The sequence below is a fragment of the Bacillus rossius genome, chromosome 14 (assembly GCF_032445375.1).
Source record: "Bacillus rossius redtenbacheri isolate Brsri chromosome 14, Brsri_v3, whole genome shotgun sequence".
NCBI lineage: Eukaryota > Metazoa > Arthropoda > Insecta > Phasmatodea > Bacillidae > Bacillus > Bacillus rossius.
In genome coordinates this window covers 14,081,575-14,153,663 of record NC_086341.1, presented here as the reverse complement: position 1 = coordinate 14,153,663, position 72,089 = coordinate 14,081,575, and the positions used below count along the sequence as shown (strand labels likewise).

General features: G+C 35.9%; 2 protein-coding genes and 1 long non-coding RNA gene across 4 annotated transcripts; 2 read left to right on the top strand and 1 right to left on the bottom strand.

The window, feature by feature from the left end:
• The first annotated feature begins 49,142 nt into the window (after positions 1-49,142).
• Positions 49,143-53,986, top strand: LOC134538662 (uncharacterized). Its single transcript, XM_063380083.1, has 2 exons — positions 49,143-50,677; positions 52,348-53,986. Exon 2 carries the CDS (start codon positions 52,646-52,648, stop codon positions 53,984-53,986), a length of 1,341 nt encoding a protein of 446 aa, XP_063236153.1. The 5' UTR covers positions 49,143-50,677; positions 52,348-52,645.
• On the bottom strand, positions 51,993-59,792 carry LOC134538663 (uncharacterized). Its single transcript, XR_010076191.1, has 2 exons — positions 59,525-59,792; positions 51,993-56,550 (listed from the first exon to the last, which is right to left on the bottom strand). It is a non-coding gene; the product is annotated as an uncharacterized LOC134538663 (long non-coding RNA).
• Positions 59,793-65,473: 5,681 nt separating this feature from the next.
• LOC134538929 (uncharacterized) lies at positions 65,474-71,854 on the top strand. 2 transcript variants are annotated; one of them, XM_063380545.1, is made up of 5 exons: positions 65,474-65,606; positions 67,603-68,658; positions 69,783-70,051; positions 70,901-71,095; positions 71,547-71,854. In XM_063380545.1, the coding sequence occupies exons 1-5, from the start codon at positions 65,567-65,569 to the stop codon at positions 71,586-71,588; spliced, it is 1,602 nt and encodes a 533-aa protein (XP_063236615.1). In that variant the 5' UTR covers positions 65,474-65,566; the 3' UTR covers positions 71,589-71,854. The 2 variants fall into 2 exon arrangements, with proteins under 2 accessions (XP_063236615.1, XP_063236616.1); XM_063380546.1 differs by lacking the exon at positions 70,901-71,095 and having other exon boundaries at positions 71,547-71,850.
• Positions 71,855-72,089: the final 235 nt, after the last annotated feature.

Genomic DNA, 72,089 nt, shown 5'->3' with positions numbered 1-72,089 from the left:
GTACTTCTATTTTATTTATTTATTAATTAAATTGTAACATGCCTATCACAGATGAAGAAAACCTTATTTGGGAAGCACAATAAACAAACACCATATACTAACAATAAATAACACAGGACAAAGGAGAAACAAAGACAGCACAACCAAGAGATCAATACTACAATGATAAAATTAAAATTATAAATAAAAACAGTTATAACTATAATATTAATGCCAATCAAAGGAAATAACACTATTGAAAATAATAAGATTACATATATACACATGATTATTAATAAAGCAAAATAAATACCAAGTTAAAAAAATGCTATATACCGTATTTACCCATGTACCACCCGCACATTTTTTCTGAAAAACAACATTCAAAAGTCGGGGTGCGGGTCATACACGAAATTTGAGGTATGGACAACAATGAAGACTGAAAAAATTGGATTTATAGTACATTACCGAATGCTGGACGCATTTATTACAATGAAAATACAGCGAAACCCCTTATTTACGTTACCGTTATTTACTTTTTCCCGATATTTGCACCATTTTATTTCGGTCCCGTTTTAACCTCATATGATGCAATGCAATAAATTGCCGTTGTTTACAACGCGCGTATAAACTGCTTCCCGCAATTTACGCGGTTTATTCTGAGATTAACGTTTCTAATTTAAATAATCGTAATACGACGTATTCTGATGTGTTTTCAAGACGTTTTTAAAAGTATTAAACTTTATCCGTAACGTGTCGGGAGTTGCTGTAATCCACCTATAAAACGTAAACAGCGCCAGTTGGCATCATTCGGTATAGAGCGCGCGCACGTAGTCGAAGATCGATAGCGATAGCTCGCAAACTTCTTGCTACGCGCGCGCTCTGTTTACAACCGAGTTAACTATAACTGGCAACCCGCGCCATTTTATGCGTATCAATACAACTCACGTTTTTGCTACGGGTTTTTTTTACGTTGAATAAAATGGTTTTATGGCATCACTCATTATTTTTAATTATTTGGCACTACGAGCTTTATTTTTATTTGCAGGATGTTGCAACGGACTGAACAGTTGACGATTGTGGTTATTGCATACAAACATTTTAAAATTTATTTCACCAAATTTACGTCTGTTGTTTAGCAAAATTGATCTACTATTTTGACAATGAATATTACTGGGTTTTTTTTCTTAATATTTCATGCATTTGTGTTAGTAAAATTCTGTGCTGCAGTTATAAAGAGTTTTCTTTGTTGTTACAATGACAGACTCTTTTTCCCTATTTATGCAGGCACATGTAAATAGACATTACAGTGAAAAAATTTTTTTTCCAGAGAGTATGTTGAAAATTTGGGGTGCGGGTCATACATGGGGGTGGGTGGTACATGGGTAAATACGGTATCTAGTACTGTAAAGGTTAGATGAATCAGTTCGTAAAAATTCATAAGTTAATCTTAAGAGTTAAGACAAAATCATTATATTTGGGAAGTGTGCACAAGGTAGATTTTAAAGGACTGAAACTATGTTATACTGTGTTATCAATAATTAATATACAGTTATTTTTGGAGCTATATTGGTTATTAAAGTAAATGATTTGGGTAGGACAGATCTTCTAGTTTTTGATTATAAATATTAACGAAATATTTCCTAGTAAATGATTTGATTTTAGTTTTTTTTCTTAACTGAGACATACTAAATTTTGTTACCTTATTGTGACTGAGGGGCAAGTGAATGCGAGCAGAGCAGAATGGGATTGTGTAGCTTCTAGGTGTTGCAGTTGGTCCCAAGCCGCAGCAGCTCGCATGAGTCGCTGGTCCAGCTTGCCCGAGATCCAGCTGCAGCTTGCCCAAGATGCTGCTGCTGCAGCACGCCAGAGTTGCTGGTGCAGCTCGCCCAAGATGCAGGTGCATCTCACCCGAGATGCAGCTGCAGCTTGCCCAAGATGATGCTGCTGCAGCACGCCAGAGTTGCTGGTGCCGATCGCCCAAGATGCAGGTGCATCTCACCCGAGATGCAGCTGCAGCTTGCCCAAGATGCTGTTGCTGCAGCACGCCAGAGTTGCTGGTGCAGCTCGCCCAAGATGCAGGTGCATCTCACCCGAGATGCAGCTGCAGCTTGCCCAGATGCTGTTGCTGCAGCACACCAGATTTGCTGGTGCAGCTCACCCAAGATGCAGGTGCATCTCACCCAAGATGCAGCTGCAGCTTGCCCAAGATGCTGTTGCTGCAGCATGCCAGAGTTGCTGGTGCAGCTTGCCAAAGATGCTGTTGCTGCAGCACGCCAGAGTTGCTGGTGCAGCTCGCCCAAGATGCAGATGCATCTCACCCAAGATGAAGCTGCAGCTTGCCCAAGATGCTGTTGCTGCAGCATGCCAGAGTTGCTGGTGCAGCTCGCCCAAGATGCAGGTGCATCTCACCCAAGATGCAGCTGCAGCTCACCCATGATGCTGCTGCTGCTGCTGCAGCACGCCAGTCACCGGTGCAGCTCACCCAAGATGCTGGTGCATCTCACCTAAGATGCAGCTGCAGCTCACCCAAGATGCTGCAGCTCACCCAAGATGCTGCTGCTGCAGCTCACCCAAGATGCTGCGTCTGCAGCTCACCCAAGATGCTGCTGCTGCTGCAGCTTGCAATAATCACTGGTGCGGCTATGCAGTTTTTTTATATCTGAAACAAAAGAATAGCGTTTTAGTATAGTGTTTTGGTTGTTCCCGTATTGGCGGTTAATATTCCCTGCAACGGATGACCACAAAAAAATATTCAAGATTGCCAACATGTGTTTAGAAAAATTAATGACGTACAGATTATCAGGCTGCCCTTCAATCCCGCACAGTTCTCAGATTTCCAAAGAAAATAAATGTGTTAGTTGAGGTATTGAGTTGCCACTCCTCATCTTCCTTACTTTGAGGACCTCCCCCTGGATACGTCCCTGAGGGGGGCAGCGTACTGTCCACCCAAGCCCCACGTGTCGTCCCAGGGTAGCAGCACTCACCCAGGTCCTGAGATGCATTGCCAATTTGGTCCCACCACACCTAGATGTGTCGAGAACATTGATGTTTCAGTTCAAACTGTCAATAATTTGGTACTGATATTATTACGACGATAACATTTTGATGTGTAACATCTTAACTCCTTACATGAATATGATGGAAATGTGCAACAGGAAGCAGGGAGAAATTCATACCACTCAATTTTATGTCGGATGGCATGAATCAAAGTTCACAATGACAAAAAGAAATGCTATCATATTAAATGTTTGATAGATTTTCACAAAGGCAGTATTTTATTAAAATTCCTTGCCAAAAATCAGGTCCAAAGCCGAGGTTTGGTATTTTTTTGCCTTTGTTTTTTTTTTTTCATTTTATTATACTTAAGAGTTTAAAATTTTGCTCTCAAATTGAATGATTCTATAGTCTACGTAGCTGCTCTGGCAGCTAATTCTAGCAACGAGAGTGCAAACTAAATATGATTTGGATACAGAAATGTAGTTTTAAAAAAATTCTATGTTAATTTTTGTGTCTGAGGTCCGGACTTCCTATCATAAGTATGTATTTGCAACATGAGAACTGGTGACTTAACTTGTTACTGAGGTTAGATGTTACACATCACTTGCAAGTACAGAATCACTTTCTTCTAAATCAGTTTTTGTTGAGATGAATCTCTTCTAAATCAGTTTTTGTTTAGATGAATCTAACTGAAATAAAATATTTTAAGTTTACCTTTCCTACATTTGGAATATATGTATATATATGTGTATATGTATATATATATATATATATATATACATACATACATACACATACACACACATACACAGCTACCAACCTCAAATCCCACCCATCAGTAATGACAATTATATGAAAAAAGTATGATAAATTTTTCCTGGGAAATTATGACACACACAAGATAAAACAAGGACAATAATATGCAAAAAAAATGAAAAATATAGGCATATGTATATGAATACAATGCAAATTAATGAATCGAAAAGAAAAAAAGTTATTTTAACAATACAATAATCTGAATATGTAAGAAATGTCAATCATTTTACTGGAAATTTTGAATTTTCAATTCAAAGTATTCAAAGTTAAACTTTTGAACAATTGTCTTTATTTCCTTCTTTTATCAGGGTGTCTACCAAGTTTCCAGAAATAAAATTAGTGACTTTTTCTTGACCTTAATTTTCTGAATCACTTAGGCTACGTAATTACAAAAAATTTTGATCCGAAAGAAATGTAACAATAACAATAGATACTAATATATCTCATGAGACTACTGAGAAAGCAAACAAACTTACCCAAAATGCTAGCTTGAGAGCTTCCTTCCAAATTTTTGAACAATTTGTTAAAAGAAAACTTATATAGGCCTACATTATGAAATTGTTTTGAAATAATGTAAAATCACTGCTCTCGAGAAGGTAAACATATTATATGTAGGTCTATTACATTTTCTTCAGACTTTTTCGTTCACGATCAATTTCTTGTTGAAGTGCAGCAGCCTCTTCTTCAGCCTGCTTGAGAAGTTTTCGTTTTTTCGCCTGCAATAACTTCACTGTTTCCATTGTCGTCTTGATCTTAACGGATTCTTCATTTTCCGGTAAATATGTAGTTGGGCGGTATTTGCGAAAAAAAATAAATGTTACAAAATCCGAAAATACCTTTATTATATGCTCTTCAACTTCCTCTTTTCATTAAAAGTGGCGGAGGTAAGAAATTCCAAATACTTTAGGAGATACAGAATTTTTAAATTTCATCATATGTAGTTCAGCGGTATTTGCAAAAAAAATGTTAAAAATCCAAAAATACCTTTATTATATGCTCTTCAACTTCCTCTTTTCATTAAAAGTGGCGGAGATTAGAAATTCCAAATACTTTAGGAGATATCGAATTTTTAAATTTCAGCACAATACCAGTGCATTCATGTGGCATGCGTGCACAATTGTTTCTTGTTTACGTACGAGTATCTATTTTTTTATTGGATAATGATGTCACGTGATTGTTCGTGATAGGCCAGAATTCAAATGAACTAATAAGTGATTATAGTTCATTTATTGTTTAAAACGGTGTTTAATTACCGCCTCCAACTTAGGTGAGTTTTTAACGTTTCTAATTTTAAAGTCTTATTTCTTATTTGAATATTGTTGCGCACATAATTAGTAAAAAAAAAATTACGTGAGTTCCTACTGTCCATCCTTTGTTCCGGTTGGTTAGGTCAGGTCGTTACACAGGGTGTCTACCAGATCTAGTAAATGAAATTCCCTGATTTTCCAGGTTTTCCAGGTATAAAACGGAATTTTTCCAGGTTTACTGTAACACAATTACGACATTCCACGAAACTGACAAAAAACTGCATAGCAGTACATTCACGGGTTTCAAAGTATTTCAACTCACCTAAATAAGTAAAAAAAATTACCTTCTTCCAGACGAGGCCAAAGTGACTCATTTGATGACAAATAAAACATGCTGCCACAAATATTTCACACACTTACTTTTGCAAAAAACATTAGTAAAAGGAAGCTCCCATCAATTTTGCAGTGAATCAACTTTTGCGTCTATTGCACTTGCTTCAGACCGAGCCAAATCCAACACTCGAGCCTTCTTCAACTGAAATACCTTGATCTCCTCTTCAACTCTTCTTTTTTCTGCCTTCTTCTTGTCTGTAGCTTCCTTTTCTTTTTGTTTTGTTTGCAGGGCTTCCTTACGCCTACAACTAACATTTCTTACATACTGTAACATGGACTTGGTGATATCAACATGATTTACACCTCCAGAATGTTGAACAAAGTCATACACTTGTCTTTGTGCAATCAGTGTTTCTTCCTGCAAGTTTTCAGTTAGCAGATTAGAATTCACTGAAAATCCTCTATCCAATTATGCATTTCCATGGGAAAGTACCAACATCATCCTCACAAACTTTAGTAGGCCTGTTTTGGCAGCTACTCCATGTGCCTTAAGAATGAGCATCCACAAGTGATCAAGGCGCCAGTCTTCTCGAGAAAAAGACGAGAACAGTGCTTCAGAATCTTGCGAGAAACATACCAACTCATATGATTGCTCAATGTTATCAGCTTCTTGTCCTGATAGCCACCTGTTTTGAAGACAACATTCTAAACTGTACTTCAAACGCTGTTTCCTCACACCCGAATTTAAAGCCACAGACGGACATAAGCAGGAAATTCCCTTGGTAAGTCTGTACTTCAGGGGACTTTTGTCTTGAAGTTTTTTTTACCATAACCTTTGGACAAGTCCTAACATCATTTTTCAGTAACAGGACAGACTTTACTGGTACTTTCTCTTTCTTGATGGCATGGCGTACTGAATAACCCAACTTGATATTGTTAGCAGTCAATAGATTTTCCTGGTTATCTACATCCAATCGAGATACATTGCGTTTCTCCTTAAAGCAATTCTGTACCTCTGCTTTCACAAACTTTCCTGCCAAAGCTAATAAAATGTCTACCAGTGAATCATAGAGAAAAGGTGCAATGAGTGCTTCACTTTGGAACATTGTAAGAAACAATTCCAGCTCATGCCAAAGAGTGGAAGAATGTCAATTTTACTTCTAGAAGATTATCTTCAAGAGCACTTTTCATTACACTGAAAGAGACAGATGAAATAGAAACTTCACTAACAAATTTCTTCAGGTGGGGTAACTTTTTCATGGCATGCTCAGCAACTGCAGTATTCATCTGATTGCACAAAATTTCTTGGGAAAAATCTCTGATCCAGTTATTCTAATGTAATCTGCCCTCCTTGGAGGTACGTGCTTAAACAAATAGTAACTGTGCCTCAAAAAACTAACTACGTCCCATTGTGTAGCAGAAATTCCAGTTTTGAAAGCACCATGGACCGTATGAAGCCCACAGCTACCAATTTCTAGCAATGATGGCGAATCTTCACCAAAAGTGTCTGTAATATGTATTTTTAAAGCTAACAAAAATGCCCCGTTTACGTTCAGGGCATCCATAAATACTTAAAATGAAATGCACCTGTCGGTATAATCTGAACGTGGGAAGCGCCTTTCACCATGATTTTTCGTAATGGTGACTTTGCACTGGTAAGTTTCAAGAACATCAACAAGAAATTTCTGCAGTATCTCCTGAATGTTTGTACATCAATTTCTTTAACATTCTTACAGCTATGTTTTTCTCCAAAACCTATGTCGACTTTTGCCATGTTTGCAACGTTGTTCTTCACATCTATAGCCAACAGCTGTTTTACATTCTTGACATTACTCATTACATCACTCTTCAACCTTCTACTTGCAATACTTCGTGCCAGTGAATAGAGTTCTGCATACATGAATGACAGTAATGGATTATCACTCTGAAAAAGTTTTAAGTACGGTTCAACTTCACCTGCAACTGACTGCAAAAAATACAGTTTGGCTTCAAGAAGTGAATCCTTCAGGAAATCTTGCACAGTGGAAAAATTCTTTGTTTGAGGTGGATTGGGCTCAACAAGTGCTACATACTTCTTCAGATGAACTATCATTTTCAGAGCTCTGTCAATCACGCTAGAGTTTTCCACCCATCTAATCGCACACATTTTAAGTGGAAATTCTCTAGATCCACTAGCACGAATATAATCTGCTCTGCGTGATGGGAAATCTTTAAACAGATAGTACAAAGACTGAAGAAAGACATTTATGTGCAATTCACATTTGTTATGAGCTCTTATAAGCACCATGGACAGTATGTAGTGAGCAAGTGCCCACGTCAATTAATTTCTTGTCATCTTCATTATCTGAAATTTCTTGCATCATATAACTAAAGTCCTTCAGGAATTTCAAATTGACATTTGGTCCATCAACTGCAATTTGTAAAACATTTTTTCAGGGGCAGTCCTAATTGATACATTCCTGATGTAAATGCATCAAGAAGATTAGATGCACTTGCATGACCCAAAAACAATGAATTTGGTAAATATGTATTGTACAGATTAGCGCCAAAAAAAATCGTACAAATATGAAATAACTTTCATTATATGCTATCTTACGTCCTCTTTTCAGAACCGCCTGCGGAGATAAAAAATTCCAATTACTTTAGGAGATATCGAATTTTTTAATCTTCATTTTTTGGCGATTTTTTTAAAAAAAAATTTTTAAAATCCGAAAATACCTTTATTCTGTGCTCTTAAACTTCCTCTTTTCATCAAACCCGGCTGAGATAAGAAATTTCAAATACTTTTGGAGATATCGAATTTTTTAATTTTCATCCTGTGCACTCATGCTGCGATAACAGTTGCTTGTTTACAAGTATGATTTTTTTTTTGCGATGTTCTCGAACGAAGAAACCTAAGATGCACATAAGGTTCTGCCATTCCCGATTACACCAGAACAATTCACCTTCGGCCAACCTCGGGTTTATTTATTAATATTTATATTTCTCTGTTTATTTTAATGTAGCTATACTAACCTAACTAACCATCCAAAGGGTTTTAAAGTGTTTTAATGTAGCTAACCTATCTGACCACTTTTAATATTTCAATTCATTTTTCCTGCGCAAAAATAAATAAATCCCGAGGTTGGCCGAAGGTGAATATTCGGGTGTAATCGGGAATGGCAGAACTTTATGTGGATCTTAGGACTCTCACGTGAACGAATACATCATGCAAAAAGAAACTTACGTGAGTTTATTCTGTTAATCCTTTGTCCCGGTTTGTTAGGTCAGGTCAGCTACATTATAAATACTTTAAAACTAAACAACCAATAAAATTAATTTTATTATTTTTAATGTCCGTTCAGTTTCAAAGTATTTATAATGTAGCTGACCTGACCTAATCTACCTTTGTCCCATTTTGTTAGGTCAGGTCAGTTACATTATAAATACTTAAAACTATACAACATGTAAAATAAATTGATATTATTTTTAATTTCTGTTTATTATGAAGTATTTATAATGTAACTAACCTTACCTAATGGAAAATTTCTGTTATTTAGACATTCACGCGCACAAGGCAAAATATAAAATGGCGACGGTCAAATTATTACACACGCCTGGTATAGCAAAATAAGAACGGCCATATCTCCAAAAGTATTTGGAATTTTTTATCTCCGCAGGCGGTTATGAAAAGAGGACGTTAAAGAGCATATGGGTGATTCTACAAATATGGGAATATTCATGTCTTATAGTAATTTGAGCCTCCATTACACAATGTTATAATATTGGTTTTCCCCCACAGTTAGGTTTTAGTTTATACTGACTTTTTCAAAAATTTAATTCTCCAAAATATATTTATTTATTAAAAAAATTAGTTTTAATTCCTAAAATGTCATTCACATGTCCTGTCCCATTCACGTAATTTTTCACTTTCTCACAGATTTCTACTGGAAATTATCTGTTTTCTGTTAATATTATTATGTATTTTCATTTAAAATGATGCTATAAAGAAAATATTAACTAAACAAACTATGAAAGGGCAAAAAACTATTTTAAAATTAATATAGTGATTGTCCTAGGGATTTTTGGTCATTAACATGTCTGAAAAGAAGATTTTTTTTTACTAAGAAAGGAAATTTGTTATGTCTGGTTACACTGCCTGAAAACCAACATGGATGTCTCTTCTTAACTAGCGCAAGTTGTTGCTGACTGTATTTCAAGAACTGTGTGTTTAACTACCAACTTTAATCCATTTTGAAGGTGAGAGCTTTTATTTACTATCATTAACATGGTTTATTTTAATAGCTAAATATGAAATATAACTGAATTTGGATAATACTTCTGGGTAAACCTTCCAGTTGAAGGCATTTGGCCAAATTTTTACATAGTTGCCTTATAAACTGGCTTGTGTAGAAGCATTAAACAACCATCTTGTCATTCACATGGCTGGTTTGCTGTCATCCACATGCCTCAAATTTGGGCATGTGAATGACTTATAAGCTATGCGAATGACATTTTCACAATTGTAGCCACATAGGCGTACCCAGGGAGGGGGGGGGGGTGTTTTGGGGGTTCAACCCCCCCCCCCCACCCCCCGAAATGAGGCAAGAAAATTATGAACACTCATGTCATTCGAGCTAAATTTCTAAACACAGAGCAACGAGAGAAATAACGTCACCAAGCAGCCCAATTGGTAAGTAAACGTAAACAAATTTGAATTGCAGTGGTTGGTTCATGATAGGTAAGTCTAAATTCTCAAATCGCGGTGATTGGTCTATGGAATAATCAGTTCAACTCTACTTTGATTATGTTTTAGATTTGCTTAGTAGAATTGGGCATTGAGTAACAGTGATTGCAACCTAATTTCATACAAAACTATAAAACGGTTAAAACGTGGGGGGGGGGGGGGGGGGGATGGGACTTTTTTGGTTGTTTTGTCAAGTCAGGTACTTTCATTTAAATACTGTACATCTGTACGTATAACACGAAGAAAAAAGTTTGATGATCGCAAGGTGCGTAATTTTAAACGACTGTTACAAACATTGAAAAGCTGAAATGTAAATTTCTCGCCTCAGATGAAAGGACCTCGTTGAGTGCAACGTGGTGTAAAGTTGTGTTTGAGTCAGTAGCTTAATGGCCTCAACTCAATGTGTAGGTGTTTTAGCGAATACTGTAATAGAACAATATAATTTAATATATATATAATATACTAGCTGCCCGACCCAGCTTCGCACGGCTATACTAATGGGGAAAAATGAGACTAAATATCCTATTTACAGTAATAATAAATGAAATAAAATGCAATTCATTTCGACAAAAATTTATTACATTGCTTCGTAATGTACCGGAGAGAAAACGAGTAGCACCGATGGTTTCCCGATTCTCGAGCACGCAACGTACAACTGATGTACCGGTACTTCGCTACGGCAGTCTACAAGCAGAACACTTGCGCCGCTCATATACATGCCCCTCATTGTGGGTACGTCACTGCCGCACCTAGAATGGAAAAAAAATCAAAGCAATGCTCGTTGCCATGGAGACGCCCAAGGCATAAACAATGCACAAATCCCGCTGTCCCACTGTTGCCCGGGCTTAACCACCCTTGGGAAATGATTTTCGGAAAAGTCATCCTGCATGACATGGGGAACATTACTGTCAAGTTCAAGTCTGTAGGATTAAAAATTGAAAAAAAAAAGGGGGCAATTTTTGATATTTAAAGACCCTGTAAAATTTCAAAGGTGATGAGGACTGCACTAACAGTGAATTAGTTGTTGAAATAGAGATGAATGAAGCATCAACAAAGCAACAGCCATTGCCATGGTGATTTTCTACCAAAAACTGGAATTTTGATATTTTACACCCCCAAAACTCCCTTTGGGAGCTGATTTTCAAAAAATCATATCTTAGTGAACGTCTACATACATCACAAAATGAGTAACTATGCTAAGTTTCAATTGGTTGAAAGATTTCAAGTCAACCGTAATGAGTCAGTCAGTGGTATTTCGCAGAAATATATTTTTTTTATTTAAATAGTTTTACATCAAATAATAATTAAATCTATACAGAAATATCCCTCGAATTGAAAAAAATTCGATCAAAGAGATGCTTGTTGCCATGAAGACGCAGAAAGCATAAACAATGCAAAATCCTGTTGTCATGGAGATGGAGTACCCACTGTTGCCAGTGCTTAACCACCCTTGGGAGCTGATTTTCGGAAAACGCTGTCATTAATCGAAATAAAATGTAGCCTATATATAAAGTTGGACAAAATTACAAATATTTGTGCGAAATTTCATTAAAATCAATGCAGTAGTTTCGGAAATTAGCCCGGACAAACATCGTGACACGAGATTTTTATATATAAACATTTAATTCTGTTTTGCTACACTTGAATTGTAAAGCCTGAATTACAACAGCCCGTCGCATCCATCCGTCATCCATTCTTCCGTCAGCCGCCAAGCGATATACAACTTCACTTCACTGCTTGGATTTTGGCCTTGAGCGGTATCCGTTTAGCCAGAAATATCAATTTCATTATTCTTTTTCATCATATTTTATCGCAAGTATATAGTCTCAGTTTTACTCCCATGCCTTACCCGGGACTCGAACCCAGAAGCTCTCCCACCATAAGCCGGATTACATTCGACTACTCTACCGAGGTCGGCTGGCGATTTACAACACTCCGCTCATCCGTCATAATATTTATCCATGTCAATGCTGACAACTGTTGAGAAAACTTAACAATTTGGGGATAAAAAATTATCATATGTAATTATATTACTTAAACAATCATGTAAAGTAAGTACTTGAAACTCATTTAACTTAAAGTGTTTTTTTTCCGGTATGTATTTTCACATTTCCAGAGTTACCATACGTAATTATAATACTTCCGTGACTTAGACCATTTTTGTTTCAAAAAAGAGCTTTCGAAATGTGTCTAAACGTAAGCTAAGAAATGATTTTGGTATCAGCTAAACAATTAAACAAACTTTAATACATTTTAATATAATATTTTATATGCAAATACCTAGAAGACATTAGGAGATTATAGTTTCATCCGTTCACCCGTCAAAAGTATAAAGTTACCAAGCTTTAGACAGACGAGTGGATGACATTTTTCAGTCCATCTTATTGGGTGCAGGTCACGTAATTGACAGACGGCCTTAGTTGCTAATACCCTTACAATCAAATTATACAGCAATTATTCTATTGTCACGCCGTCAATTTATTAGGAATAAGTTTGTAAAGTGCGTACGTAAATTTGTTAAGTTAACTAATTATTTATATATATATATATATATATATATATATATATATATATATATCAGGATGTCCACTTATAAACTCAAAAAAATTTCCAGTACATGAAAAAAATTTCAAGTACATTTTCCACCAGCCAAAAAAATTTTCCGCCATTTCTCAGCAGATTTCTACAAAAAAAATTTCTTGGAAACTACACAAACATGAATGTCTCAATAAGAGGCAAGTATAACAAATTAAGAATATACAAGAATGTGTTACAATTAGCTAACTTACCAAGTAGGTAGTTGAATAGTATGTGGGCACTGCATCTCATCTCTTCGCATCACAATTAAAAAGTCACAGAATAACAAGTGCCACAACTGTTTTCCAAGTTTAAAATTCTTGAGATTAAAATACCTAGTACCAAGACTTGAAAATATGTTGAAATAAAATTAGTATGTCCCAAATTTTACCTTCTTAAAAAAATCCTAAATACAAGAATATACACCTACACACTGTAGACATTTCTCACGTAAAATTAACAAGTGAACCGCCTGGGGCCTGTTTCATAAAACTACAAGTCTACAAGTTACTAGTGAATTCACTTGTAACTTGTAAAGTAATGTTATTTCCTGTTTCATAAAGCTATAAGTTGGGATGGTTTTCTACAAGTAAATTTCTACAAGTTACAAGTTAACTTTACAAGTCGAAATGAGTTTGTGTTTCTCAAAAACACTTGTATAAATAAACACTTGTAAATAAGGCGATATTTTTAACAAGCCTTGTGGCGTAGGTAAAGATATTTACAAGTTTGAATGGACGAGTGATATAACGTTTTGATTTTCTAGTTATTTTCAGTATCACATATTTATTTATTTTTTGTCAGTGCAGTTGCTTTCAAACAAAATGAATATTGCATTTACTGATTCGGAAGACGAGGATGATTTGAATTTTCAGGTTATGAGAAGACGAAGAGTGTTCAGAGAAAGGATAAATGTTTTGTTCACATCTCATTATGAGTATAATGAACGTTTCCGAATGAGTTCCGTGAAACTTGAAGAATTATTATTGGAAATAGGACATCTCTTAGAACGTCCAACTAACAGAAATCAAGCACTCTCGCCACAGCAACAACTGTGTATTGCATTACATTGGTTGGGAAACGGAGGACAGTATCATGCAATTGCTGATATGCATGGTGTATCGAAAGCATCTGTGTGTCGCTGTGTCAGAACTGTAGTGTCTGTTATAAACAGAGTTAAGTTTCAACAAGTTGTAAATTGGCCAAATGATATTGCTTCTGTGGTTCATAGATTTCACGCTTTTGCAGGAATGCCTCAAGTTTGTGGTTGCATTGATGGAACGCTCATCAAAATTGATGCTACACAAGTACATGAGCAACATTTTGTTGATCGGCATGGCAACCATTCAATAAATTGTATGGTTGTTTGTAGGCCAGAGTACCAGTTTTTTTATACAAGTGCAAATTGGCCTGGTAGTGTCCATGATGCTAGAGTGTTACGCAACAGCACACTATGCGAACGTTTCGACAATAGGCCATTCCCTGAGACTGTTTTGCTTGGAGATAGTGGTTATCCACTGAAAGAATGGTTAATGCCTCCTGTGGTTAACAACGTGGAGAATCCTGCAGTTGTCCGATTCAACAGGGCTCACAAAAGCACTAGGAGAGTGGTTGAGAACTCCCTTGGTATTCTGAAGGAAAAATTCCCATGCCTGAATTACTTGCGGGTAAATCCTCAGTATGCAGCCAACATTTTTAAATGTTGTGTTACACTCTGCAACATATCGCGGAGTCACGAAGAACCTCATCCTGTTCTTGCAGAAGACAACTTCTTAGATGAAGCAGTACCAGACTTGGAAGCAGAAATTCCAGTGGCAGCAGCACAGAGGCGACAGCAGCAGCTCATAAATCATTTCATTTAGGCATGATAGTTAAGTGTACTTTTGTAATTTTTAATATGTATGTATTTTTAGGAAAGTTAAGGTACGAAACCTGTGTCCGATATATCAAAGAGAATTTTTGCAAGCCAACGTATCGGCCAAATATGGCTAATGATGCACATGCAACATGTTTTTAATTTTAGTGAACCCATTATTTCATCATGTCAAGTATTTTTTTACCAGCCCTTTCATAATATGTGAAGTCCTTTTCTCTGATTGGAGTAAATAATTGTAACTATACATTTACATGTAGCTATCAGCAGATTTTTGTATTTTGTTTTGTGTTCATGAGATTTTAATATGTGCAAAGATACTTGCAAGTCATTAATTACAGTTAGATTGTACATATAACGAAAGTGCTGGTTCTATTAATTTTATTAGTATAGCTACTATGTAATAAAAATATTACTCTTTTTATTTACCATTATGTATTTTACGCATAGCAGTTCTGGTAAAAAAAGAACGTACACTGATACTGTGCATAATAACATAGTTATAACTGTGGTAATATTTATTTCTACTTTCGAAAATCTGACAACTCTCATGTACCCTTGCAGGATCAGCATTAGGTGTTGTGATGATCATAAACAACAAAAACAGATGGAATTGATGAAAATTCTTGCAACATATTGGCCAAGTTCATCACACTGAAAGTTTCATAAAAATAAGTCTACTCACATCTGAAAAACATTTTTCTTTGTAATAAAACCTACACTTATTTTTGTCTCTTAGTCACTGTATAAGCAAAATTATTTTTTATCTCTAGACATCCCATATGAACAAAATTTTCTGGGCAATAAAGTGCATGTTGTGCTGTCCAATGGTTTTGTAGATAGTATTTAATTCTAAATTTGTGCAATCTTACTTATGGCACAGTGTATAATATAAGCAAGGCAAAATGCCATAGGTTGGCTTCAAAAGTTGCAAATTTTTAGTGTCTGTGAAAAAGTTATGATAAATGATTTTTTTTTTTCATTTACTTGAGTGAGGCTTTTCAAAGAAGATCCTTATTGCATAACAATCTTTGTAACTACATAACTTAAAAATGAAAGTACATGATGTATATTCAACAATAGTGTTCTGTTCTTTACAGAATTGTTAAACTGTAAGAAATGGTGTATTATTACTATTTACACAGCACAATGTTTTATAAGTACAATAAATACATATAATACTATGTGAAAAGTAAGCTCTTACCAAATTTAGCAAAGCTTACATAGCAAACCAAATACTATATATGAATGCGTACATACGTGCTGTAATTAAAGTTTAACTACATGAATACATAGGTGCTGTAATTGAAATTTAACAAAAAATTAATGATATAAACTTTTATTTTACAATCATGAAATTTTATATCTACCTTGATCATTAAGCAACAGTATATAAAGATAAATACAAATTATATTTATAAAAATATTGCAAGGACAATGTAAAATACTCTCTATCAATATTGAAAAATATACATATTAATATAAAATAGGCTGGATCATTCATTATACAAAACATTTTCCTCAATTTCACCAACACTTTCAATGTTGTTTGTAAATTCAGAACATTGCAAGTTCAACTGTCGTTCGCGGTACATTATATCCAATTTAGTTTTGTATATCTGCACTTTAAGAAATTCCAGTTGAAGTTTTCTCTTCTCTTGCAGAAATGCTTCCTCTTCTTGAAACTTGTTGGTGCGTTTTCTCTTTGCAGCTGAAACAAAAATCATAATATTCAAATGCCACTAAAGACAAAACTTTCATCACTGCTGTTTTCCCTTTTGACTCAAAGTGTCTTTGTTATTGGTAACCACAAATAAAACAATATCAAGTAAACAGTTCTACACTCTCTGTGGTACAAGTTTACAGTGTTGACACAATCGGCAGTCACAAATGTGTTTAGAAGGGAAACACATTTCAGATTTCCTGTCATTTCTCTCATGTAACTATTTATATGTAACTGCATTCACATTCTCATTAGCTTCTTTAGAATAGATAAAAAAAATTTTTTAAGGGGTTGCCAAGTATTTTAGATCTACATTGACTATGAATAATGGGTACACAGAAATGTACCTTTACTTGTTGGAGTTCCTCCATCCTCATCGAGACTTGCAGGAGTCAACAAAGGAACTTCTTCGACCATCATACTACTCGCTTGAAAACTTGAATTTACAGGGACTTCCCTAGATTCTTGTTCAATGGCCCACGTTTCTGGTACATCAAGACTGCACACAACTGGGGAATCTCGTCCCACAATGTCGAGCACGATGTTGTCGACGTACGTCAGCTTGACATCAATTCCACCAGATGCTCCAGTTTTTTTGGAATTATCCACTTTGCCCTGAAACAAAAAAGAAATGGATGCGGTATTACAAACTTCACTTATTAACTTTATTTCACATAGCAATTACTTATGTTGACTTCCTTTCTGTTATCAAGGTCATACAATTTAACATCCTATTAAGTAAATTTTATAAATAAGTTAGCTCCTTTTTTTGTTTTTCCTTTAACTAAGTTAATTGAGGCAAAAAAATATATTAGGTGTTGGTCTATAATTTTAATTAGGCTCTATACAATTATGTTATTTCGGTCTATTTCGCTACCTGATACCGACGTGATACCGCATACCGCATTTATGGTTTTGTTAGGTTAGTATAGCCACATTAAAAACTTTTAAAAACATTATGAATGGTTTGTTAGGTTAGTATAGTTACAGTAAAAATACTTAAAAACATCGTGAGAGGTAAAATAGATTGAAATTTTCTGTACGCGAAAATTTACGGTATCGAGTATGAAAATAGTCCCTGTTATTTTAAGCCAAACATTTTTATACACATTCTAAAATGAGAGGCCTAAATCCTGAAATGTTAGTAAATAACCAAAACAATATGTTTGTAGCATTCTTCTTCAATTATCATATTTTGATAATAAATTAGTTGTAAAGAGTACTGAATTTAAGTAGCCTAATAAGGAATTGATCATAAAAGCTAATACTGCACATATTTCAATACTACCCAGATCCATATCTGAAACACATCAACATTGTGATACAAAAAATTGTTTGTCATCTTGGGTAGCTTAGGGTAGTTAGGACCTCATGGATTAATATGAAGTACAGTTGTGATCCAAGGAGTTACAGGTTAAGGTTATAAAAACCAAAGATCTTAATCGAATTGAAATATTGGCAAGCTCCACACAATTACAAACAATGGCTAAACATGTACGTACTAAACGTAATATAATAAACAATTACTAGGAAAAACCTAACTTTGTTATAAATAGCAAAGTTGAAAAGATTTTAACATTCTTACCATTGTAGATTTCTTCAGATTTTGCCACACCACATCACGAACATAGGTCCAATCTTTGTTTTCAGAAATCACTCCTAGAGAAGCAGCAAAATCGCGAATTTCCTGCCATGCTGACATCTTATTTTGTTTGGTTAATTTGTCTGAAAAGGCACCGAATAAGATATCTCTGGAGTCTTTGATTTTGTTTAGAAGGATTATTTTGTTAGCTGTTTGCCTTTTGAAACTCATTTTCTTCACTTCACACTTCTGAAAACGCTAACCTATAATCCAAGAACCAAACACAACACGAAAGAGATAAAAAGTAAAAAAGTCTTGTGATACTGTGATACGACACAACGACTTGTAAACCTTGACTGCAAGAGATTCGATTTTACAAGTCGCACGTTTTTCATTCAGAAACTCTCATAATCCTGACTTGTAGAAATTGTACTTGTAACTTGTAACTTGTAAATTGTAGACTTGTAGTTTTATGAAACAGGCCCCTGCTCTCACTTCTTTTGCCACCACTGACTCTTTTCTTCTCCCCACTTTTAATATTCAGCCCAAAGACACGTCAGAATATAATCTTTACGGGAGTGATAAAGGAGGGGAAAACAGCAACATAAGCTAGTTCATCAAGACGTGCCCGGGGTCTGGTTGATAAGCTGGAAGAATTTCCGTCCTTGCATTTCTACACGCTTCCCTTATCAGCTCGTCTTTAAAAATGTTTACCAAATGTAAACCAAACTTGAAAATCAAAAACGCTATCGTAAAATATATCTGAACTCAAAAACACCGTACAAAGACTAAGTGACGCTTTTCAGAATAAAATAAGGGGCTTTGGGGTGGTGATGTGACACGTGTTGTAGCTATGCACTCCACACGATTGCAGTTGCTATGCCTTGTTGGACGAAGGGAAGGATGAGTATTTTATTTTTTTATTTATAGTTACGTTCCGTCGACCATGAATGAGCAAATGCTCAATGGTGTAGAACATGTCAGTATATACAATACAATACAAAATAAAAAATAAATCCATAACATAGTAAGATAAAAGTTATAAACAATATCATGATTATATACACATATCACAATTAAAGGGATAGAGCATACATGTATTGTACACATATAATATTAAGGTGTCCGTACACAATGATATTTTATACATAAACACACAAATATACACATAACATAACTATTATATATATATATATATATATATATATATATATATATATATATATATATATATATATATATATATATATATATATATATATATACATACACACAATTCAGATGTTAACACACAAGTTATGATTATCAATACAATTTAAAAATTCATCAACAGAATAAAATGTTTTTGAGATAAGATATTCTTTTCATTTATATTTAAAATTTTTACTTTTACTTTTACATAGTTGTTTTAAAGTTAATGGAAGATTATTAAATAACTTCAAAGCAGTATTATATATGCCTTTCTGCTGTAAAGTAGTTCTTGCCCGAGTTATATGCAAGTCATCACATTTTTTAGTTTCGTATGGATGTATTGCTGAATTTGGCTTAAAAATATTCAGATTTTTATTTAATAACACTAAAACTGAAAAGATATATTGACTTGGCAATGGGAGAATACATAGTTTATTAAAAAGTGGTTTGCATGAATCTCTTTGCTTGCTATTACAAATAATCCTTATGGCTTTTTTTTGTATTATAAAAACTTTAATAGCTTCCGAGCTATTTCCCCATGAAATTATACCATATTGCATTAGTGAGTGAAAATACCCGAAGTACATTAATTTCATAACCTCAACATCAACTTTCCCAACCAGAGACAATATAGTACGGGGAGACTGGTAAGTCAAAGATATAAGACGGTTCCTTGATTTCCTGCCGCATGTGCTGCCATCTATACTTGTACCAAGAACTTAGTCCGGCGCAGTGCTGCTACCTGACGGCCACCTTAGGAACTACTTGAAGGGCGAATATTTATGGCGGGCTTTTCGAATATGGTTACTCATAATTGTAAATCTAATATATACTTTTTTTGTTATTTAAATACTTATCAAAGACTTATAATACGCACAATCAGTTAATGACACTCCAAGTTACTGTTATAGCAAATTTAATGAACCTAATGAAGTCTGTTCTGGCAAATATGAAGATTCTTAACAAAAAATTAATACAACATTGAAACATCCTCATAAGTCACCCACTCCTTTAACTATAAATAAATTTATGCTAATGTTTTTATGTGAAGCTACTGAGGGTGCTGGATTTAAGTGACTTTGATATATGTCAATGTGTACATGGACCACTTAGTTCCCATTACAAATTAATAAATCTAAGCTCGAGTGACATTACTAACTATGTATGGTTCAGTGGTTCATATATTTTTAATATGACAATAAACCATTAAAAGATTACATAAAGAAAATAAATGTTTTGAGTATTTTAGTTGAAAGTATGATACACAAAATTTAAAGTACAACCTCATGAAGTAGGTAAGCCACACTAACATTAGATTTTCGGATAAACTGGAGACATCTATTGGAACAAATGTAGACAGATATAGAACAATACAAAGGCTACTTGGAAAAGAATGATTAAATTTAAAAATAAACATTTTTATGTCATTGAATACATTTTGTGTGTGGAATAACTATAGACAAAGTTACCAATTATTTTTTATTTGTATAATTGCAATTGTTCTGAGTTAGCCAACATTTGCAGGTTAACCTGGATGCTAGTTAGCCTGAGTAAGCACTGGTTCCAACATACTTGTCAGAAACAGGTTCTACAAGTCTATAAAAGAAAAAAAAACTGTATGCTCACCCACCAAAAACTAACTACTTCATACAAATAAAAAAAAAAGATCTTACATCTGCTCAATATTTCTTTAATCTATTCATAAAGTTTACACAAACACAGCAGCAACATCAAATCTAGACGGTGCAAAATACATGAAAAATGTATAAATGTACAAATGAATTACATGTAAGAAATGTGGATACAAACAAAACAAAAAAAGGAATTGTACTAAATTTAAATATCACACTGCTTGCTATTGTTCTTGTCGTCGAGCAATACTTTCATTTAAGTAGGCTATTGGTTTGAGGGTATAATATTTTTCTTTTGTTTTCATGTATTATCATTTATATTGTTTATTGAGGAAAATGGACTGGTACAAGTCCCGAATTAGTGTTTTGTTTCATTTTTATTTGTCTTGTTACTATTGTTCTTGTAGGGTATATGTAAAAGCTTATCATCACCTCACAGAGTATAGGTACATCACAATGTATAGTTACAGAAACCTTAGCTTACAACCAGAAAATCATTCACAACCCCCCCCCCCCCCTTTAAAAAACAAAACTTTTTTTCAAAACAGGAAATTCCACCCTTTCTATGCAAAAAAAACTTTTGAAATAGAATTTTGAATGTTATGACTATCATATACATAGACAAATCATGTTCTTATTCTTTATTAATTACTGAGAAATGTACATGTATATATATATATTATTATACACCAATAAATTTAAGACATTATGCTAACTGCTAAAAAAATGTCAGTATCGGAAACATAATTATAATCACATTCTTGCAAGTCACATAAATAAGAGTTGCTTTGAAAATTTTTCTCTAAAAAATACTGACAGGAATGCAGTCACGTCTATTCCCAGCAAATACATTGCTGCATGGTTTTGAACATAGCATACAAGTTTTAACTTAAGAACTTCACTTTTATGTATCTTATATGATGCAAAAAAACTCACTGCCACTAAATTGATATAATATTGTGGAACTTAACAGCAGGAAGCACAGCGAAGCTCTATGGTGTGTACCAAAATAACCAAGTTTCTTTATCACCAGTGTATGGATGACATGATAAATGAAATTACAAATTCATAGATGAACATAAACAGATAGACATTTATTTAGTAAAACTTTACTTTTCAAATGCAACATGAAATTATGGAGCTTTTTATTTTGCCTAAATAATGGGCTGTTATGTACATTGACCTGTACCTACATGGAGTAAGAGACATAATTATCTTTCAGAAATTCTGTGCGAAGTTGTTTGAATAATTGAGAAATAACAATTAACAGATTTACAAACATACTAACTAACCTACTTTCTCAACTCATTATGACAAATATAAAGATATTTTTACAACCTACATACAATATGTGTAAAATGATACATCAGCGAAACCAAAATGAACATCCATTACAGGCATGTTAACCAACAGTAAAATATTATTTAGTGTTTGGTATGTTTTGGATTTTCAGTTTTAATTACACCCAAGATGCTGAAAACACTACTAGATCAACATTGCTGTTTTGAAGCTTTAAAATACTATTTTCAAACACCCAATTCCCTGAACAAATAGAAAAAATGGAAAAGTAGGCCCTTTTTTTTCAAGATACAGCTACCTAAAATAGAAAAAGGGGATTGTGTAATACAAACTATTTACAGTTAAGCAAAACATTAACACAAATAAATTCAGATAGATTCTTATAGGACCTAATCTAGAAATTACAGAAGAGGTTTATGTACAGCTAGGCATATTACAATCATCCCTTATTACAAAAGAGATTTATTTGTAGCTAGGCAATATACCAAACAAATATCTACAGAAATATTCATAATTATTCACTAATTACAGAAGAGAGCTATTAAACACACTTTCAGCCATTCAAAAAGTAACAGTTATGTGACCATGGATTTTCTAACAGCAATGTTACTGTTACTCGGTACCTTTAGTGTTGATGAAACTATAACCATCAAAATATTCATTTCTATATTCACTTAGGGTAAATGCACCTGGATTCGATGGTGTCCTAATATTTTATGGCTGGGAAAAAAAACTGACTGCTAAATGTATTCCTTTAGTGTATTGATTATGTCCATGGTGTTGTATACACTATCGAATCTGCACATTCGAGCAATATGTTGGTAAACCTTGTGGGCAAGGTGCAGGTGGTTAGTAGAAGTGTATAAACAAGTATTGTACAGTAAATCGTGTTTAAAAAGTGTAATAATATTCATAAATTAACTGCATGATGTATTATCAGAGACAAAGCACTGCTAGAGGTATTGGATACAATAATGCTTCTTAATGTTAAGTTTTCAAAGTTATTTTTAAAGAAATTTAGTAAAACAATGACCTACTCCCATGCACCAACATTCTTTTTTAACAAAATTATTTTTGATAATGCAGGACAAATTAGCCACTAACATATTCGTTCACATTTTCTGTGCAAATAAAATTTTTCCATACCAATTTAATACAAATATTATACAAGGCGATAAGTCAAATATTGGTACTATGCCATTGTCTCTTCGAACATAGCGATAGCTAAAAACAAATCACAACCCACCACTACCAAAATTTGGTACATGCCAATTTTTCGAGTCAAATTCTGGTACAAAAACATTGCCCGTTTAAAAAAAATATGATGCTAGCTAGATTGTTTGTGTTAAGTTTAAAATAAATAAAATTTTGATGTTTCATCTGGTACATTCATTATGCTTAGTTGGCCGATTAGTTGCCTTGCAAAAATTTATATGAGCTGAAATTTTCAGAACACATGGAATACCGGTGCGTTTACCTTATATCAACTTCAATACAAAACTAACATTCTAGATTTCTTAAGAGTTAGATATGGGTTAGTATAGTCATCTTCCTGGTGTGCTTCAGATTTTTCTTAGAAGCAACTAACTGTCTATTTAGTCTTTTGCACCACCACCTAACCAAAATTTCACAAATTCCCTTGACAAGAATAGTTTCAATAGTTTCAAAATGCTCTCGACAGATCCCTTCCTTCAGCCATGTAAAGTCACAGTTTTTTGAAAGTTTACTGGAAATGGTTTTCAGTAGGTCATTTGAATGAGCACAGCTAGCCATTATTACCTCAAAAGTTTGTTCACAGTTTGCAACAAATGCAACCAATTTCTGTGAAGGGTATTTCAATCTGGAATGTGTGGTTGAAAATTCTTTAAATCCTATTGCTGCATTACAAAAATCCTCTTCACTGCCTATTAACAAGTGAATACATTGCTGACAATTGACATAATTTGATACTTTACGGACCATGTATCCAGCAACATAAGCAGCAGGCAGCACAGAAACATCTCCAACTTGGACAGATTTTTCAATTTTTGTCACTACTTTACAATAAGTGTCCCTGCCATCACAAAACTGTGCCACTCCACCTGAAACAACAGTCTCTTCTGGAGAACATTCACCACCAAACAGAAAAGTCCGTAGATCACTTTAGATTGTAGCGTCATCTGCTTGGCAATTACCAGAATACCCTTTGTATGCTAGATTGTTGATAATAGCAGTCTTCAATGCTGCAGTGAACTGATATGTTGTAGGGTTAAAATTTGACCCACAATATGAACGTATCACTCCAAACAAGTTTTCAAGTGCATCCTGATTGAAGTTCCTTAGCTGGAGGTACTGGAACCCAGCTTGGGACAAAACATTCCACACGTGAATAGCTGCATTGATAGACGTAAGCCATCCCCACTGAGATGGAGGACGTGACACTAACTTACGCTGCTTACCAGGTCTAACTGGTGGAGATTTCACTGTCCTTGCTCGGTTCAGTCTCCGGTCTGCTGTAGGGTCGTAGCAAAATTCCCAGTTGTGGATTTTGCTTTTCGCTTCATCCTGCCAAAACTGAATATGTGGGCTATTGTTCGATAGCACACACCGCAATGGCTTGCCAGACTGAGGGTAACGTTCTGAACCATTGAAGCTATCGAAAATTGCATCAACATCTGCCACAAACGATGCTGTGACAGTGGCTTCAACTGGCAAAACATCTGAAAAAATGAATACGTAAGATACATAAATAAATACAAGCAGTGATATAAAACCATGCAACTTTCTTAACAGCACTTCAACAGAGGGAACAAGAGTAATATTCCGTTGTACCAAGTTTCCATGTAAATCAAGCGTTGCCATAATAATCTAATACAAACAGGATACTTTAATTGCTCAATGTATATGATATTGACTCATAATCTCAAGTTTTGAGAGAATCAAATCTATTTTGCTAAAGCCGAATGAGACAACATACTGATGTAACAAAAAATTCCAACTTTTATTACATTTTTTTCAATAGTGTCAGACTAAATAATAATTAAAAATCTTCCTTAAGTTTTCCTTGTATATAAACCATAAGTGTTTCAATATACCTATACTGTATATATCTACAGATTAAGCAAATCGCAATAGGAAATTATTGGTATTAAATTTTTTTTTTTATAGAAATAATATGCACTATTGCATTATGGCATGCACTGATCCACTGTTAGCGATCATTTGTGCCACCCCAATTCTTCCCAGTGATCACAGGTGTAAACATAGTCTCTTTCAAAAATTCAAATAAAAAAAAGTAATTCTGCTATACCATTTGTTTACCAGTTTAAAATAAAAAGGAAAATTTTATGTTTAATCTGGTATATAAATTACTCATATTTCACCAATTTGTTGGTTTTTACAAATAAATATGGGCAAAAATTTGTTTTAACATCACATGGCAATCACCGGTGCGTTTACCTTAAAAAAAAAATATATATATATATAATTATCCTAATTTTGATATTAACTTAAAATTTTGGTTTTTAAACAAGGTGCATTATAAGATTACAGTTTAGCGACAGCTGCTCTAACTATATATATTCCCCTGTTTATCTTAGCATATTAATCTTATTTAACTTACATAAAGACATAAGAGAATTGTCAATATAACACCAATAAATAATTTCTTACCTCTACTGACAAAGCTGTGCAAAGTTGCTGCCACTGTGTGACTCATCACCTGTGCAGCTGTTGACACCTTCATTCTTTGACTGGATGTTGGTGCAAGGTGGGCATCTGTCAGCTTTGGAGCAAGCCTGAAGATAGAGTTGTTCCTATCTTCTTCGTACATCTTGATCAGATGTTCCCAGCGAGCTGCCCCACAGATTGGAAGGTTACCTCTGACCTTTACACCTCTAACAACATGGGATTCAAACATGTTACGTATGCACTTTAAAAGATGTGGTGGATCGAAAAACACAGCAATTTCATGTCCCTTGTATGTAAACAACGGATCAGGAAAGTTAACACCAAGTGCTCGGAGTGCTGAAACATTGTTTGACCCCATGTCGCACACAGTTGCCACTACTCTCAAACCGATTAAAATACAAGCATCAATCACTTGTTCAATGGCTTCTTTTAAAGTTGAACCCTTCATGGTGCTACGAGTGAAATAGCATGCTATGGGCTGCTTCCAGCGCTTCCTTATGCCACGCACCATGAAAACCATTGTCTGAGTGGCCAGTTCGCCAGTTCTGCATGAACCATCATCAACGTAGCCTAGAATTCTGTCTTCATGAGGACTGTACTGAACATTCTCCTTCAACGACATCTCATCAAAAGCAACTGAACAGTAACGGTCACTTTCTATCATGGCAGCTACAGTTTTCTTTAATGTTTCCAAAACTTTGGTATCTAACCCACACTTGAATGGAACACCAGCCAACATAGTGGTTAGAGTTCTTTTGCATGGGAGAACCAGCATTTGCCTGAGGAGATGATATGCTGCAGGGCTTCGTTTTAAAACTGTAAGGGACATGATTTTCTCATCCAGAGTCCATCGTCTTCCTTTCGGCTTTTTCTTAGCACATCGTAACTGAGACAAAAGAAGATGATATGCTGCTGCGGAAATTCCTTCTGTAAGCTGCTTGAAATGTGTGTCACCTTCTAAACGAAGGCTCTCTTCGAACACATTTCTCTTTGCTACATACTTCTTGCGCAGTCTCTTCAGAGCCTTTGTTCTCTTTTGGACTTCTCGGAACAGTTTCACTTTTTTGGGTGTTAAGTCACTAATCCGATCAACTCCAAAACTTTTCAAAAGGTTTGGTTTTCGAGTAACTGCTTTCTTTTTTGATTTTGCTGCTGGGAATGAAATATTTTTATGAGATTCATTGGAATCTAATGGAACGGCCAGAATTTCAGGTGACTCTGTGTTTGAATTCAATGAATGTTCGACAAGGTCTAGCTTGCATCTCACTTTCGAAATTGTAGTTTGTATTGGAGTGGAAGAAGAGCATGGTTGAGAAATATCTGAAATATTAGAATAACTGGGGACCAGCACAGAAGTGGCGTATGAACGTTTTACAGATTCTGGCAGTACATGAGGTGATGATGGAGACAAAGATGAGATATTGGGCTCACTCGGCAATGGAAACTGCTGTGTTACATTTTCAGTAGGAACTGATGTGGTGCTGGAGGAATCAAATCTATTGTTGAACATTGATGGTACAGCATTACGATTAAGTTTCTTGCTTCCTGTATGAATATAATCAGAAGATACAAAATGGTTGCTACATATATATTTCTTATGGTATCTACTTAGGCCTACATCACCAATGCTGGTTCCTTCTTCTTCTTCTTCTACTGGATTTGGTATTACGTTCAGCCATTTAATAATTCTGTAAAAAAGACAAAAGACAGAAGACTTTATTTGTTATGTTTTTGTTTGTAATTTAGATAGTCCCTATTCTTAATCATTTACAACATATAAAATTTCCAGGAAAACTTGGCAAGTTATAGCAATAACTTCTTGAATAAGAAAAATTAAAAAATTGTAACTGGCACAATTAACTTAAGCCCAGGCTGCTACAATAAGGTTGATGACGATGCAGATAATTTCCGATGCAACCAAATGTGCTGCCTGCCACAATGGAATGTCGATGTAATGCAGATACTCGAGTGACTGCCTTAGTTCCGATGACATGCAATAAGTTAAAGTCTGATCACCAATTTTTTTTATTACATGTTTCTTTGCTTCAAACACATTTTAAAAGGTTAAGAGGTTATTTCTGCCAGTTTATGAGAGAAGAAAATAAATAATATATTTTGGATTTTGTTATATGCTACCGATTCCTAGTCAAAATACTAAGTAACTTTTTGAAAATAACTCAGCCAATTGAGAAAGAAAAAGGAGAGTGAACTACGATAGTTTTGGCAGTTTTATCCCCTCTAATATTTTGTAAACATTATTGCCCATTTTGTTTGCAGACTACCTAAGGTAAACACACCAGTTTTCGAATTTGTACCGGTTTTTTAATCCCGGAAATTAAAAAATTGTTTTCATTGTGATTCTTTAGTAGGCTATTTTGATTATATCGATGTTGCATGTACTTTGAGATACCGAAAGAAGTGTGTGTTGAAGTGTAAACCAAGTCCTTATTAAGCAAGTTGGTAAATATGTCCCAGAGTGGCTTTCCCGTAAAAATAATAAAAATAGGACTATACCTTTTTTGGATACTATTGGCACACCTTTATTTACCCTGAAAATGGTGTTGAATATTTCTACATAGTTTCAGAGAAATTACATTTTAAAGTTTACGTTAATAGCCTATATACTAATGGATGCGGCACCATTGTTTGTAGGATGTAGTCAACCAAGGTATTATGTTCATTAACAAAGTAATTAATATGAAGATCGTATAGCAAATATGAAAGTTTTGGCTTCTTTTTTTCTTTAACGTGCTATTACGAACAAGTCATTGCATCAGAAAAGCGTTGTTTACTGGCAACTGCGTTTCAAGAAATGTTTTGGAAGCGACGTTGCCATTTTCTCGCCCGGTTAATACATGTTGACGTATAGTACAACATAATATTTATATTAATCGGGATAGTGCTCATTAACATTAAGTTAGTTACATTAAAAATGCTTTAAAACATTAAGGACGGTTAGTTGGGTTAGTGTAGCTACATTAAAAATACTGTGAAAATGTGTGAACGGTTGGTTGGGTCAGGATAGCTGCATGTTCAATGGAGAATTCCTCAATTAACTGGGTGCGAGACAGATTTTGTATTATGATACTAGTATCATCTGCAAACAGAATAGCAGAAGCTCTTACATCAAGCATATGTGGTAAGTCATTAACAGAAAAAAGAAAGAGCAAGGGACCTAATACCGATCCTTGAGGCACACCATGCTCTATACATCCTGAGCGAGAGACAAACTTTTTATTGGAACAGGTATCCACTAACATTACACTTTGTTGTCTGTAGTATAAATATGAGATTAGAAGTTTTTGAAGCTGACCAACAATACCATAAAAATCCAATTTTTTAATCAGTATACTATGATTGACACAGTCAAAGGCTTTTGCTAGGTCACAAAATATACTAACTACATGAAGTTTATTATCTATAGTATAGTTCATGTGTGGTAAAATCAATATTTTTACGGCCCTGCTAAATTTTTCATTGAAGAAATCTCAAAGTTTCAGTGATTTCTCATCGAAATAATGCTGTGTGACTAGTAAACAAATTGTATCATAATAACTTATACGTTATACAGTATCTACTAACAGTAAATGGCTGTCGCGTGGGCCTTAAAATATTCATTTTAGCGGGAATAAACTATACAACCTAGTCACACGGGTGTGGAAACAAGAAGGGAGGGAGGAGGGTGTTGAAGAGTTGACAGTTTCTCACGCAAAAGGTTGCATGAAGGGAGGAAATGCTGGAATGTTAGTGGGAGGGAGGAGGGGTGACAGGATGGTCTGTTTTTCTGGGAGGGATGAGTCTTGAAGAATGTGCAGCATGGGAGGGAGAGGTAAGCCATATGACGTCATGCTGCCGCTAGCCGGACTGGACGAGTGACGAGCAGGGGGTAGCAACTAATACGGACAAGCTGGTTCCTTAAAGTATCTACATTTTGCGACAACAGATTGCGCTAGTGTTTGCTACTGTTTTTTTGGTACAAATAAAGGTAGCGCTAATGTAGTGCATTTAAATAATTTTATTTACTGAAATTGATGTTAATAATGTTACAATTATGTTTCTTGTGTTATATTTAAATATATAATTTGCTTTAAATAAATACTTAAATAAGAAAACTATTATTTGATATATATAAAGAATTAAAAGTGGTGTTTCGGTTCGTTCGTTTGTTGTCTTGTGTTTAATGGCGGATGTGTGATTTTTATTTACGAAATTTATAGTGATTATCAAATATATTATTCATTTCAAATTTCCTTTGTTAAGATCAATGTACCTTTTTGTACTTATCTGAAATATGACCTAGTGCAGTGAACAGTCCATGGATAATGAAAGAGTTTGCCAAAAATACACATCGATGTTTTGTTCGGTCCTGCGAAAACAACGGTTCGGTTAACCCAAATATTACTGTACATCGTTTTCCAAGATCAGCCCAGACGTAAGTATGGCATAATAAATATACTAGTTCAGTGTGACATGTTTTTGTAAGTCTCGACCTTTGGGTAATGTATTGTGTGATTCCATTCCAGTGTGACATGTTTTTGTAAATCAAGACATTTGGGTAATGTACTGTGTAATACCATGTACAATGAAGGCCATTAGTAATTTCAAACCAAACATTTCTCATTTGCGTTGAGCATGTTATTCGTAGAAAATGCATTGGCAGTAAGATATAACTTACTGGTAAATATGTAGCACAGTGGCTTTTCCGTAAAAAAAATAATAAAAATACGACTTTACCTCTTTTGGACACTTAGGAATGTTCCTTTATTTACCTTGCAAATGGTGTTAATATACCTCCAATAGTTTACGAGAAATCACGGTTAAAGATTACGTTGTGTACCTTATGTGCTAACGCTGGCGGCTCTATTATTGTTTACACGTTCGCGACTATGTGCGCTTGTTTCTTTGAAATATCTTTAGTTGAATATTGAAAATGGTCGATTAGGTTAGGTTAGCAACATTAAAATTACTTAAAAAACACAAAACACTGCAAATGGTTTGTTGGGTTAGTATAGCTACATTGAAAATACAATTCAATGTTTATACAATTCAATGTTTGCTTTGAATTCTCCATTGAACATGCAGCTATCCTGACCCAACCAACCGTTCACACATTTTCACAGTATTTTTAATGTAGCTACACTAACACAACTAACCGTCCTTAATGTTTTAAAGCATTTTTAATGTAACTAACTTAATGTTAATGAGCACTATCCCGATTAATATAAATATTATGTTGTACTATACGTCAACATGTATTAACCGGGCGAGAAAATGGCAACGTCGCTTCCAAAACATTTCTTGAAACGCAGTTGCCAGTAAACAACGCTTTTCTGATGCAATGACTTGTTCGTAATAGCACGTTAAAGAAAAAAAGAAGCCAAAACTTTCATATTTGCTATACGATCTTCATATTAATTACTTTGTTAATGAACATAATACCTTGGTTGACTACATCCTACAAAACAATGGTGCCGCATCCATTAGTATATAGGCTATTAACGTAAACTTTAAAATGTAATTTCTCTGAAACTATGTAGAAATATTCAACACCATTTTCAGGGTAAATAAAGGTGTGCCAATAGTATCCAAAAAAGGTATAGTCCTATTTTTATTATTTTTACGGGAAAGCCACTCTGGGACATATTTACCAACTTGCTTAATAAGGACTTGGTTTACACTTCAACACACACTTCTTTCGGTATCTCAAAGTACATGCAACATCGATATAATCAAAATAGCCTACTAAAGAATCACAATGAAAACAATTTTTTAATTTCCGGGATTAAAAAACCGGTACAAATTCGAAAACTGGTGTGTTTACCTTAGGTAGTCTGCAAACAAAATGGGCAATAATGTTTACAAAATATTAGAGGGGATAAAACTGCCAAAACTATCGTAGTTCACTCTCCTTTTTCTTTCTCAATTGGCTGAGTTATTTTCAAAAAGTTACTTAGTATTTTGACTAGGAATCGGTAGCATATAACAAAATCCAAAATATATTATTTATTTTCTTCTCTCATAAACTGGCAGAAATAACCTCTTAACCTTTTAAAATGTGTTTGAAGCAAAGAAACATGTAATAAAAAAAATTGGTGATCAGACTTTAACTTATTGCATGTCATCGGAACTAAGGCAGTCACTCGAGTATCTGCATTACATCGACATTCCATTGTGGCAGGCAGCACATTTGGTTGCATCGGAAATTATCTGCATCGTCATCAACCTTATTGTAGCAGCCTGGGCTTAAGTTAATTGTGCCAGTTACAATTTTTTAATTTTTCTTATTCAAGAAGTTATTGCTATAACTTGCCAAGTTTTCCTGGAAATTTTATATGTTGTAAATGATTAAGAATAGGGACTATCTAAATTACAAACAAAAACATAACAAATAAAGTCTTCTGTCTTTTGTCTTTTTTACAGAATTATTAAATGGCTGAACGTAATACCAAATCCAGTAGAAGAAGAAGAAGAAGGAACCAGCATTGGTGATGTAGGCCTAAGTAGATACCATAAGAAATATATATGTAGCAACCATTTTGTATCTTCTGATTATATTCATACAGGAAGCAAGAAACTTAATCGTAATGCTGTACCATCAATGTTCAACAATAGATTTGATTCCTCCAGCACCACATCAGTTCCTACTGAAAATGTAACACAGCAGTTTCCATTGCCGAGTGAGCCCAATATCTCATCTTTGTCTCCATCATCACCTCATGTACTGCCAGAATCTGTAAAACGTTCATACGCCACTTCTGTGCTGGTCCCCAGTTATTCTAATATTTCAGATATTTCTCAACCATGCTCTTCTTCCACTCCAATACAAACTACAATTTCGAAAGTGAGATGCAAGCTAGACCTTGTCGAACATTCATTGAATTCAAACACAGAGTCACCTGAAATTCTGGCCGTTCCATTAGATTCCAATGAATCTCATAAAAATATTTCATTCCCAGCAGCAAAATCAAAAAAGAAAGCAGTTACTCGAAAACCAAACCTTTTGAAAAGTTTTGGAGTTGATCGGATTAGTGACTTAACACCCAAAAAAGTGAAACTGTTCCGAGAAGTCCAAAAGAGAACAAAGGCTCTGAAGAGACTGCGCAAGAAGTATGTAGCAAAGAGAAATGTGTTCGAAGAGAGCCTTCGTTTAGAAGGTGACACACATTTCAAGCAGCTTACAGAAGGAATTTCCGCAGCAGCATATCATCTTCTTTTGTCTCAGTTACGATGTGCTAAGAAAAAGCCGAAAGGAAGACGATGGACTCTGGATGAGAAAATCATGTCCCTTACAGTTTTAAAACGAAGCCCTGCAGCATATCATCTCCTCAGGCAAATGCTGGTTCTCCCATGCAAAAGAACTCTAACCACTATGTTGGCTGGTGTTCCATTCAAGTGTGGGTTAGATACCAAAGTTTTGGAAACATTAAAGAAAACTGTAGCTGCCATGATAGAAAGTGACCGTTACTGTTCAGTTGCTTTTGATGAGATGTCGTTGAAGGAGAATGTTCAGTACAGTCCTCATGAAGACAGAATTCTAGGCTACGTTGATGATGGTTCATGCAGAACTGGCGAACTGGCCACTCAGACAATGGTTTTCATGGTGCGTGGCATAAGGAAGCGCTGGAAGCAGCCCATAGCATGCTATTTCACTCGTAGCACCATGAAGGGTTCAACTTTAAAAGAAGCCATTGAACAAGTGATTGATGCTTGTATTTTAATCGGTTTGAGAGTAGTGGCAACTGTGTGCGACATGGGGTCAAACAATGTTTCAGCACTCCGAGCACTTGGTGTTAACTTTCCTGATCCGTTGTTTACATACAAGGGACATGAAATTGCTGTGTTTTTCGATCCACCACATCTTTTAAAGTGCATACGTAACATGTTTGAATCCCATGTTGTTAGAGGTGTAAAGGTCAGAGGTAACCTTCCAATCTGTGGGGCAGCTCGCTGGGAACATCTGATCAAGATGTACGAAGAAGATAGGAACAACTCTATCTTCAGGCTTGCTCCAAAGCTGACAGATGCCCACCTTGCACCAACATCCAGTCAAAGAATGAAGGTGTCAACAGCTGCACAGGTGATGAGTCACACAGTGGCAGCAACTTTGCACAGCTTTGTCAGTAGAGGTAAGAAATTATTTATTGGTGTTATATTGACAATTCTCTTATGTCTATATGTAAGTTAAATAAGATTAATATGCTAAGATAAACAGGGGAATATATATAGTTAGAGCAGCTGTCGCTAAACTGTAATCTTATAATGCACCTTGTTTAAAAACCAAAATTTTAAGTTAATATCAAAATTAGGATAATTATATATATATTTTTTTTTTAAGGAAAACGCACCGGTGATTGCCATGTGATGTTAAAACAAATTTTTGCCCATATTTATTTGTAAAAACCAACAAATTGGTGAAATATGAGTAATTTATATACCAGATTAAACATAAAATTTTCCTTTTTATTTTAAACTGGTAAACAAATGGTATAGCAGAATTACTTTTTTTTATTTGAATTTTTGAAAGAGACTATGTTTACACCTGTGATCACTGGGAAGAATTGGGGTGGCACAAATGATCGCTAACAGTGGATCAGTGCATGCCATAATGCAATAGTGCATATTATTTCTATAAAAAAAAAAATTTAATACCAATAATTTCCTATTGCGATTTGCTTAATCTGTAGATATATACAGTATAGGTATATTGAAACACTTATGGTTTATATACAAGGAAAACTTAAGGAAGATTTTTAATTATTATTTAGTCTGACACTATTGAAAAAAATGTAATAAAAGTTGGAATTTTTTGTTACATCAGTATGTTGTCTCATTCGGCTTTAGCAAAATAGATTTGATTCTCTCAAAACTTGAGATTATGAGTCAATATCATATACATTGAGCAATTAAAGTATCCTGTTTGTATTAGATTATTATGGCAACGCTTGATTTACATGGAAACTTGGTACAACGGAATATTACTCTTGTTCCCTCTGTTGAAGTGCTGTTAAGAAAGTTGCATGGTTTTATATCACTGCTTGTATTTATTTATGTATCTTACGTATTCATTTTTTCAGATGTTTTGCCAGTTGAAGCCACTGTCACAGCATCGTTTGTGGCAGATGTTGATGCAATTTTCGATAGCTTCAATGGTTCAGAACGTTACCCTCAGTCTGGCAAGCCATTGCGGTGTGTGCTATCGAACAATAGCCCACATATTCAGTTTTGGCAGGATGAAGCGAAAAGCAAAATCCACAACTGGGAATTTTGCTACGACCCTACAGCAGACCGGAGACTGAACCGAGCAAGGACAGTGAAATCTCCACCAGTTAGACCTGGTAAGCAGCGTAAGTTAGTGTCACGTCCTCCATCTCAGTGGGGATGGCTTACGTCTATCAATGCAGCTATTCACGTGTGGAATGTTTTGTCCCAAGCTGGGTTCCAGTACCTCCAGCTAAGGAACTTCAATCAGGATGCACTTGAAAACTTGTTTGGAGTGATACGTTCATATTGTGGGTCAAATTTTAACCCTACAACATATCAGTTCACTGCAGCATTGAAGACTGCTATTATCAACAATCTAGCATACAAAGGGTATTCTGGTAATTGCCAAGCAGATGACGCTACAATCTAAAGTGATCTACGGACTTTTCTGTTTGGTGGTGAATGTTCTCCAGAAGAGACTGTTGTTTCAGGTGGAGTGGCACAGTTTTGTGATGGCAGGGACACTTATTGTAAAGTAGTGACAAAAATTGAAAAATCTGTCCAAGTTGGAGATGTTTCTGTGCTGCCTGCTGCTTATGTTGCTGGATACATGGTCCGTAAAGTATCAAATTATGTCAATTGTCAGCAATGTATTCACTTGTTAATAGGCAGTGAAGAGGATTTTTGTAATGCAGCAATAGGATTTAAAGAATTTTCAACCACACATTCCAGATTGAAATACCCTTCACAGAAATTGGTTGCATTTGTTGCAAACTGTGAACAAACTTTTGAGGTAATAATGGCTAGCTGTGCTCATTCAAATGACCTACTGAAAACCATTTCCAGTAAACTTTCAAAAAACTGTGACTTTACATGGCTGAAGGAAGGGATCTGTCGAGAGCATTTTGAAACTATTGAAACTATTCTTGTCAAGGGAATTTGAAAATTTTGGTTAGGTGGTGGTGCAAAAGACTAAATAGACAGTTAGTTGCTTCTAAGAAAAATCTGAAGCACACCAGGAAGATGACTATACTAACCCATATCTAACTCTTAAGAAATCTAGAATGTTAGTTTTGTATTGAAGTTGATATAAGGTAAACGCACCGGTATTCCATGTGTTCTGAAAATTTCAGCTCATATAAATTTTTGCAAGGCAACTAATCGGCCAACTAAGCATAATGAATGTACCAGATGAAACATCAAAATTTTATTTATTTTAAACTTAACACAAACAATCTAGCTAGCATCATATTTTTTTTAAACGGGCAATGTTTTTGTACCAGAATTTGACTCGAAAAATTGGCATGTACCAAATTTTGGTAGTGGTGGGTTGTGATTTGTTTTTAGCTATCGCTATGTTCGAAGAGACAATGGCATAGTACCAATATTTGACTTATCGCCTTGTATAATATTTGTATTAAATTGGTATGGAAAAATTTTATTTGCACAGAAAATGTGAACGAATATGTTAGTGGCTAATTTGTCCTGCATTATCAAAAATAATTTTGTTAAAAAAGAATGTTGGTGCATGGGAGTAGGTCATTGTTTTACTAAATTTCTTTAAAAATAACTTTGAAAACTTAACATTAAGAAGCATTATTGTATCCAATACCTCTAGCAGTGCTTTGTCTCTGATAATACATCATGCAGTTAATTTAAGAATATTATTACACTTTTTAAACACGATTTACTGTACAATACTTGTTTATACACTTCTACTAACCACCTGCACCTTGCCCACAAGGTTTACCAACATATTGCTCGAATGTGCAGATTCCATAGTGTATACAACACCATGGACATAATCAATACACTAAAGGAATACATTTAGCAGTCAGTTTTTTTTCCCAGCCATATAATATTAGGACACCATCGAATCCAGGTGCATTTACCCTAAGTGAATATAGAAATGAATATTTTGATGGTTATAGTTTCATCAACACTAAAGGTACCGAGTAACAGTAACATTGCTGTTAGAAAATCCATGGTCACATAACTGTTACTTTTTGAATGGCTGAAAGTGTGTTTAATAGCTCTCTTCTGTAATTAGTGAATAATTATGAATATTTCTGTAGATATTTGTTTGGTATATTGCCTAGCTACAAATAAATCTCTTTTGTAATAAGGGATGATTGTAATATGCCTAGCTGTACATAAACCTCTTCTGTAATTTCTATATTAGGTCCTATAAGAATCTATCTGAATTTATTTGTGTTAATGTTTTGCTTAACTGTAAATAGTTTGTATTACACAATCCCCTTTTTCTATTTTAGGTAGCTGTATCTTGAAAAAAAAGGGCCTACTTTTCCATTTTTTCTATTTGTTCAGGGAATTGGGTGTTTGAAAATAGTATTTTAAAGCTTCAAAACAGCAATGTTGATCTAGTAGTGTTTTCAGCATCTTGGGTGTAATTAAAACTGAAAATCCAAAACATACCAAACACTAAATAATATTTTACTGTTGGTTAACATGCCTGTAATGGATGTTCATTTTGGTTTCGCTGATATATCATTTTACACATATTGTATGTAGGTTGTAAAAATATCTTTATATTTGTCATAATGAGTTGAGAAAGTAGGTTAGTTAGTATGTTTGTAAATCTGTTAATTGTTATTTCTCAATTATTCAAACAACTTCGCACAGAATTTCTGAAAGATAATTATGTCTCTTACTCCATGTAGGTACAGGTCAATGTACATAACAGCCCATTATTTAGGCAAAATAAAAAGCTCCATAATTTCATGTTGCATTTGAAAAGTAAAGTTTTACTAAATAAATGTCTATCTGTTTATGTTCATCTATGAATTTGTAATTTCATTTATCATGTCATCCATACACTGGTGATAAAGAAACTTGGTTATTTTGGTACACACCATAGAGCTTCGCTGTGCTTCCTGCTGTTAAGTTCCACGATATTATATCAAGTTAGTGGCAGTGAGTTTTTTTGCATCATATAAGATACATAAAAGTGAAGTTCTTAAGTTAAAACTTGTATGCTATGTTCAAAACCATGCAGCAATGTATTTGCTGGGAATAGACGTGACTGCATTCCTGTCAGTATTTTTTAGAGAAAAATTTTCAAAGCAACTCTTATTTATGTGACTTGCAAGAATGTGATTATAATTATGTTTCCGATACTGACATTTTTTTAGCAGTTAGCATAATGTCTTAAATTTATTGGTGTATAATAATATATATATACATGTACATTTCTCAGTAATTAATAAAGAATAAGAACATGATTTGTCTATGTATATGATAGTCATAACATTCAAAATTCTATTTCAAAAGTTTTTTTTGCATAGAAAGGGTGGAATTTCCTGTTTTGAAAAAAAGTTTTGTTTTTTAAAAGGGGGGGGGGGGGGGGGAGTTGTGAATGATTTTCTGGTTGTAAGCTAAGGTTTCTGTAACTATACATTGTGATGTACCTATACTCTGTGAGGTGATGATAAGCTTTTACATATACCCTACAAGAACAATAGTAACAAGACAAATAAAAATGAAACAAAACACTAATCCGGGACTTGTACCAGTCCATTTTCCTCAATAAACAATATAAATGATAATACATGAAAACAAAAGAAAAATATTATACCCTCAAACCAATAGCCTACTTAAATGAAAGTATTGCTCGACGACAAGAACAATAGCAAGCAGTGTGATATTTAAATTTAGTACAATTCCTTTTTTTTGTTTTGTTTGTATCCACATTTCTTACATGTAATTCATTTGTACATTTATACATTTTTCATGTATTTTGCACCGTCTAGATTTGATGTTGCTGCTGTGTTTGTGTAAACTTTATGAATAGATTAAAGAAATATTGAGCAGATGTAAGATCTTTTTTTTTTATTTGTATGAAGTAGTTAGTTTTTGGTGGGTGAACATACAGTTTTTTTTTCTTTTATAGACTTGTAGAACCTGTTTCTGACAAGTATGTTGGAACCAGTGCTTACTCAGGCTAACTAGCATCCAGGTTAACCTGCAAATGTTGGATAACTCAGAACAATTGCAATTATACAAATAAAAAATAATTGGTAACTTTGTCTATAGTTATTCCACACACAAAATGTATTCAATGACATAAAAATGTTTATTTTTAAATTTAATCATTCTTTTCCAAGTAGCCTTTGTATTGTTCTATATCTGTCTACATTTGTTCCAATAGATGTCTCCAGTTTATCCGAAAATCTAATGTTAGTGTGGCTTACCTACTTCATGAGGTTGTACTTTAAATTTTGTGTATCATACTTTCAACTAAAATACTCAAAACATTTATTTTCTTTATGTAATCTTTTAATGGTTTATTGTCATATTAAAAATATATGAACCACTGAACCATACATAGTTAGTAATGTCACTCGAGCTTAGATTTATTAATTTGTAATGGGAACTAAGTGGTCCATGTACACATTGACATATATCAAAGTCACTTAAATCCAGCACCCTCAGTAGCTTCACATAAAAACATTAGCATAAATTTATTTATAGTTAAAGGAGTGGGTGACTTATGAGGATGTTTCAATGTTGTATTAATTTTTTGTTAAGAATCTTCATATTTGCCAGAACAGACTTCATTAGGTTCATTAAATTTTTATAACAGTAACTTGGAGTGTCATTAACTGATTGTGCGTATTATAAGTCTTTGATAAGTATTTAAATAACAAAAAAAGTATATATTAGATTTACAATTATGAGTAACCATATTCGAAAAGCCCGCCATAAATATTCGCCCTTCAAGTAGTTCCTAAGGTGGCCGTCAGGTAGCAGCACTGCGCCGGACTAAGTTCTTGGTACAAGTATAGATGGCAGCACATGCGGCAGGAAATCAAGGAACCGTCTTATATCTTTGACTTACCAGTCTCCCCGTACTATATTGTCTCTGGTGACGAGTCACGCGCGCGCCTACTTACGTTGCAGAAGCTACCGCCGCCGCATTCTTAAACAGAATGTTCGATGTTTTTTTTTTTGCTTATCTTATATGACCATTAGTAAGAAGGGTATTAAAGCCTACACAAAATATATAATGTGTGTTAAAAAATAATATTTACATAAGCTTTCATTGTGATTCTTTCAATTCTTTTCTGATAATTTTTTTATGTCAAAATTACCGATTTTTTGACGGTTCCTGAGAATGTATTCGCAAAATCGATGCTTTGTAAAATCGGGGTTCTAGTTTATTTTAAAACACATGTGTTTGTCGGTTAAATTCAAATTCATGTAAATCATTAAAAACACTAAAGTCCCATATGTGATATATTATATTATTCCTTCCTACACCGCGCACACAACAGCCCGGCCGTGAAGGCATACAAGAATTATTGCACGTATTGTCCCACGTTAGCCAAGAACTGAGTGTATCCGAGCGAACACGGACTGGCAACCTAGCCACACCACGGCCATGCTCACAACTGGAAAGGCAAGCCAACAGTTTTTGACGTATTCGTTAATTGAATCTCGGTTCGCAGCGGGGCGTAACTTATGTTCCACGCAAATTCGTATTACCTTTAATTTGAGTTGCAAATACACAAACCTTTTTAGATCATTTTACCTTCCCTCATAAACTTATCTTTGTTTGAAATTCCAGTACAAAACAATGACTTTCCCGTACTTTCCCGCACATTCCCGTATTAAAAAAATATCCCGTACTATTCCCGTACTTCCCGTATTTTCTCGTACAGTGGACACCCTGTATATATATAGCTTATTTGTTTTTTTTGTAGGTATTTTAATATTGTAATGTGAACTTACTTAAGTTAATTGAAAGAAAAATTACGTACAAATTACATATCAACAATAGCCCAGGTGAAAAAGTGAAATTTGAGACTATTCTATTTATTTACTCAAGAAATAATTAATTTTTTGTGTTTATGCAGTTTTTCTTACAAATCTCGAAGAACACCCCCCGAAAAAAATCCTGGGTACGCCTATGGCCTACTATTATGTACTATAAAGTGTAAAAATGGCTTTGTGTGTGTGTGCATGTGTTGGTGAGTCAAGGATGTAATGCCTTATTTCAGTTTTATATCAATTATAAGATTTTATGTGTACAGTGTATATAAAATTAAAAGTGAACAGTATTTTAATTTAAAAATAATGAGTAAACCTTCCTCTTATGACAACTGATTACAAATGCCATTTGATTTACCTGTGCAAATAAAAATAATTTTGTTCATTGTTAATCATAAAAAAAATTTGTAATCAATTCTTACTTGTCCTATCACTCATGTACTTTATATTGGATGCAATACACTAAACTAAACTTTTTTTCAGGACTTGGAAAACATGGCTAAAAAAAGCTCACAGAAAATGGGGGGAAAAAAAAGAAGAAGAAAATTGAAATAAAGGGAGAGAAGACAGAAGTTGAGGGAAGATCCACAAAAAATGTACAACATAAATTAAAAGAGAAGCAGGGGTACATAAAAAATAAAGAAAAAGGTGTCGGTAAATTAGTAAAGGACATGTCTCATAGAGAGCTGAGGAACAAATGCAAAAACTGGAAAAGAAACAGCTGCATACAGAAAGAAAAAGCAAGGTTTGCAAGAAATTTTTCAAGATTCACCTCCAGAAAGTGATTTAGACACTGTCTCTCACCATTCAAGGGAAGAAAGTTTGCAGATAGATCATGAAGTGCCACAAAATATTGAACTTGGCAGCAGCACCAGATGTTCTGAAAAAATACTTTTGTTAACTACACCCAAAAGAAGGAATTTTGTGCATGATCAAACCACCTATTCCAGCATCATCAACCAAATTCAAAGTGCCTGAAAAATCAAAAATTGATAAACTCTGTAGTGAAGTACTGCGAAGACCCTAAGTGTTAAACTAAATTTAAAATTTGTGAAAGTGTAAAAAACTTATGCTAAATTTCAAAGTAATCCTAGCAAGAGTTTGTTTCAGAGTATAATTAAAACATTTTATATTAATCAATCAAATTGCATTTAATTTTGTATTTGCTGTATATCTGATCGATCATTCACATGCTCATGAATGTCATTAACATGCCCACATGTCATTTACATGGTTGTGAAAGTATACAAAAATGAAAACAAAAACATATAAAAATATTTACCAAGCTTTGCTGATACCATGCCATAATTATGTACCTCTTAAAGTATTAAAATTATTTTTTTGGAAATTTTAAAACGTATTTGACATTTTGATTTTTAGGTATACAGAAATATCCTATAATTGTAGAATCACCCATATAATGAAAGTTATTTCATATTTGTACGATTTTTTTTGGCGCTAATCCGTACACTACATATTTACCATGAATTTAAGTAGCGGGTTGAAACCATGTTTACTGTATGATCCCAGTAACGTAGTACAATAATGTCCATCTGACCTTTCTGGGCAATACGGTTAGGCTCTCGGAACAGCAAAAAATGGACACTTCTTCAAATTCTCTGACAGTTTCTCTTGAAAAAAATGGTCACAAAGTGTAGTAATTTTGTGAGAGCTTAACCCAATTGAAAATAACAGAAACATAAATAAAAATAACATAGGTAAGGGTCATCATATTTAATTGCAGCCTTTTGTGAAGGTTTAAGTAACTTTACTCAATAAGTAGATAATTATGGATAGTGTGTACCGGGCCTAAAACATAAAAAACTAAAGTACAACATAACCTATGCAACGTGTTTTGTACACAACATGCGATCGTGATGATATATGCAAAATTTACCTTTCAGACACGGCCTAAGGCATATGGATAAAGAATATAATGAGGGCACAAAATTTACCTACCTTAGTTTCCAAGACGAGGCGGGTTAGCAGATTAAATACATTACAACAAAAATTTTCTTCCTTTCACAACAAGAAACGCACGGACATAGGAAATCAACAAGACGGAAATAGAAGGAAACGGATAACCTACTATTCTCAACAACATCGTGCACCCAGATGTGACGTCACGCTCGAAGATGCTACTTAAGCTGTTATTGCATGTATTTCTTGACGATTTTCTCCGATCGTATCCGAGATTTCCCGAAGGCGTAATAATTACAACAATAAATTTAGCGGGAATTTATGAATAAATGTTTTAGCGGGAACTGTATAAGTAAATATTTAAAGAAATATGGAGTCACGCTTGTACAAATTTGATCAATTTCTTGAAAGAAACCTGCAAAATTGTAGAAAAAGTGGAGATGGGAGTACTATTTCTGGTTTTATTGAAGGAGAGGACAAATATAATGAATTTATAAATTGTTTGAAAGTTGTTGGTTATTCTTTTGCTACAAGAACCAGCGAAAAATATAATTCTGGTAGGTACTAATTATAGCCTAATTTTGTTAAAATTTAATTTGTACTTAAGGAAGAATATCTTTAAATACAAAAATATTATATTCTATAAAATTTAACGTTTGTGAGATATGCAGTACTTAAAATGTTCTTTAGGTGGCAGTTTTTTATTTTTTGCTACAAGAACCAGCAAAATATATCATTCTAATATGCACTAATTAATTACCTATATAGTTTCTCAGCTGTAATAAAAATTTTGTTAGTATATTACCAATATAAGTACATAATTTGGATAGGTAGGCTACTGAACAAATTTTTACTAAAAGTAGAAACACTTTTAATGTAATATATTCCTATAAAATGCAATGAAATTTGTATAAGAGCATGTACTACAAATGTTCTTAAGGTGACTGTCAGGGCCGGCACGTCCATACAGGCGAACTAGGCAACCTCCTAGGGCGCCAAGTAGCTGGGGGCGGCGCAGCACGACACATAACAGCTGATACTATATGTTTTAACGATTATTGAAACTAGATGAAAATGGATTTTCGTAACAGTTTGGAATGTTTATATTGATATAAGTAATTATTTAAAGTCCACGGTTACCTGTTTATGATTTGTAATAAGTAAAAAAAAAACACAAGCCTGCTTACATTTGATTGTTGACAAAATCTTAGGCTTACGTGATGTATTTTGAGGCAAGGAAAATTTTTTTTGTGGTGTCCGGGGGGGGGGGGGAGGGGCATTAAGGTTTTCGCCTAGGGCGCCAATTTACCTTGCACCGGCCCTGGTGACTGTATCGCTGGTGCATTAGCTCTTGAAGCATGGCGCACTAAGGGCGACACTGCTTCACTCATTACAAACTTCTTTGTTTCTACGCACCAGGCATGGTGTGCAGTTTTCATATTGGTAGCATGTTGGAATCCCCAGTTGGGCACAGGCATAAAGTTGTATCTGTCAGTTTGTCACCCATTTATCAAAGGCTCTGAAACAGTCAAACTATAAAAATAAAATAACAAGGAAATCAAAAGGAGGGGGGAGGGGGGATAATGGTAGCTGGTTGGTAGAGAAAATCACCAGCCAGCAATAAAAAAAGGGTAGAGTTTGGTTTTGGACTTCGAAATCCCAGAATCGAATCTCAACCATGTTGCCGTCGTCCGGGGTCTCGGGCTCGAGTCCCGGTGCGGTTCCTAGCGGGAGTGGCTGTTGCAAATGTAATGAGTCCGGGTGGGCGCCAGACTAGCTCTGGTGCTAGTCGGTAGTTGGGTCGTGGGGTCGATTGCCCTGCGTGGCCCACTAGGACCGTCGGCGATGTTGCGTGGGTTTAAGGACTTCCCTACTCGGCGGTGGTTGGGGATAGCAGGTTTAAAGAAGCATACGCTGAAATGAGGTAATAAATGACGGACGTAATTTATTCAGGCGACGGTGGCTCTGGTGTAACGTTGTTGGTTACACGCCACGTCGTACAACAGGTGACGTCACAAGATACAAAAATTACACAATTACACGCAACTAAGTCTGAAAGTTACTTAATTAACGTGGCACAAGTTTACAAAAGGAATGTTACACGAGGTTGCGTTGCACAAGTTTACAAAAGAATTGTTACACGAGGTTGCGTTACACAAGTTTATGAATATTACGTAGAGAGGTGCGTTGCACGAGTTTACAAAAGAAATGTTACACCAGGTTGCGTTACACAAGTTTATGAATATTACGTAGAGAGGTGCGTTGCACAAGTTTACAAAAGAAATGTTACACGAGGTTGCGTTGCACAAGTTTACAAAAGAAATGTTACAAAGTCACTAATTATTCCGTATTCTCGTGTCCCTAGGCGTTTCTGAGCCTGGCTGCTCAACGAGGGGTGAGGGTGATTGGAGGCGGCCAATCCCGTAAATCTGCGTATCGAGGCGGTGCTCGCGTCCACGGCAGTGGAGCGCGGACCGCAGCTAAATTCGCTCAAAAGTTCCCTTAAGGGGAGTGTCAGTGCCGGAGCTACTGAGTTTATCCAAAGTTCTGTCCTCGGGAGACGGCCCGTACCGGATACTGAACCTACCCCGCGGACCAAGTGTGGTGCAGGGGGGGGGGGGGGGTTTAGATTTATGCGGCCGGATTAGGTCCTGGACCGAAAAACTGGACCGGGTCCACACGGAGAGATTATTAAAAAGGGGTTTTAAGAATGACTATATTTACCAGAAGTGAACTCGGTGTGGACAAAGGATGATGTCTCTCCGTGGGACGTGCGTCCGCCCCGGTCCACGAGTCGCGTTGTACTGGCGTCATGTCATGGCGTCCGGCCGAGGCTCGGTGGCCCTCGCGCCAGGGTTGACCTCATTACGTTAGTTTCTGATCTGATATGTTAATAAGAGAATTTAATGCTGTTAAATTCTTACATTAATTAGAGAGGCTGAATCGAGGTCATTCGTCCCTTCTACGAATTGAAAGTTATTATATTTAAGAATTATTATGTTTGAATTTTTTACGTCACACCAGCGACTGTTCGTCTCTTGTCGGATTGCTCTGGTGGGGTTAATGACGCAACACAAGGTTTGAATAATTATGTCATAAGGTCTGATTGACTGATTCAGGCAGAAGGCCGCCAGGGGAACACTCACACGCGTATTGCTGTAGTTACACACGTGAGTGCCCGGGCACTCCTACGTCGCACTTTCGTTGACCAACTTCAAATAAATACGTAACACTGTTTAATAATCTATGTTTGTTTTTTAACGTGGTTGGTTTTAATGACGGTCTGTTTATTTTGGGGGGGGGGGGGGCCGGGTTCTACCTTGGTTGCTGGTGGCTCGCCTGACTTGGGTGGGCCATGGCTAGGGGCGCGTTCCGTTAAGGCCCTGTCACACTGTCAAATTTTAGCTTCCAACACCTTCCAATATGTTGGATCCAATATCTTTGAGGGTTGTGACGTCACGTTAAACGTCACTATCGCAGCCATGTTTATTTGAGAGATTGAATGTCTAGTGTTTCCTTCAAATATTTTACGTATAGGACTGGTTCTAAAATATGTTGGATGTTGGATGGGATCAGCCAATCAGAGTTATCTATAATAAAGCGGCCGCTTTTGTTTCCGTTTCCGAAGTGTAATAGTTTAAATATCAGCAATGGCGAATGGGAAATAAATGCAGTAATTGAATTAATACTATTTTATTTCCTGCTGGAATATGTAATTGTTATTGTATATTTTCCTCCAATTGAATCTGTATGTACGGAAGTGCAGGTTAATATATTTGACTAAAAGAAGTTACTGTAGTTTTGGAATATTATGGTCCTTAAACCAGAAAACATCTTCTATTCAACTTACGATCATTATTTGATTGCTATACCAGTTTTGCTTATGTTCAGGTATTGTTGATACACTAAATTAAATCAGCAAGCATTGCGTACAAAATGTGCCATCAGGAATGAGGTATCAAAACTAGGATATGCATTTGGGAACTTTTACCTACAAATCCAAATTAATAACACCTAAAATAAATTTTAAAATATTTCAATTCAGAGACTTAATGTAACTAAAATTATTTTGGCTGACCCAATCAATCTTTCTTATAAGTCATTGTTCTCCTTATTTCACAATAGCTGCTACTCTGTAAGTATTGTCTGGAATTTTCTGGAATATAGACTCATAATTTCCTGAGAATAAATTCTGCCTACGTGTTCAATTATTATTATTTAAGTTTTGAAAGTAATACCATTTTTCGTGAATGTAAATATTTGTGTAGCAGATCCTTGTCAGTAAGCCTATACTTCCCAGGCTGTACGAAACAAGCATACCTGGTCTAATATCTCGTTAAAAAATTATTTTAAAGAGATAATGTGACTGAGGTGAAGTTAGCTTAAAGGCTCAGGTTGAGGTTTGTAACAGTAAATACACTTAATTCAAAATAAAACAAAATTGCCAATTTCTAAACACAGCAAAAATTAACACATTCACTTTAAAGTATAGGAACAATTTTGATGAAATACAAGTGAAAGTGTCCATACAACAGCAGCTAGTTGGGTGAGAAAATAAGCGGGAATGAGAAGGGATATGCCTACTTGCAGATTTACATTTAATTATATGTTTTATTCTTACTAAACATACCTTTAAATATTGTTTTTGAAGAGCACTATAAATTGCACTACAAATTTCAGGTAAAAATTTTGAGATGGTGTTGTGTGGAATACTTGTAGAGAACATAAGGGACTTAAATGATTCCCCTGTCGCCAAAAATCTTAATGTAACTGCCAGCCTCTGCTTTGCTGGTATAGACTGGCAGAAATGAGTATCCTTCTTTGCAATGCGAGACTCCACAATTGAAAGAAGAAGATCAAAACTTTCAGAATCCATTAAATAGTTCGGAAATGAATCGGCATCTTCGTATCGAAGTTCATGACAAAAAGGGGTAAAACACCATTTGTTTGCCGGGAAAGTATCCACTGTCTCGTCCACCATCTGCGTTTCCTTTTCTTAGATTTCTCTTCTAGTTTACTGAGACTTGCTACAATTGCAATTACAGCTACAGCTTTTGAAACACTTTGATGCTCTTAATGCAGGCATTGCAAACACCTGGAAAACGTAAATTTTAAACTGTGTATGATCACAATATACCTAAATTGGAATAATATAACCTACTTAAAAAAGCCCGCGTTCCTTGACCCAAAATTTGTTTTTGATTCTAAATACTGTCATTTACAGTTCTCTACAGAATGTTTGGTAAAACGAGCTCACTCAAAGAAAATTGATAGTGTGAAATGACTTCAAATATATTTTACATTGCTCGTCAAATAATATTGAATACAATATATTTGAAGACGTATTTCATCCAAATCACCCTTCAAATTTTGTTGTCCAATTTATTGGATACAATATATTTGACAGTGTGACAGGGCCTTTAGCGGGGTTGCATACTGGCGGTTGCAGGTCGGGCTTTAGGGTGGCCTTCGGTCGGACGACGTCAATGTAATATTTTATAATTTATTGTTGCAATTAACTTTTTTTTTTATTAGCAAAATATCAATATGTATGAAATTTCACCCAAATTACAAATAAAGGAAAATAAAATAGTTTTATGTCTATTCAGTTTAAAAATTATTGTCCTCCTTGTCTGCACATCAGCTTGTCAGAATTGCACCACTGCACTCCACATGAACTACCAAGCTAATATTTTGCATGTGGAAATGAAATTGTGATGGATATTTAGACGCACAGTGTTTATTCCATTTGACACCAATTTCCTCATAACTTATATTCCATCAACCCTGCACTGTATGTCTCACCACATTTCATTCTGTAGTTATCATAATTACCAGACTGTACTCCAGATACGATTACTCTACAGTCTACACCCTTGTATATAACTTAAATCACTCTGTAAAACTAAAGTTTGACATTGTCAACACTTCATTGTATTTACTGTAGGGCCGCGACGTCTTGGCGGGTCGACTCCCTAGAGCTCAGCGACCTTGTAATCGACACGTCCCGCCTTGTCTGCTCCGCAGATAACAACGGCCTGGAAGTCTTCATGCCGTTCCGAAAACATTGGTCGAGAACACACGGTGCAACACAGCGCAGATCTTAATGATACAAAAGATGCGATAATGCTTTACGGTAATTTATTATTTAAAGGTAGTGCACTATTTGCTCGACTGGGCAGCTTAGTTAAACATAGTTAAACATAGCTATACAATACTTTAAAGTTAAGAACTAAATATGTAATTGTGGGTTGCTGTAGGAAACACAATTAATTAAGACTTGCAGGTAACTCCCTCGCTGATGCTTTATTTTCCATTTGGTTTGGCTGAAACGTGTTTGAGTATTTTACGCAGCCATCCATGTCTTTCCCCAACTCCGTCCGATTTTTTTCTTTCAAAACTGGCAGTAGTTTCTTTGTTGTGGGAACCACTTTTTTTACTGCATAAAATTCGTGGATAGTGTCTCTGATCACTCTTCTATCAAATTCATCAACTGACAACAAACGTTTCCCAGTTTTTTTTGGCCTGAAATGAATAATTAAACATAAGAGGTTGTTTCACGGTCAAATAAAGAAGTGACATATATGTAGCCTAAATATATATATAAATTGTAAATAAATAATATATTTATTATAATATACATATATATGTATCCTAAAATCATATATATCATAAAATATATAATGCAATATATAATGTAATATAATACGTAATGTAATGTAATATAATGTGTAGCAATATCGGCTACACTTGTAATTAAAAAATATTCTAACAAGCGGTGCAGAAAGTCTGGAAAATTGCCAAGTGCAAATCAAACACCCGCGGGTGAAATCACGGGGAATGCGTTGAAAAACTTATAATGTAAGTATTATTATTTAAAGTTACAATTACCTTTTTATGCCTGGTGTTTTTTATTTGGCGTCTCTCTGTTGTGTTTTCGGATGCGCGAAACTGATATTTGGCTTATACCTGTGTATCACGCAGCTCTTTCGGTTGCTTTCGCAAGAGGTACTAGCAGACATTTGTTGGCAGCTTCTTCATTACAACACTGGATTACACCACTTATAATTCCCCTCTCCCCACTATGTATTACTTTATAGTATCTTGAATGTCCTGCGTCGGGCTCCATTGTTCACTTCAGACTGAGAGCGTGGCGCCTGATGTTTTTGCTATGAACCGCATAGCGGCTGATGTGCGCGCGCAACTGCTTCCCCTCTCATTTACTCTTCCCCGCTTCCCCGCAAAACGACACGCCAAGACGTCGCGGCCCTACAGTAAATGTTTTTCCAGGCCCAAAGGAAAACCCTCATATTTGTTTTAAATATGACTGTGGGAAACAATCCCATGTTCCCCAAGTTGATTTTTTTGGGTCACCATTCATCCTTCACAAAGTGACTCACTTAGAATGTTCCCAAGGACCAAAATATTATGATACGAAAGCAGAAACTTCACAAATGGTAAATAAATGTTTGCAAAATGTCTAGGCATCAGAATTTTTTAAATAGTAAGACCTGCAATGGTTAACTAAGTACACATTTAGTTACTTTCTCTTTGCAATAAACCATCAGTATGTTACTGACCAGATAAGTAGTGTGTTATCTTTTTTTTTTTTTTTTTTTTAGTTATTTGATAATATTTAATCTAATTATTACAGAAATGTTATAGCTGACACTCAACTTAAAAATACCAATTAACACAACAATCATTAACAGAATTTCATTTTGTGTAGAAGAGGTATATACTCTTTGCCCACTGTTTGCTTTAAAATTCTTTCCTTGTGTTGGGAATGATAAATGTTTTGAGGATATGAAGGTGTGTCTGTCCCCCTATTCCTCCTTCATTAACACACAACCTTTAAAACGCTATCTTTAACAATAGATTGACAAAATAAAAAATTAATAAGTAGACTTTTTTACTATTATTAATTAAACAGCAACTCTTTTATGTATAGAAAATTTATGATTTGTTTTTCAGGAGGATCATCCCAACACTAAAAAAAAAAAGATTTAATGTCTGCAACACTAAGAAATTAGGTTGCCCTGCGTGGATGACAGTCAAGTGTATTCGAGTTTTTTTCTCAAATCACACTTGACAGCTTAACATGGAGAAAGAAAAAACTTGTGAGTTTTGAGCTAAATGTTTCATGTTACATTTTTTTATTTCTTATATGTGTTTAAATTAATACATTCATCACCAGTATGAACTTGTAGTAGTTTACAAAGTAAGTTTTAAACAGAAAGTGAAATGTAATAGTCTACAACATAAAAGTAAGTTTTGAGCTTTTGACTGAATAGTTTTTTTTATATTCATGACATTCTAGTAGATGACCAATTTCTAGTAATAGTAAAATTGTTCATATAGGTATGAACACAGGTATAAACAAGTCCAGTGGCGGATCCAAGGGGGGGCACCAGGGGCAAGTGCCCCCCCCCCCCCCCCCCCCCCGAAAAACCAGTTGTCTGCTACATTAATATTGCCAAAAAAATGATTGTTTCTGAAACCAATAAAATATTTTAATATAATTAATGAATTTCTTGTAGAATCATAAAATCTGGTGGTTGGATGTTATGTGTAGTGTGAGTAGATTGAATACAAATTTAGTAATTTTAAGACATTTTTTCTCTGGCTATTCTGAAATCCTAGAGTGCCCCTTCCGAGATGAACATCTGGATCCGCCACTGAACAAGTCAACATCTATACTTTTTTCCCTTGTAATCCAGTCAAGTGTGGAGTGATGAGATTAGAATGGTGCATAGACAGAATGATTGGTGAAGTAAAAGGCAGTACCCTAATAAAACCCATCGATTACCTTATGGTAACATCCAAAATGTTTTACAGTTTCAAAAAAATTGGTTTTTATTCTTCTGGAAGCATGTTCAGTTAAAGAATTTGAATGCCTCTTAAAAACGTAAGTCATTACCAAGTTCATGATCTACTTAATCTTTGGAAATACACAAACTATTAACACAATGAGGCCCAAAAAATTTAGCACCATTTTCCTTACATTTTTGTCTAGTATTTACAGGTTCCAGCATTAAACCATTAGGAGAAAATAATTGATGCCAATGATGTAATAGTCACACTAGGCCATGAAGTAAGACATTCGTTAGCATTCACAGCCATATCCTGTGGTTTTTCGTAGCAAAAAATGTTACAATATTAAATCTGTACTGCCAATCTGGCCTAAACAGTAAGATTCAAAATGGTGAGTAACAATACCCCCAAAAACATAATATGATTGTGTTTTACAACTGCCTGCTACTAAACAATTCAAACTAACTAAATACAGTTAAGATACATTACTACTCATGATTGATATTTTAAATATATTTATTTACATATTTTTTTCCTGTGTTTGGAGTTTAATATAGCAGTAATATAATGGAATATGAGCCTTGAATATAGGTATAATACTTGAAATAAATATACTAAAAATTTTTATTATTTATTTATTTACCTAGTTTGGTATGATTCAAACCAGTACATACCTACTGTGTATTTGGTAAAAACAAACATGATTAATATAATTTGACATCCACACATACATTTTTAACACACATTTTTGTACAAGAGTATTCACTAACATGTATTTTCAGTAAAATGAAGTACATAAAAAATAAACAAAAAGGTATATATAACACAAGTACGTAAGTAATAAGGGTATTTTAAATAGTACAGTCATTTCAATTATAATGGAAATAAATTATGCAATGATATTTGTACAAGTTGCTTACATGCATACTTTACATTTGCACTGGATTCTAAACTTTTCTTTACATTATTTTTTCAGGCTTTACAGAATCTCAGGGAAGCATTGACACAAACACCACCAGCTGAAGGTCACTTGCGTTTTTACATCAAGGCCAGCACAGAAACAAGCCACACGCACACAACTGCTTCAACAGAAATTTGTCAAAGACTGGACCAAAGCATCACGAATGAAATAAAAAGAATAGTAGGCAGTGGCATAACATCTGTACGAGATGTAAAAATGCTGCTCTCTCAGCACATTGAGAAACAATTTGGTAATTGTCAAAATTACCCTGACCAAAAGAACAGTGGCTTCTTCCCCAGTGACTCAGTAATATATGGTCACATATACAGAACAATTTATGAAAAGAATAAAACAACCATTGACCAAGAAGCCTTGCAAAAAACTTTGGAGGATTGGAAAGCTACAAATCCTGATGACAGTTTTTTTTTATAGAGCCTATGAAGAGATGGAGAATGGCTCTGATGTTACCTTGCTTTTCTGTCACCAAACACAATGGCAGAAAGACTTACTTCGGCATTATGGCCAAGTATGTTTATTGGATGCGACCTACAAAATAACAAAATATTCTATTCCTTTATTTTTTCTGGCCGTAAAAACTAATGTTGGATACAGTGTAGTGGGAACATTTGTCATCCAAGCAGAGAGTACTCGTTTGATTCAAGAGGCTCTAAGTATTTTTAAAGAGTGGTTACCGGACTGGAAGGCAAAATTTTGGATGACTGATTTTAGCGAAGCTGAAATATCTGCTATCGAAAACACATTTCCAGATTCCACTGTATATTTGTGCGCATTTCACAGAGAACAGGCATGGCAAAGATGGTTAAGAAAAACTGAAAATTCAGTTTCTGGAGATCCACAAGACATTTTAAATTTATGGCGTAATGTTGCAAACTCATCAACAAAAGAACAATTTCATATTCAAGTGAATAGCTTGAAAAACAGTGATATCATGAAAAAAAATCCAAAAGCTGAACAGTATTTTTCAACACAATGGCTCTCTGTAGCTTATCGATGGGTTCAGGCATTTCGTGAAAAAGACTATGCTGTTGTGATCAATACCACAAATGGTGTAGAAAGCCAGAACAGAGTCCTGAAATACTCTTACTTGTATCACAATTCTGCAAAATCCCTTACAGCCATGCTAACAACAGTCATCAAAAGTTATCTTCCTGACTCGTACAAAAAGTATTGCTTAAAAAATACCACACCGAAATTGTACAACCCTCAAATTCCAAAATACCTCCATAATAGACCAGAAAGTTTTATAAAACACGTTTTACCAAGACTTACTACAGCTGAAACTGAGTACAACAGCAGCAGTATTGAGGAAATTTCTGAAGGACTGTTTGGAGTTCCACAGTCAAATAATGCCAATCAGTTTTACATAGTAAACTTTGATGAAGCTACATGTACCTGCCAAGATTTTATAATGCACAGACTACCCTGCAAACATATGTGTGCTGTGTTTCAGTTTGTGCCATCATGGGACTTTGATAAAATGAATGCAGCATACAAAAATCATCCGTGCATTACTTTAGATGCCAAACACAGCTATTACACTCATAGCAATACAGACACTACTGAACTTCCTTCAGAAAAAAATCCAAACAAGCAAAATACTGATCAGGCTGAGCCTGTAATACATTCAAATTAACAATCAGGCAGTGAAAGTGATGTCAGGGACATGCAGAAGATGCTTCGTGAACATGCAAAAATTGCAATGGATTTGTCATACATGTGCACCAACACTGAAGTCTTACAAGAGACAATATCATTACGCCAGCAGCAGAATCAGAAAATGAGACTATTGCAACCAATTTTATGTGGCCTGCCTCTTTTATTGCCAGAAAACCAGCCAAACCATAAACTAAGATCTGTAAAAAATATAAAGAAAAAATACAAATCCATTCCCCTAAGAAGAAAACCCAAAAAACGTAGGTCGCAAAATTTTGTTCTAGAGTAGCTCCCAGACCAGCATCACATGTATTTGTATTCGATAATTTTTGTGTTTATTTGTGAATGTATTGTTTGTACACAGCATCACATGCATTTGTATTTGATAATTTTTGTGTTTATTTGTGAATGTATTGTTTGTACACAGCATCACATGCATTTGTATTATTTGATAATTTTTGTGTTTATTTGTGAATGTATTGTTTGTACACAACATCACATGCATTTGTATTCGATAATTTTTGTGTTTATTTGTGAATGTATTGTTTGTACACAGCATCACATGCATTTGTATTTGATAATATTTGTGTTTATTTGTTAATGTTTTGTTTATACACAGCATCCCATGCATTTGTATTTGATAATATTTGTGTAGTTTTTTTTGTGTAAGAACTGTTTGTACATAATGTTTTGGAAATTGAATTATTGCTTTTCTAAATTAAATATTTACAAAATGTTAATATAAAATAAGATATAATTTTCTCATTAAAATTGACAATGTAGATGTGAGTTTTTATATGAAAAAAAAATTGTTAGAAAATGTTTTTCCTGAAATTCAGTGGAGCAAACAAAACTACTAATTTTTTAAAGCAAGAAAGTTTTGTATTTTTACTTAAATCAATTTCTTTTGATTGTATTTAAAACAACTGGTGGCCCTCTCATTCAACAAACTGAGTTGAGTAAAAATGGATCAATCACTTGAGGTTCCATTTAATCTCATTATTTCACTGTATTTTATTATTTAGATGGTCCGGTATTGGTAAATAATATAGCCATACCACTGCAACAATGGTAAAAATACAACGTTTAAACATTTAAAGAGCAAAACCCATTCAGTCCTAACCAGCAGTTTCTTGCAGCAGGAAAATAGAGGAGGGGGGAGGACGAGGGAGGGAAAGATTATCGGTTAGACTCGGTAGTGACCATGGACTTTCGGGGGTTCTGAGTCACTTACTTTGGCAAGGCCTGGAGAGGAATCCAAGCAGTAAGCCTGGTGGGTATGGAAGAGCCCTCAGAGAAAATGGAGCTTTTTTTTTTTTTTGGGGGGGGGGGGGGGGGGGATGATGATAATGTAAATTTTTTGTAATTTATCTTTAAAAATATCTAAAGTCTTTCATGGTTAGTTGTACTGGGGTAAGTTTTAAAATGCTGACATTGAAATTCTGGGATTATGTGCATTGTCTGAGGCTACAAATTTAAGAACGTTTTTATAACATTGAATTAATGAACACTCATTTAAAATTGATAAGGTATTGATTGACCTTCATGTTAAATTACTTGCAACAACAATTATGTTTTCATATTTTCATTAATGTTTGTAAATATTTTTTCAATAAAACTTGACAAGCAAAGGAAACAGATATGGAAATGGCCGGCATGATGCCCTGCTAGGCACAGAGCCACCCCTTACTGAATGTGCCTATTTATTCACTAGTATTTACGTACTAGTTTTTTTAATTGTATTATACATAAGTCTCTCAACAAAAGAATGCTAACCTAATTATTATATTTGCAAATCACTGCAACCCCGTGTCTTCCTTTCTTCTGCCATTAAACCTCCTTTGCCAGCCGAACAGTTGCTTGTCACCTCGAAGACAGCCCATTCTGAAGCGCAGGCATTGTTTAACAAAAGACTACTAGTCAGCTGATGCACACATGTAGCCTGCTGTGTTATAATTTATTTACTGATTTTGTGGCGAAGTTACGACTTTTAACCCTCTCTTACCTTAACCATAGTAGTATATAGCTACAAATAATCATACTTCATTAACTTATAATACTATACTAACCTAAACTTAAACCTAGCAACTAAAACTCCAGACAATTGCACTACTAATTTAAAATTACAAGAACTTAAAACAGGAATATATACCGCAGATATACAAGTGGTTATAAACATTACATATTCATATAAGCGGAAGTGGTTGTAGAATCACTAGCGACATTTAACAATGTATTTTGCAACCTTATGTTTGAAGGGGAGAATGTTTCTGAGTCTCGCAACTCTGCAGGGAGCCTGTTCCAGACGTGCCATGAAAAGATCTTGCAGTTTTATAACTGTGCTGTAAAATAGGAATTAGGTTCTTTATCTGGTGCCTGGAAGTTAAAATCATGTCCAAGGTTACATCCTTGGGGCCAGGACCTGCCAGAAGTATCCAGAGAGACAGCAGTGCTATTGATGGGAAAAGGCGATCAGCTTTGGTAGCCAGTATTCCACCAAAAATGCCACTGTCTCGGCAGACTGGCCATCTCTGGAAGCCCCCTCTGTAAAAAATATATAAAAACAATAACACTTTATAGTATTTAAGCATACATTTTTATGAAATAATTTTTTATTCGTAATAGTGGTCTTGAGATAGCATGACATGTATTCTTAACAGTAACTATAAGTTAATTAACTACGTAGTTTGTAAGTTGTGAATTGTGTAATCTCATAATACTGTCAGTACTACTATTGCAATATTTACATAAAATAAAAACTATTCATCTAGTAATAGTGAAGAAATTTTTGAAAGCTTAAATGTCAACTTAATGTAGAGAAGGTATACATTTGTATACTGTTTTCTGAAAAATATTCGTAGAAATACAATTATGTTGGTACTAGACTTAGTGTTATGTACATATACATTTAAATAATATATGCTTGTTAAACTATAGGGAACTGTGTTTGTCTCACTACAGCACATCTATTTTCAATAGCCTATTTGTATTCCTGTGAGTGCAACTGTGAATAAAGTTATTTAATACTGAAAATGTAAAGGCCACACTATGTTTTAATTTCCTTTGAGCAATTTATTTAACTTATTTTGTTTCCATTACGGTAGAATTATGAAACATTATGGTACAATATTGTTGCATGGCTACAAACCTAAGACAAGTAGGGTATTGTAAACTGCCAACCAATGAAAACAATTTGAGAGGGAATATATCATCACTGGTAAGAGCTCTCTCTCTCTCTCTCTCTCTCTCTCTCTCTCTCTCTCTCCAAAGAGAGTAGGGTGGTCATAGGACCTTTTGATCCTGTGGTACATGATGCTTACTGTTTTAGTTTAGTATATTGCAAGGTTCTGCATGAAACAAAAAAATTTTAGATATAGGAATGATTAATTATCATAAGTTGAATAAAAAGTAAAATAAATATCTTTTAACTTATTCAATGTAGGTACGATCATTATCCATTGTTATACCACATTTGATTATGTTCAGAATCTTTCGATGTACTAAATTAAAACTACAAGCATCATATACCATAGTATCAATATATATGGTAACATGGCATCAGGATAGGGATCAACTTGGATATGTGATACAGAACTTTTACCATCACTGTTATCTCACAAAGTTATGTCAACAATATTTTTGATGTACTAAATTAAAAGATCAAGCATTATGTACCACAGGATCAAAATATACAGGATTATGCCATCAGAATCAAGGAATAAAATAGGCTAGGTAAATATTTACAATCGCGGTAGATGCCAAAAAAAATGCTAAAAATCCGAAAATACTTTTATTCTATGCTCTTTCACTTCCTCTTTTCAAATCAACCGGCGGAGATAAGAAATTCCAAATACTTTAGGAGATATCGAATTTTTTAATTTCATGATATGTAGAGTCGCGGTAGATGCCAAAAAAAATTTAAAAAATCCTAAAATACCTTTATCATATGCTCTTCAACTTCCTCTTTTCATTAAAAGCGGCGGAGATAAGAAATTCCAAATACTTTAGGAGATATCGAATTTTTTAATTTTGCAATACAAGACCTGTGGAACCATTCGAGCGGCGCCATTTTTGTTATTTTGCCGTGTGTTCGTGAATACGTGAATCGTGAATGCGTAATTAATAAAATGGTTGATTAGGTCAGGTCAGTTACATTATTAATACTTTAAAACTAAGCCGACATTAAAAATTATTTTGTGAATTAATTTTAATGGCTGTTTAGTTTTAAAATATTTATAATGTAACTGACCTGACCAAACAAACCCGGACAGAGGGTGAACACTAAACTAAAATGGTCGATTAGGTCAGGTCAGTTACATTATAAATACTTTAAAACTAAGGTGATATTAAAAATAATGTGAATTAATTTTAATTATTCTTTAGTTTTAAATTATTTATAATGTAACTGACCTTACCTAACAAACCCGTCACAAAGGATGTACAGTAACAACTCACGTAATTTTTTTTGTTACTTATTACTTGCGCAACAATATCTAAATAACAAATAAGACTTTAAAATTAGAAACGTTAAAAACTCACGTAAGTTGGAGGCGGTAATTAAACACTGTTTTAAACAATAATTGAAATAAATAATCACGTATTAGTTCATTTGAATTCTGGCCTATCACGAACAATCACGTGACATCATTATCCAATAAAAAAAATAGATACTCGTACGTAAACAAGAAACAATGGTGCACGCACGCCACAGGAATGCGCTGGTTTTGTGCTGAAATTTAAAAATTCGATATCTCCTAAAGTATTTGGAATTTCTAATCTCCGCCGCTTTTAATGAAAAGAGGAAGTTGAAGAGCATATAATAAAGGTATTTTCAGATGTTTAGCATTTTTTTTGGCATATACCGCGACTCTACATATGATGAAATTAAAAAATTCCATATCTCCTAAAGTATTTGGAATTTCTTACCTCCGCCGGTTGTTTTGAAAAGAGGAAGTGAAAGGGCACAGAATAAAAGTATTTTCAGATTTTTAGCATTTTTTTTGGCATCTACCGCGATTGTAAATATTTACCATAGGCTATATTATATAGGATTATATTTCTGTAGCTAACCTATCATAACATTCCACTATTTCAGACACTTTTTAATGTAGTTAACATAACCAACCATTTGCACCAATTTACAGTATTTTAAAAATAGCTAACTTAGTCCATCCGAAGATTGTCACAGTACTTTAAATGCATAAACCTAACGATTTGTCAGAACAATAAATTACTTTTAACATCAAACCAAACTTGTTTGGATTTTATATTGGTTTCAGATAGTCTTTATCCTTCATAATTTAACCTAAATCATACCACTTTTTAAGAAAAAATGTATCTTAGTTACGTCAGGAAATTACCTACACTGGAACAGTAATTCAGTAATTACAAAAAATACTTCAGAAACACACTTTTGAATGTTTTTTTTTTTTTAATTTAATCGTACACTTGCAATTGGGCTTCCACTAATGAAAGTTCATATTCTATAACTATTTGGGCTAAATATAAGAATAATTACCCTCAAAGCAAGCTATCGGACGTTGTGAAAATGTGAATTTAAAATAAATAACGATAATGCTTTGCAATTTTGAATCACCAAATACATCTTGGGGTAAAAACACTCCTCCGTTAAAGCCAAATACGTTAATTAGAAGCAACAAATAAAATTACAACATTCTTTATATATTTCACGATCTTACACAACTCTTAATTCTAATGGCAGTCTTTCATATAAACATAAACAACCACTCGACCATATACCACCCCCGTGTTTACATTCTTTGTGTACGTTCAAAAAAAAAACGAAGTTGCACGAACATGAGTAATCGGGCGTTTTCGGGCGTGTACAAAAGGACCAGTGAATCGTAGGCTTCCCATTTTGTTCACACCCCCATGGGATTTCTTCTTACCACGGCCTTGGTTAGACCGTGCTTCTTACAAGGAGGCAGTAAACTTGCATGGATTGACAAGTCAGCTAGTGGTGATTGGTGAAGGGATGGAAGAGGCATAGAGGGGGCCAATTTCTTTGTTAAGATTATATGAACAGGATGTGAAAAGTAACAAACCTGAAAGGAAAAAAAAACTGTGACGATAATGTTACTAAATAAATAATAATGTTTGTGGGAAGTCATGAACTTTTATTTCTAGTGGTCTTCTGCTTACTTGAATTTTGATTTTTGATGCCTTACATGTGTTGATGTCAAATATAAAAATAGACTTTATCTTTAAAAAAAAATTTTTGGGGCCTGAATCTATAAAATTCAGAAATATTAAAATAATTCAAACAAGCTTGCCTTATTTTATAAGTTGTTGGTGGCATCCATTAATCTGTCGTTTACATTGTAAGAATTTTTGGTTAAATAAAAGTTTATATCTTCTTGAGCTTTAATCAGGTCGACAAAACCTAGCGAGAGAGCTGTAATCGTTTCGTAAAGTTGGCAATCATTTTTAATAATCCGGGAAATCAATCTAGACCGACAGCTTACGCATATGTAACGAAAACTTTCAGGTAAAATATACGTATGTTGCTTTACATAACAACCATGGTTTCTCTCGGGTGAATAGATTTAACTTTATCTTGAGTATTGTGACAACAAAACATTTAAAAAAATATATAGGTTGACGTCCCTCGCCTTCTGGTCCCTATTTCCCCGTTTACTTGAAATTCCTGTTGTGCCCGTACTGCTCTCGTCGGAGAGGTGTGGGTCCAGGCCAACGTGGCCGGGACCGGGGAATACGGGACCTGGAGGGAGAGTGAGGTGAGGAGGAAGAATGATAGGCAGTTTTAAAGGACCACTCGAATGTTAACAGTTCCACGAGCCCCTTTTATTGTATCTTGAGAGCTTGCCGCGGCCTGGCGGATCCGTCGCGGGGTGTGCGCCCTTCCCACGAAGACCCGGACTCCCGAAGACCGTCTCGTGCAACCAACTCGTCTCGACACGAACTAGAAATCCTCCCACGTAACAAAGTTCCTGATTGAAAGTTGCCCCACAAACGCGCGTGACACGTGCGCGGTCCTTTACGTAACAGACTCGTATTGACGACTGACGTCGTACCGACCATGGCCGTTAAGCCCGTGCTCCGCACCGCCAGTACCGTATCCCGTTTTCGGAGCGCGCTCCTTGCCCAGCCGGATTGAGTCAGGCGAGCGCCTCGGGCGTGACCCCAATAGACAAAATGAAATTTAAAGGTACGGAACCCCGGCGGCTCGAACCCATAATTCAATTAAGGGAAAAGCCATTAGTACGAAATTACTAATTACCCGACATGTAATAAGTGCGTCGTAGCCACTCCGGGCGAGTAAACCACGCACGGAGGAGACAACAATCCTCATTAACAGTCACAGCAGCCACTGGCCTTAATTAAAATGCCCGTGACTATGATCAAGTCAGAATAGGAGAAATCCCTCTATAACAATTCACAGTGGGACAATATGTTAGTAAATTTACAGTCGCCAACTTGATGTCACAATTTATATAATTAAATACAATAAAACCATTGTTAAGCCTTAAGCACTCAATTACCAGGTGCTACATTTTAATTGGGCACCTGCAACAGGTTTTAACTGGTAATAGAGTAAATTCAATTAATATAAGTTTTTTGACGCCAACTCACAAAGAAGAGAAAGTTTCTCTTCCTTGCGAGGCGGCCATGTTCGGCAGTCTCCAACCACTCCGCGCCGGGAACAGACGTGTGTCCGTGGGCAGCATCCCAGTTTTCTTTCTTTGATTATTTTATTCTGTACTAAATCTTTGCCGTCGTCCGGGGTCTCGGGCTCGAGTCCCGGTGCGGTTCCTAGCGGGAGTGGCTGTTGCAAATGTAATGAGTCCGGGTGGGCGCCAGACTAGCTCTGGTGCTAGTCGGTAGTTGGGTCGTGGGGTCGATTGCCCTGCGTGGCCCACTAGGACCGTCGGCGATGTTGCGTGGGTTTAAGGAATTCCCTACTCGGCGGTGGTTGGGGATGGCAGGTTTAAAGAAGCATACGCTGAAATGAGGTAATAAATGACGGGCGTCATTTATTCAGGCGACGGTGGCTCTGGTGTAACGTTGTTGGTTACACGCCACGTCGTACAACAGGTGACGTCACAAGATACAAAAAACTACACAATTACACGCAACTAAGTCTGAAAGTTAATTAATTAACGTGGCACAAGTTTACAAAAGGAATGTTACACGAGGTTGCGTTACACAAGTTTATGAATATTACGTAGAGGAGTGCGTTGCACAAGTTTACAAAAGAAATGTTACACGAGGTTGCGTTACACAAGTTTATGAATATTACGTAGAGGAGTGCGTTGCACAAGTTTACAAAAGAAATGTTACACGAGGTTGCGTTACACAAGTTTATGAATATTACGTAGAGGAGTGCGTTGCACAAGTTTACAAAAGAAATGTTTCGTTACACAAGTTTATGAATATTACGTAGAGAGTGCGTTGCACAAGTTTACAAAAGAAATGTTACACGAGGTTGCGTTACACGAGTTTATGAATATTACGTAGAGAGGTGCGTTGCACAAGTTTACAAAAGAAATGTTACACGAGGTTGCGTTGCACAAGTTTACAAAAGAATTGTTACAAAGTCACTAATTATTCCGTATTCTCGTGTCCCTAGGCGTTTCTGAGCCTGGCTGCTCAACGAGGGGTGAGGGTGATTGGAGGTGGTCAATCCCGTAAATCTGCGTATCGAGGCGGTGCTCGCGTCCACGGCAGTGGAGCGCGGACCGCAGCTAAATTCGCTCAAAAGTTCCCTTACGGGGAGTGTCAGTGCCGGAGCGACTGAGTTTAACCAAAGTTCTGTCCTCAGGAGACGGCCCGTACCGGATACTGAACCTACCCCGCGGACCAAGTGTGGTGCAGGGGGGGGGGGGGGTTTAGATTTATGCGGCAGGATTAGGTCCTGGACCGAAAAACTGAACCGGGTACACACGGAGAGATTATTAAAAAGGGGTTTTAAGAATGACTATATTTACCAGAAGTGAACTCGGTGTGGACAAAGGATGATGTCTCTCCGTGGGACGTGCGTCCGCCCCGGTCCACGAGTCGCGTTGTACTGGCGTCATGTCATGGCGTCCGGCCGAGGCTCGGTGGCCCTCGCGCCAGGGTTGACCTCATTACGTTAGTTTTTACTGTGACATGTTAGTAAGAGAATTTAAGGTTGTTAAATTCTTACGTTAATTATTAAAGCTGAATCAAGACCACTTGTCCCTTCTACAAATGAAAGTTATTATATTTAAGAATTATTATGTTTGAATTTTTACGTCACACCAGCGACTGTTCGTCTCTTGCCGGATTGCTCTGGTGGGGGTAATGACGCAACACAAGGTTTGAATAATTATGTCATATGGTCTGATTGACTAATTCAGGCAGAAGGCCGCCAGGGGAACACTCACACGCGTATTGCTGTAGTTACACACGTGAGTGCCCGGGCACTCCTACGTCGCACTTTCGTTGACCAACTTCAAATAAATACGTAACACTGTTTAATAATCTATGTTTGTTTTTTAACGTGGTTGGTTTTAATGACTGTCTGTTTATGTTGGGGGGGGGGGGGGGGCCGGGTTCTACCTTGGTTTTGGGTGGCTCGCCTGACTCGGGTGGGCCATGGCTAGGGGCACGTTCCGTTAGCGGGGTTGCATACTGGCGGTTGCAGGTCGGGCTTTAGGGTGGCCTTCGGTCGGACGACGTCATATTTAAATTTAAAACCTCTTATTAATTCATCGCTGCCCACGTCGATTCGGCGCACATTTTACGGAACCGGGCCTATCCCGACCGTCTTCATCGTGATACCGCGCTGCGGATCGTATCACTCACGTAAGTGTTTCGCCGAACTTAGGAGCCCGCTCATCGACCCCCCCCCCCCCCTGCACCCGTTAACTTTCGGCGTTGGCCATCTCCAGCGAGCATCGACCCACATCCCGCGAGACTGCCGCGGTAACCATTGTCACATAGTGTTGTGTTTAGTGTTGGTGAGAATTTTTGTAGCGGGACTGAACTGCGGAGCGGACTTGTAGAGTGTACCGTGCACCCACATGGACCCCCGGTGAAACTCCCAAATTAAAATGTATTCTCGCCAAATCGTATATCATTTTCCGTAATTCCCCGTCCTCCACACGGCCGAGCGGCCTTCACAGTCAAGGTAGAACCATTCAGGTTACATTCAAGCCGTGTACCTGGCGGGGCACGCGGGGGCAGAGTACCCACGACCCCACACCAACGGCCTAGCAGCCCGCTAGCCTGGCGCCCCTCCGGACAACAAGAGCATCGCGACGCCCGTAGCGCCCGTCAGGTACCCCCCGGGCCTTTCACAGAGGTTGGGTGACGGCACTACGAAAGTTCGGCGGTTCGTAACCACGCTTACGCGTCCTAGGATGTTCGTCTCGTGACGTAACTCGTGACTCGTAAGCTCAACCGTGTGAGCAACACAGCAAAGGCAGCTCAGTTGCCGTGACAACCCGTACAGTGGCGCTGTCGCCGGACCGCGAGCTCGGAAGACGCGCCTCACGATCAGCGCGGAGCGGCGTGCACGTCTGCCGCTGAACGAGCCCTGAGCAACACTGCCCTTCCCCACCCGCCAGCGGGCCGTGGCCCGCGGGCCGCGGGGGAGGGGAGGAGAAATCGGTCGGCATGGGAGAGCGCCCCCCCTCACGACACGGACGAGCGCCAGGCCGCGATAACATACTAGCACTGCGAGACATTTGAGAAAATTACAAGATCATTTACACACTTGACGAGACATTAATCAAAAGTAAATTTATACAGGAATTAATAAATTACGATTACATTATTTACACACTAAAGAAACCCACTGGCATGCTAGGGCGCACGCGGGTGCGTCCCTGGCCGTCGCACTTCACCGATGGTGCATTCGTATCGCAAGGGAGGACGTTGACGAGGCATAACGGCCTGAAGGAGCCGAGGAGACACTTGGGTCGACGTCAAGGTATATATATCTTTATATCTGTACCAGAGTCTATCGCGACACTCGGATGTGTTTCGTCTACAATAGGCCCAGAATTGAAAAGACTAAATCATTAAAATAAAGTTGAGTTTCCAAGCATGAATAAACGAGAATATTAATTAACAATGGTAATTAATATAGGTACTTTACTGCAAACTTAAACTCAATTAATTCACGATTAGATTAAAAGAATGTGTTCTTAACATTTATCACTTTGCCTTTTTTTTATTATTTTTGTTATTATTATTATTATTATTATTATTATTATTATTATTATTATCTCAGCTAGTAATTCCGAACATAATGTCTATGGGTTCACAAATCAAAATTAATTTTTAAATAATGTTCTGTTCAAGCAGTTTACCACTTTTTTAAGCAAGCAAGTAAATGTGGCATTCTAGAAAGGCGTTATTTTTTGTTTCTGTTTTAATATTGAGCTAGTTCTATTAATGAAAAAAATCACTTTGTAACTTTTTCCATGCTGTGTGCTATTTTAATGTTATTATATCTGTGTTATAGTAAACCAGTTTTAAAAAATCGCGATTGAGAGGGCTCGAGATTTTTTTAATTTAAAATATTGCTGTTTAAGGGCCATTTTAAGAAATGAAAATCTATCGTGCACTAAGGAAACGACGTTGCAAAGGTGATAATATATGTTAATTAAAATATAGACTAGATTAAAATATTAATATATAGAATTACTTTAAAAATTCTATTTCTGCAAGCCTGAAAATGTTTCAAACTATGTCTAGACTTAATAACAAAAACAAGTGACTACAATGACTGTACCTTTGCAAGTGTCAAATGATTTTACGACATTAAGTAAATATATAATGTTAAGTATCATTTAGTACATTTCAGAAAACATTAAATTTTCAAAATTAAGTTTTATATTTTATACTGTTTACGTCGTCCGACCGAAGGCCACCCTAAAGCCCGACCTGCAACCACCAGTATCCGACCCCTCTAACGGAACGCGCCCCTAGCCATGGCCCACCCGAGTCAGACGAGCGCCGCGGAACATAGGTTAATCTACGCCCATGACTTAATCGGCAAGACGACCCGAGTCACGCACATTGTAAATTCAATACACATTAAAGAATAAAGCACTTTTAATTAACAAACCCATGCAAGGGAAGTGCGAAGTTGGAGTGCCCGGGTCACTCCCATGTGGTTTTTTAGTAAAGCAGTTGTGAGTGCTCCCCTTACGGCCTTCAGCCTGATTTCAATAACGTAGTATGTGACTTAATTAAAACTGCCCCAAATTATCATTTATCATTCGCCACTGGAGCAGTCATCAAGCGACGAACAGTCTCCAGTGTGACTCTGATTATTCAAACTTATTTCATATAAACTTGTTACATCTAATTTCTAAAATGTAGGTATATATATTTGGTTAATTATTAATTTTTATTATGTGAATTTAGAGCCATTTACATTTTGTTATTAATATAATAATTTACAAATAATGGAACTTTAGATACTCTGGCGTGACAGGATGCTCACCCCTCCCCTCGCGTAAGGGCCAGACGCCAGTACAGCGCGACTCGCGGACCGGGGCGGACGCACGTCCCATGGGGATCCATCATCCTTTGTCTTCACTGAACTTCCTTCTGGTAACTATAGTCAAACTTTGAAACCTTTTTTAATTACTCCCCATGTGCGCCTGGTCCTTTTCCGGTGTAGGGCCTATCCCAGCCGCGTAAACTTAACACGCCCCGCACAACGCATTATGTGGGGCAGTGCAATATACGGCACGGGCCGACTCCCGCCATAACAGACTTTCAATTAACTGCCGAGTGCACAGGCACTGGCCACATCTAATCGAAGACTTTACTTAATTTAATAGCGAGCCGCGGTCCACACAGGTGGGCCCGCGTGTCGCCGTTCGCAAATTACGGGATTGGCCGACTCCAATCAAACTCTCTTCCTCAACCTCGACTGGTGTGAGGACGTAATTTTAGTGACGGCGCGCCAGAGCGCCCAGTGTATAATGATAGTGTACTTAATGTAGGGAATTCGTGTGACTGTAATTGCAAGTGTAATTGCCAATGTTAATTAAACGTCCACTCCGCACACTCCGTACGCGACGTGTAAACGACAGTGCATAACCGTGTACGTTATTTGTGAACCTCCCCAATCCAGTTAGGGATCAGCGTCCTATGCTGTGTAGGGCCAGTGGTACAGCAGGCATTAGGGACCCCTAACATCACCACCACCGCCGCCGCCGTTCCTAGTGGGCCACGCAGGGGCCTCCGTACCTCACGACCCACCTCGTGGCTAACCACCGAGTTAGCCTGGCGCCCTCCCGGACACATTTCTCCGCAAGAAAACAGCCTTCCCGCTAGGAACCCTGCCGAGTCTCGAACACGAGAACCCGGGCGACGGCACTTTAAAAAATAAACAAGTACATATTTAGTTTATTAAAGGACCTGTCTTAGGTACCTAATTAATTAGTATAATACTATATAATCATTGTTTGTACAATTGATTTTACAACTTTCAGTAGGTATAAAATTCTTTTAATGGACTAAGATGCTTTATTTAGATTTTTTTAAAAGTTTCATTTAGAATATTTTTAAAATCGATAGTTCTGTTAACCTTTAGATTGTTTTTTGCAAACTTTGTTTTATTCACAGTTGAAGTGGCAGTTATAAAAGATGAAGAGATAGAGAGTAATGGATTGACTATAAGTAACAGTAATCCCTGGGCAATAAGATCCAACACTTTGAGATCAAAAATGTCATTTAATAACCATGACAGCAATGGCACCCATGAAGAGTCCATGCACCGTAAAGAAAAATCTTTCCAATCAAGTGTCTTAAGTGAGAGCGCAAGAAGATTTGGTGTTATTTGTAACAACAGCATTGTTTGTTTTGATATGTTATCAACAAAAGCACAACAGAAGAGAGACAGTGTTTACGATACTCTACATGCAAGTGAAGATGATGCGAATCTAAGTAAGGACACATTTGCAGTGATTAAAAATATAAGAAACAAACCTATTCACGAAGTTACGGTGGATAAAAAATTTTCAGCGCTTCAAAATAAAAACTTTTGTGATGAAATTTCGCCAATAAACATTAACAGACCCAATAGTCATTGTTATGATGGAAAAGAGATCAAACATGCATGCAATTTCAGTAAATATTCTTCGGAGAACTGCCCGATACATAAGGAATATGAAGTACCAAAATCTCATGTTTCATTTTCACTTGAAGAAAGGACTGTTAAAGAAAATATATCGGAAAAACACAAGAAAACCAAACAGGAAAATCTCGGTAATGCAAAGAGTGTTGAAAGAAATTGTAATTCAGAAACAACTAAAGAAAAAGCATTTGGTTTGTTTGAAAGATTGGGTAGCAGCAATATAAGTAATAACAAAAATGCCGATAGTTTTTTGAGCCGAAAATGTGTTCATAATTTGGTTCACAAGTGCTTATCAGATAGGAAATTGACGCAAACAATTCCGCACAGCTCAATAATAACTGGCGATAAAAATGAAAAACTGACAACATACAAAATAATGAATTGCAGGGAAAATCTCACTCAGTCTTTCGATCAACTTGTAAATAGTATCGTAACAACTGAAGACAAGAATAAGAAATATTTTCTCAAGATAGCATTACTGGAAGCAAAGAATCGGAAACTTACAAATTTTTTGGAACAAGAGCAAAAGTATCTGAATATTTTTGGTAAGTTGCTGAGTTTTATATTCGTTTTTATTAATAATATGTAAGGTAGAAACATTTTTATATTTTATGAATTGTTTGTGCAAGACTTTTTATATGAGGACTACTTTTATAACAATGAGAGTCCTCAGGAATATTTTTGAAAAGTGGACATCATATAAGTCTGACTAATAAAAGTTATCTTTTAGTATTTTCTTACCTAATTTTTTGTTATACTTCAAGTTGGCATTTTCTCATGTTCTTTCCTTCACTCCTTCAACTTATATTGTAAAATAAATAAAAAATGGCCAATTATGGAATTTTTACAATTGAGAAAATAACTCCACTAAACACCAGCGCTCGCTGATAATCTTTCATCTGACTGAAACATGTGAAGCCATGCCTGTATTTTCAAACATCGTTACACCTTGTCCAAGAGCTGGCGAATGGTAGTTAAAGCACATTGTACACTTTGCGTGACTCTGAACAAGCACTGCACCAAGTTGGACATGCACATATATGTGTACCCGATATTTGAGCACTACCCTGTATCTGCTGAGCTCTACAGGATTCGTGAAAACATACAAGATACATTGTCACAGATCGCCCAATATGTGTTACGATAAGGTTACAGGGTAGTTGGTATCAGGGCCGGCGCGTCCACATAGGCGAACTAGGCAACCGCCTAGGGCGCAAGTAGTTGGGGGCGGCGCAGCGCGACACATAACAGCTGATATAATATGTTTAACGATTATTGAAACTAGATGAAAATGGATTTTTGTAACAGTTTGGAATGTTTATATTGATATAAGTAATTATTTAAAGTCCACGGTGACCTGTTTATGATTTGTAATAAGTAAAAAAGTAAAAAAAAACACAAGCCTGCTTACATTTGATTGTTGACAAATTCTTAGGTTTACGTGATGTATTTTGAGGCAAGGAAATTCTTTTTTTTTGGTGTCCGGCCGGGGGGGGGGGGGGGGGGGCATTAAGGTTTTTCGCCTAGGGCACCAATTTACCTAGCACCGGCCCTGGTTGGTATCCATTCTGAATGGTTTGCAGCGATGCTGAAATAGGCGAAGATGTACCTCAGACGGGTCATGCCTCCGAATGGCAGACTTGAGAGACGCACTGTCCCGTGCTTGCAGATCTGCACAGCAGGCGGTCGGACCTTCCGGAGACGTCGCCCAGCCCCGCCAAAGACACGGCCAGTTGCAGTTGCGGGCCGGCGTGCGCGGTGCACGACTTGGAGCAGGCGCTCTGCCAGGCGGACGTGCACGCCAAGTGGCTCGCACTCGAGCTGCAGAAGCTCGAGCAGCGCGCGGACATACTCGAGAAGGCCCTGGCCAGGCGTGAGGCAGAGTACGCGGCTCTCCGGGAGCAGTATCTCAAAATGAAAAGATCAAGCGATAAAAAGGTTTGTTCTCTGGTTTATCTTATGTCAAAAGGATGCTGAAATAAGATTATTGTGATTTTTTTTTCAAGGCATCATTTTCCAGAAGCTATTAGATAAGCTTTCAGGAGCATATCCAGTCAGGATCGCACACAGAATTTCAATTCCCTTGGGTTAGGAAGGGTGTTAATAGTATCTATTTGCCCGCTGTTTACTTTCAAATTATTTCCTTCTTTTTGTGAGAATGATTGTTTATTTTAGTGTTTCTTTAGATTTCGTGGGAAGGTGGTGCCTCCCATCATTTCTCTCCCCTTGCATACACCCTTGCAGCCAGTATTATATTTCGGAGTTCCTCTATTATTTCAATTTCGTAGAAATCCTGGGATACATGATATTCTGAAATCCTCCCCCTTGGTTACGCCCTTCCAACCTTTGTTCATTCAAAGTATAACATCTAGCGTAATTTATATGGGCTACTCCTGTTAGCCATTTAGTTCGAAGGCCACTTCCATTTTTACAGATTCATATTTTACTAATTGTTTAATATATACTGTCTTATATATACTGTCTTAAGACAGTATCTATTATGTGTTAGGGTTTATCTGAAAAACATGTATAACATTGATAATAATAGAAAGTTTTTCAATTCCTGGATCAAGATGGCAATTAGGGTGACATCAGCTTGTGCAACAACTACCTAATTGTCGCTAACATTAAAAATTGCCTCTATGCAACCAATACAGTTAAGTATAGAATATATAGTTTGATTAACTGGCACTCCTTACATCCCTTACTTATCATCCAACTACTGTGTGAAATATCATAGTTCAGTTTGCCACTCTTATGAGTTTGATGGAATTTCTTCTTATCCAGGCTTGTATTCTTCTCAAGAGGGTGGGTGACTTGAAAACAATCACCGAAGCACTGTTGAGTTCACTGAAAGAAAAAAATGATATTTTTTTCGAAGTCACCAAGAATAAAGAGAGTAACAGTAAAGATTCCCAAAAAATTCAGCTTACTCAGAAACTCATTTACCAGAACCTTCTACTTAAAAAGCAAATTGTGGAGGTATGTAAATAAACATTACTCATATCAAATTTAATTAAATAGCATACTACCTGGAAAATTTAGCAAAAGATTACTGGTTAAAATTCCGGTTAAGCCTCAATAAGTTCGAGTTTATCTTAGTGGCATTATTTATTTTAGCAAGATACAGTCTGATTTACCATCGCAGAATGGTGTTTTCGATAGCACTTATCGCTTAGGTGTGAAGTTCATGTGAGTTAAGGGTTGATTTTTCGATCCAAGTTCCAGAACCTGGAATTTTGGTTAGTGAATTAAAATGAATGTTCATGTACTTTTACATTAGATTTTGCATTTTTGCATTGCAAGATATTTGCATTTTTATTAATGTATTCTTTTACACTAGCATCATGCTTATCGTAGGGCTTTCTTTCAGCCTTCAGCCAATCTAGGAAAACATTTATTAAGTTTAATCGAAAGTTCTTTTTCTTTTCAGCTAAAACTGAAATTGGGAGTGTGTCCGAAATGGCGAATCTAATGTGATCAACACAGATATTCTTTTAATACCACCAGAAAAAAAGGTGTAATGAGATAAATCTTAAAATGTGCAATTTTACAAAACGTTTTATAACATGTAGCGAGCAATGTGTACACTATACAAAAAATATATATTTTTTGAGTTTATATCATTAAATTATGAAAGCAGAAAAGCTTCCATAAAATAAATAGAGAAAAATGATAAGTTTAAAATCATACAATATGTATTATATTTATTATTTAATAAACAAGATTTAAATAAATTTATGAATTGAAAACTTTATTTCATAACTATTTTAGAAATGTTGGTTATCAGGAATAAGATATTTTATGTAAAAAAAAAAATATCGAAATTTAGTCAAATGCAATGCCCAATGCTTTGGCATAGGTGGAAAACAGAGTTAATAGGATCAGTTATGGTGGGTTGTTGTGACATAAGTGAATCGAAAAGGGTGCTGGTTATCGTTGGAAATCTTGCGAAGAGCTATGCACTATTATGCAG

What these genes read in the sequence shown, in the direction of transcription:
- LOC134538662 (XM_063380083.1), top strand. Translation starts at nt 52,646, where the DNA reads ATGGTCACATATACAGAACAATTTATGAAAAGAATAAAACAACCATTG.
- LOC134538929 (XM_063380545.1), top strand. Translation starts at nt 65,567, where the DNA reads ATGAAAATCTATCGTGCACTAAGGAAACGACGTTGCAAAG. An exon ending in AAAGATCAAGCGATAAAAAG is followed by an intron (nt 70,052 to 70,900) that starts GTTTGTTCTCTG and finishes CTTCTTATCCAG; the next exon opens with GCTTGTATTCTTCTCAAGAG. An exon ending in TTAAAAAGCAAATTGTGGAG is followed by an intron (nt 71,096 to 71,546) that starts GTATGTAAATAA and finishes TTTTCTTTTCAG; the next exon opens with CTAAAACTGAAATTGGGAGT.